Raw genomic sequence first — 71,756 nt, 5'->3', positions numbered from 1 at the left:
CTGGTGCTAACTATCATAGCCACTTTAGCATAGGGACCTCTGGTGCTAACTATCATAGCCACTTTAGCATAGTGACCTCTGATGCTAACTATCATAGCCACTTTAGCATAGGGACCTCTGATGCTTACTATCATAGCCACTTTAGCATAGGGACCTCTGATGCTAACTATCATAGCCACTTTAGCATAGGGACCTCTGGTGCTAACTATCATAGCCACTTTAGCATAGGGACCTCTGATGCTTACTATCATAGCCACTTTAGCATAGGGACCTCTGATGCTAACTATCATAGCCACTTTAGCATAGTGACCTCTAATGCTAACTATCATAGCCACTTTAGCATAGGGACCTCTGGTGCTAACTATCATAGCCACTTTAGCATAGTGACCTCTGATGCTAACTATCATAGCCACTTTAGCATAGGGACCTCTGATGCTAACTATCATAGCCACTTTAGCATAGTGACCTCTGATTCTAACTATCATAGCCACTTTAGCATAGGGACCTCTGATGCTAACTATCATAGCCACTTTAGCATAGGGACCTCTGGTGCTAACTATCATAGCCACTTTAGCATAGTGACCTCTGATGCTAACTATCATAGCCACTTTAGCATAGGGACCTCTGGTGCTAACTATCATAGCCACTTTAGCATAGTGACCTCTGATGCTAACTATCATAGCCACTTTAGCATAGTGACCTCTGATGCTAACTATCATAGCCACTTTAGCATAGTGACCTCTGATTCTAACTATCATAGCCACTTTAGCATAGGGACCTCTGATGCTAACTATCATAGCCACTTTAGCATAGGGACCTCTGATGCTAACTATCATAGCCACTTTAGCATAGGGACCTCTGATTCTAACTATCATAGCCACTTTAGCATAGGGACCTCTGATGCTAACTATCATAGCCACTTTAGCATAGGGACCTCTGATGCTAACTATCATAGCCACTTTAGCATAGGGACCTCTGGTGCTAACTATCATAGCCACTTTAGCATAGGGACCTCTGGTGCTAACTATCATAGCCACTTTAGCATCGGGACCTCTGGTGCTAACTATCATAGCCACTTTAGCATAGGGACCTCTGATGCTAACTATCATAGCCACTTTAGCATAGGGACCTCATGCTAACTATCATAGTCACTTTAGCATAGTGACCTCTGATGCTAATTATCTTAGCCACTTTAGTATAGGGACCTCTGATGCTAACTATCTTAGCCACTTTAGCATAGGGACCTCTGATGCTAACTATCTTAGCCACTTTAGCATAGGGACCTCTGATGCTAACTATCATAGCCACTTTAGCATAGTGACCTCTGATGCTAACTATCATAGCCACTTTAGCATAGTGACCTCTGATGCTAACTATCATAGCCACTTTAGCATAGTGACCTCTGATGCTAACTATCTTAGCCACTTTAGCATAGGGACCTCTGATGCTAACTATCATAGCCACTTTAGCATAGGGACCTCTGATGCTAACTATCATAGCCACTTTAGCATAGTGACCTCTGATGCTAGCTATCTTAGCCACTTTAGCATAGGGACCTCTGATGCTAACTATCATAGCCACTTTAGCATAGGGACCTCTGATGCTAACTATCATAGCCACTTTAGCATAGTGACCTCTGATGCTAGCTATCTTAGCCACTTTAGTATAGGGACCTCTGATGCTAACTATCATAGCCACTTTAGCATAGTGACCTCTGGTGCTAACTATCATAGCCACTTTAGCATAGGGACCTCTGATGCTAACCATCATAGCCACTTTAGTATAGGGACCTCTGATGCTAACTATCATAGCCACTTTAGCATAGGAACCTCTGATGCTAACTATCATAGCCACTTTAGCATAGAGACCTCTGGTGCTAACTATCATAGCCACTTTAGCATAGGAACCTCTGATGCTAACTAACCGGTGATTAGGAGCTATGTGCCGTCCCATAAGCCACTGCACCAATAACTTTAAAGAAGAAGAAAAACAGCTGTTGGTGATGTCACTTCCCTTTCCCCTGTTTAAGGACGGATTGTTCAAATGCAGCTGAAGCTCTAGTTCCCGAACTGCACAGATCGAACAGTCGACCCATGAAAGGTTAAAGGTTAAGGGTCAGAGGTCAGTGTTAGAGCTTAGAGGCTGTGATGTGATGGTTTCGGACGCAGCATTAGTGTTTTCTGACGGTTTCGGCTCCTCAGAGGTTGTTCTTGTGCTCGGCTGATTTAGTTTTTGGCTCCTCTTAATATCAGGCCGACAGCGCCATCTGCAGGCCGACTTCTCCAGAACTTCAGCCTGTTTTTCATTTTCATTTTAGTCACATTTTCAAAGTGTTTCCCCAACACTTTTTCATCATGTTTTTGTCGCTCTTTTATTGCGTTTTTATCGATCTCGATTTTGTCGCTATTTTGACGCTTTTTATCGAGGAGCTTTTTAGATTTGGGTAAAGGCGCCAGAGGAAATGCCTTTTGGTTAAAACAGTTAAAGGTCTTTTTAGGGCTGTGCAATTAATCGAAATTCGATTACGATTTCGATTACAACAGTAAACGATTACAAAATTAGCATAATCGCAAAAAATCGATTATAATTTTTTTTTTCCATATTTTTTTTTCTAATTTTTGGATTTTTGTCACTTTTTTGCTGGATTTTTGTCACTTTTTTTTATGGATTTTTGTCTTTTTTTTATGGATTTTTGTCTTTTTTCTGCTGGATTTTTGTCTTTTTTTGATGGATTTTTGTCACTTTATTGATGGATTTTTGTCACTTTATTGATGGATTTTTGTCACTTTTTTGAAGGATTTTTGTCACTTTTTTGAAGGATTTTTGTCACTTTTTTGATGGATTTTTGTCACTTTTTTGAAGGATTTTTGTCACTTTTTTGAAGGATTTTTGTCACTTTTTTGATGGATTTTTGTCACTTTTTTGAAGGATTTTTGTCACCTTTTTGATGGATTTTTGTCACTTTTTTGAAGGATTTTTGTCACCTTTTTGATGGATTTTTGTCAATTTTTTGAAGGATTTCTGTCACTTTTTTTGCTGGATTTCTGTCACTTTTTTGATGGATTTTTGTCTTTTTTTTGATGGATTTTTGTCACTTTTTTGATGGATTTTTTTAAAGGCAACAAATAATCGTTTGAATAATCGTGATTTCAATCATGACAAAAATAATCGTGATTATTATTTTTTCAATAATCGAGCAGCCCTAGGTCTTTTTCTCCAACAAACCCAGAGCATCACCAGGAGACACAGGTTCATTCTGCTCTTTATTAGAATCAGAGACTTCAGGAGTTTAGACAGGAAGGTTTTACATTTGTACAGAAGAGTTTGATGAGGAGCGGCTCCTCCTCGGTGAAGAGCGGCTCCTCCTCAGTGAAGAGCGGCTCCTCCTCAGTGAACAGCTCGCTCTCAGGATCTACATGGGCCGCTCTCGTGGCCGGGTCACAAACTGCCACCACAGTGGGGGGAGGTCGCCCTCTTGTCGGGCCGGGGGCAGGGCCTCGGTCCTCGGGCCGTCGGCCGGAGTCTCCGCCTCCAACTGGGCCACCTGGACACGACAGAGGTCAGAGGTTAAAACACGCTTTAAATGTGAGAGACTGAAATACTGAAGCAGAACCAGAGTCATGTTTCTGTGACTGAAACGAGACCAAACCAAAGGAAAAACTGACTGAAATATGAAAAACTAAACCCAGAGTAAAGGAATGACCTGAAAACATGTTTGAAAAAGCCTCAGGAAAATCTGGCACCAAAAGATGATGTGGAGGGAATGAGATCATTTTTTTGTTTTAATTTTTTTTTCTCCACTTTTTTGAATTTTTGTCACTTTTTTGATGGATTTTTGTCATTTTTTTGATGGATTTTTGTCACTTTTTTGATGGATTTTTGTCTCTTTTTTGGATGGATTTTTGTCACTTTTTTGATGGATTTTTGTCACTTTTTTGATGGATTTTTGTCACTTTTTTTGATGGATTTTTGTCACTTTTTTGATGGATTTTTGTCACTTTTTTGATGGATTTTTGTCTCTTTTTTGGATGGATTTTTGTCACTTTTTTGATGGATTTTTGTCACTTTTTTGATGGATTTTTGTCACTTTTTTGATGGATTTTTGTCACTTTTTTGATGGATTTTTGTCACTTTTTTGATGGATTTTTGTCACTTTTTTTGATGGATTTTTGTCACTTTTTTGATGGATTTTTGTCACTTTTTTGATGGATTTTTGTCACTTTTTTGATGGATTTTTGTCACTTTTTTGGATGGATTTTTGTCACTTTTTTGATGGATTTTTGTCACTTTTTTGATGGATTTTTTTAAAGGCAACAAATAATCGTTTGAATAATCGTGATTTCAACTGAAACGAGACCAAACCAAAGGAAAAACTGACTGAAATATGAAAACAAACTAAACCCAGAGGAAAAGAATGACCTAAAAACATGTTTGAAAAAGCCTCAGGAAAATCTGGCACCAAAAGATGATGTGGAGGGAATGAGATCATTTTTTTGTTTTAATTTTTTTTTCTTCACTTTTTTGAATTTTTGTCACTTTTTTGATGGATTTTTGTCATTTTTTTGATGGATTTTTGTCACTTTTTTGATGGATTTTTGTCACTTTTTTGGATGGATTTTTGTCACTTTTTTGATGGATTTTTGTCACTTTTTTGGATGGATTTTTGTCACTTTTTTGATGGATTTTTGTCACTTTTTTGATGGATTTTTGTCACTTTTTTTGATGGATTTTTGTCACTTTTTTGATGGATTTTTGTCACTTTTTTGATGGATTTTTGTCACTTTTTTGATGGATTTTTGTCACTTTTTTGATGGATTTTTGTCACTTTTTTTGATGGATTTTTGTCACTTTTTTGATGGATTTTTGTCACTTTTTTGATGGATTTTTGTCACTTTTTTGATGGATTTTTGTCACTTTTTTGGATGGATTTTTGTCACTTTTTTGATGGATTTTTGTCACTTTTTTGATGGATTTTTTTAAAGGCAACAAATAATCGTTTGAATAATCGTGATTTCAACTGAAACGAGACCAAACCAAAGGAAAAACTGACTGAAATATGAAAACAAACTAAACCCAGAGGAAAAGAATGACCTAAAAACATGTTTGAAAAAGCCTCAGGTCGTTTAAAGCAGGAAAATCTAGTTTATTCATAGTTCCAAAAATAAACAAGTTCATAGTTCTTTTTTTTTGCTGCGAGCTGTTATTCAGGCTTATACCATGTTCTGGGTGAATACTGGACTCTGATTGGCTGGTGCATTATTTTAGTCCGGTAGTTAAATCACTGGGATGTCACTCCGCTGTGGCGTCGCCATAGCAACGCCTGACACAGCTGAGTCAGATAAAGGCGTAATTATGAGATGGATTTAGTGTTTGCTAAATGTTTGTAGAGCAGAGTGAGCAGCTAGGTTAGCTACTGTTAATAACATATGAGCTTTACATTTCTATTGGAAACGGTTAAGGCTATTCATCATTTTCAGGCGTACATAAAATGATCCTGCATTGAAGCATCTTTGTCTGGATTAGTAAAGTCAAACATAAAAGTTTGAGTTGGGGGGGCCCAGGTGTGAGCGACTCCACCGCAGCTGTTTCCATAAACAGTTGAGCTGGTTGAGCTAGCTAGCTTTAGCTTCAGGTTAAACCTTGTAAAAGGTAAATAACTCCTGCCCACGAGTGCCGCATATCGGTGTTTCCTTCCAGGGAAAAGTGTTTCCGGGTTAGTCCTGTTGTGTTGTGATTCTGTGCTGATGTTGTGTCGTTGAGCCTGACTGAGATCCTCGTAATAGCTGCGGAGAATGACTCGCTCTGAGACCAGCCTTCAGTGACCGGCTAATAACCCACACAAAATAGTCCCGTAGTCTGGCAGATTTAGTGACTTTAGTCAATGAAAAACACATTTATTATAAATGTTAGGTTTGTGGGACCCTGGTATAAGCGGATTAAACAACGAGGAGCCGCGTTAGACGTTATAATGCACTTCGCTCCGCTGCGCGTCGTGGTGTTCTTGACTCCGCGTTTTTTGTCATTTTTTTGATGGATTTTTGTCACTTTTTTGATGGATTTTTGTCATTTTTTTGATGGATTTTTGTCATTTTTTTACTGGATTTTTGTCACTTTTTTTGATGGATTTTTGTCATTTTTTTGATGGATTTTTGTCACTTTTTTTGATGGATTTTTGTCATTTTTTTACTGGATTTTTGTCACTTTTTTTGATGGATTTTTGTCACTTTTTTGCTGGATTTTTGTCACTTTTTTGCTGGATTTTTGTCATTTTTTTGCTGGATTTTTGTCACTTTTTTGATGGATTTTTGTCACTTTTTTGATGGATTTTTGTCACTGTTATGAATCACTGCCTGAAGGAGCAGCTCTGCCTTAAGCTAAACTAAAGCGTGTGCTGTAAGAGGCGGAGACTCTGACCTCACGGTCCCAGCTCTGGAGGCGGAGCTTCTTCCACTGCTCTCGTTTGGAAAAGTAATCAGGATACATGGCCTTTTCCGACGGGTGCCAGTAATCCAGCACCCACTCAGGGACCTGCACAAAAACACACACACAAACACACACACAGAGGCATCAGAAACTTCTTGTATCTCGTACCTTGTATGTCTCGCGTTTCTTGCGTTTCGTACCTTGTAGCACTCGTATCTCTCGTAGGACGTGCCTCCGGGCGAGTCGGGGAAGATGTAGGGCTGTGGATGCTGATTGGCCCAGAACTCCTCCTCTCCCGCCTTCAGCATCATCGTGGCTTTGACCATGTCCTTCTCCGCCTTGTTCTCATCGAAGCGAGCGCGAAGCAGGCAGGCGTAGAACCGGTACTTATCCCTGAAACAGAACAGAACCCGTACTTATCCCTGAAACGGAACAGAACAGGTACTTTAGTGGAGTTTATGAACTAAAGCTAACCTTACCTTAGCCCTAAACTTAAGGAAAGTGGAGTTTACAACTAAAGCTAACCTTACCTTAGCCCTAACCTTAAGGATAGTGGAGTCTACGAGCTAAAGCTAACCTTACCTTAGCCCTAACCTTAAAGGAATAGGCCACCGTTTTTACATACTAAGATATGTTCTTACCTCACTTTAGTCGAGTTAATATATCCCCGTCTGGTCTTTGTCCGTGCGCTCACACATACGCAGCCTCTCCCACATGTCACATAGCTCCGAAAAAGCTCACGATAGAAGCTACCAAGCTCTTCCACGTGTTTCCTATTTAAATAAAGTTACGTGAAGTGTTTTCATGCGAAGTATATTTACACAAAAATGTAACGTGTCGATTTTATAAGCAAATAAAAAGGGGGACTATATTGTGAGGCGTAATGATACGAGGAGTAAAACGTCCGCGCAGTAACTCCTAAAGGTTATTGACGGAAGTGAGCGGGGGAAGTCTTTAGGAGTTACTGCGCGGACGTTTTACTCCTCGTATCATTACGCCTCACAATATAGTCCCCCTTTTTATTTGCTTATAAAATCGACATGTTACATTTCTGTGTAAATATACTTCGCATGAAAACACTTCACGTAACTTTATTTAAGTAGGGAACACGTGGAAGAGCTTGGTAGCTTCTATCGTGAGCTTTTTCGGAGCTATGTGACATGTGGGAGAGGCTGCGTATGTGTGAGCGCACGGACAAAGACCAGACGGGGATATATTAACTCGACTAAAGTGAGGTAAGAACATAATTTAGTATGTAAAAACGGTGGCCTATTCCTTTAAGGAAAGTGGAGTTTACGAGCTAAAGCTAACCTTACCTTAGCTTTAACCTTAAGGATAGTGGAGTTTACGAGCTAAAGCTAACCTTACCTTAGCCCTAACCTTAAGGATAGTGGAGTTTACGAGCTAAAGCTAAACTTACCTTAGCCCTAACCTTAAGGATAGTGGAGTTTACGAACTAAAGCTAACCTTACCTTAGCCCTAACCTTAAGGATAGTGGAGTTTACGAGCTAAAGCTAACCTTACCTTAGCCCTAACCTTAAGGATAGTGGAGTTTACGAGCTAAAGCTAACCTTACCTTAGCCCTAACCTTAAGGATAGTGGAGTTTATGAACTAAAGCTAACCTTACCTTAGCCCTAACCTTAAGGATAGTGGAGTTTACAAACTAAAGCTAGCCTTACCTTAGCCCTAACCTTAAGGATAGTGGAGTTTACGAACTAAAGCTAACCTTACCTTAGCCCTAACCTTAAGGATAGTGGAGTTTACGAGCTAAAGCTAACCTTACCTTAGCCCTAACCTTAAGGATAGTGGAGTTTACAAACTAAAGCTAACCTTACCTTAGCCTTAACCTTAAGGATAGTGGAGTTTACGAGCTAAAGCTAACCTTACCTTAGCCCTAACCTTAAGGATAGTGGAGTTTATGAACTAAAGCTAACCTTACCTTAGCCCTAACCTTAAGGATAGTGGAGTTTACAAACTAAAGCTAGCCTTACCTTAGTCCTAACCTTAAGGATAGTGGAGTTTACGAACTAAAGCTAACCTTACCTTAGCCCTAACCTTAAGGATAGTGGAGTTTACGAGCTAAAGCTAACCTTACCTTAGCCCTAACCTTAAGGATAGTGGAGTTTACAAACTAAAGCTAACCTTACCTTAGCCTTAACCTTAAGGATAGTGGAGTTTACGAGCTAAAGCTAACCTTACCTTAGCCCTAAACTTAAGGATAGTGGAGTTTACGAGCTAAAGCTAACCTTACCTCAGCCCTAAACTTAAGGATAGTGGAGTTTACAAACTAAAGCTAATCTTACCTTAGCCCTAACCTTAAGGATAGTGGAGTTTACGAACTAAAGCTAACCTTACCTTAGCCCTAACCTTAAGGATAGAGGAGTTTACGAGCTAAAGCTAACCTTACCTTAGCCCTAACCTTAAGGATAGTGGAGTTTACGAGCTAAAGCTAACCTTACCTTAGCCCTAAACTTAAGGATAGAGGAGTTTACGAGCTAAAGCTAACCTTACCTTAGCCCTAAACTTAAGGATAGTGGAGTTTACGAACTAAAGCTAACCTTACCTTAGCCCTAACCTTAAGGATAGTGGAGTTTACGAGCTAAAGCTAACCTTATCTTAGCACTAACCTTTAGGATAGTGGAGTTTATGAACTAAAGCTAACCTTACCTTAGCCCTAAACTTAAGGATAGAGGAGTTTACGAGCTAAAGCTAACCTTACCTTAGCCCTAACCTTAAGGATAGAGGAGTTTACGAGCTAAAGCTAACCTTACCTTAGCCCTAAACTTAAGGATAGAGGAGTTTACGAGCTAAAGCTAACCTTATCTTAGCTCTAAACTTAAGGATAGAGGAGTTTACGAGCTAAAGCTAACCTTACCTTAGCCCTAACCTTAAGGATAGAGGAGTTTACGAGCTAAAGCTAACCTTACCTTAGCCCTAAACTTAAGGATAGAGGAGTTTACGAGCTAAAGCTAACCTTATCTTAGCTCTAAACTTAAGGATAGAGGAGTTTACGAGCTAAAGCTAACCTTATCTTAGCCCTAACCTTAAGGATAGTGGAGTTTACGAACTAAAGCTAACCTTACCTTAGCCCTAAACTTAAGGACAGTGGAGTTTACGAGCTAAAGCTAACCTTACCTTAGCCCTAATCTTAAGGATAGTGGAGTTTACGAACTAAAGCTAACCTCACCTTAGCCCTAACCTTAAGGATAGTGGAGTTTACGAGCTAAAGCTAACCTTACCTTAGCCCTAAACTTAAGGATAGAGGAGTTTACGAACTAAAGCTAACCTTACCTTAGCCCTAACCTTAAGGATAGTGGAGTTTACGAACTAAAGCTAACCTTACCTTAGCCCTAAACTTAAGGACAGTGGAGTTTACGAGCTAAAGCTAACCTTACCTTAGCCCTAACCTTAAGGATAGTGGAGTTTACGAGCTAAAGCTAACCTTACCTTAGCCCTAACCTTAAGGATAGTGGAGTTTACGAACTAAAGCTAACCTTACCTTAGCCCTAACCTTAAGGGTAGTGGAGTTTACGGACTAACGCTAACCTTACCTTAGCCCTAACCTTAAGGATAGTGGAGTTTACGAACTAAAGCTAACCTTACATTAGCCCTAACCTTAAGGATAGTGGAGTTTACGAGCTAAAGCTAACCTTACCTTAGCCCTAACCTTAAGGATTGTGGAGTTTACGAGCTAAAGCTAACTTTACCTTAGCCCTAAACTTAAGGATAGTGGAGTTTACGAGCTAAAGCTAACCTTACCTTAGCCCTAACCTTAAGGATAGTGGAGTTTACGAGCTAAAGCTAACTTTACCTTAGCCCTAAACTTAAGGATAGTGGAGTTTACGAGCTAAAGCTAACTTTACCTTAGCCCTAACATTAAGGATAGTGGAGTTTACGAGCTAAAGCTAACTTTACCTTAGCCCTAACCTTAAGGATAGTGGAGTTTACGAGCTAAAGCTAACCTTACCTTAGCCCTAACCTTAAGGATAGTGGAGTTTACGAGCTAAAGCTAACCTTACCTTAGCCCTAACCTTAAGGAAAGTGGAGTTTACGAGCTAAAGCTAACCTTACCTTAGCCCTAACATTAAGGATAGTGGAGTTTACGAGCTAAAGCTAACTTTACCTTAGCCCTAACCTTAAGGATAGTGGAGTTTACGAGCTAAAGCTAACCTTACCTTAGCCCTAACCTTAAGGATAGTGGAGTTTACGAGCTAAAGCTAACCTTACCTTAGCCCTAACCTTAAGGAAAGTGGAGTTTACGAGCTAAAGCTAACCTTACCTTAGCCCTAACCTTAAGGATTGTGGAGTTTACGAGCTAAAGCTAACTTTACCTTAGCCCTAAACTTAAGGATAGTGGAGTTTACGAGCTAAAGCTAACCTTACCTTAGCCCTAACCTTAAGGATAGTGGAGTTTACGAGCTAAAGCTAACCTTACCTTAGCCCTAAACTTAAGGATAGTGGAGTTTACGAGCTAAAGCTAACCTTACCTTAGCCCTAAACTTAAGGATAGTGGAGTTTACGAGCTAAAGCTAACTTTACCTTAGCCCTAACCTTAAGGATAGTGGAGTTTACGAGCTAAAGCTAACTTTACCTTAGCCCTAACCTTAAGGATAGTGGAGTTTACGAGCTAAAGCTAACCTTACCTTAGCCCTAACCTTAAGGATAGTGGAGTTTACGAGCTAAAGCTAACCTTACCTTAGCCCTAACCTTAAGGATAGTGGAGTTTACGAGCTAAAGCTAACCTTACCTTAGCCCTAACCTTAAGGATAGTGGAGTTTACGAGCTAAAGCTAACATTACCTTAGCCCTAACCTTCAGGATAGTGGAGTTTACGAGCTAAAGCTAACCTTACCTTAGCCCTGACCTTAAGGATAGTGGAGTTTACGAGCTAAAGCTAACCTTACCTTAGCCCTAACCTTAAGGATAGTGGAGTTTACAAGCTAAAGCTAACCTTACCTTAGCCCTAACCTTAAGGATAGTGGAGTTTACGAACTAAAGCTAACCTTACCTTAGCCCTAACCTTAAGGAAAGTGGAGTTTACGAGCTAAAGCTAACCTTACCTTAGCCCTAACCTTAAGGATAGTGTAGTTTACGAACTAAAGCTAACCTTACCTTAGCCCTAACCTTAAGGACAGTGGAGTTTACGAGCTAAAGCTAACCTTACCTTAGCCCTAACCTTAAGGATAGTGGAGTTTACGAACTAAAGCTAACCTTACCTTAGCCCTAAACTTAAGGAAAGTGGAGTTTACGAACTAAAGCTAACCTTACCTTAGCCCTAAACTTAAGGATAGTGGAGTTTACGAGCTAAAGCTAACCTTACCTTAGCCCTAACCTTAAGGATAGTGGAGTTTACGAGCTAAAGCTAACCTTACCTTAGCCCTAAACTTAAGGATAGTGGAGTTTATGAACTAAAGCTAACCTTACCTTAGCCCTAACCTTAAGGATAGTGGAGTTTACGAGCTAAAGCTAACCTTACCTTAGCCCTAAACTTAAGGATAGTGGAGTTTACGAGCTAAAGCTAACCTTACCTTAGCCCTAACCTTAAGGATAGTGGAGTTTACGAGCTAAAGCTAACCTTACCTTAGCCCTAAACTTAAGGATAGTGGAGTTTACGAACTAAAGCTAACCTTACCTTAGCCCTAAACTTAAGGATAGTGGAGTTTACGAGCTAAAGCTAACCTTACCTTAGCCCTAAACTTAAGGATAGTGGAGTTTACGAACTAAAGCTAACCTTACCTTAGCCCTAAACTTAAGGATAGTGGAGTTTACGAACTAAAGCTAACCTTACCTTAGCCCTAAACTTAAGGATAGTGGAGTTTACGAACTAAAGCTAACCTTACCTTAGCCCTAAACTTAAGGATAGTGGAGTTTACGAGCTAAAGCTAACCTTACCTTAGCCCTAAACTTAAGGATAGTGGAGTTTACGAGCTAAAGCTAACCTTACCTTAGCCCTAAACTTAAGGATAGTGGAGTTTACGAGCTAAAGCTAACCTTACCTTAGCCCTAAACTTAAGGATAGTGGAGTTTACGAGCTAAAGCTAACCTTACCTTAGCCCTAAACTTAAGGATAGTGGAGTTTACGAACTAAAGCTAACCTTACCTTAGCCCTAAACTTAAGGATAGTGGAGTTTACGAACTAAAGCTAACCTTACCAGATGAAAAGTTGTAGCTATTATTAGCAATTAACATCCGGGCAGTGCCAAACAAACAATCCATATTGTGGCAGAGGCAACTTGAAATCAGTTTCACGTAACCCCTGGGGGTAATTTTTAGGGCTGCAACGATTAATCGATAAAATCGATTAACTCGATTAGTAAAATGCTTCGAACATTATTTTCCTGCTTCGATTATTCGCTTTATTAATATTTCTCATTAAAACCGTATGAAACGGGGCCTACGCGCTCGAAACTAAGTGGCGCTTGTTTCCGCACGGCGCTTCTGAAGAGCAGCTCTGTGGTTAAACACCAGAGCGGAGCTCGCGGGGCTAAACCTCGGAGCCGGGCAGAGCCAGGTAGCGGAAACCAGGCTGTTGTAATCATCAAAACACGACTCAAACAAGAAGAAACTCCACAACGAGAGGCGAAGACAAAGACAGGACGGAGGCGAACGAGGCGAACGAGGCGAACGAGGCGAAAGGACACGCCCCCCCCCCGCTACCGCCACAACAATACTGACAACTGCATCAGTGATGATTTACCATCAGGACGATCTACACTTTCATCCACTGTTACTTCAAAGTGTGACATGAGGTAACTTCTCTCCTTTCCCCCTCACCAAACACAGACTTTTACATCCTACTGTATCTACTCCTCCGTCGCTGCAAAGTTTTTTGCGCTAAATATCTTTACGCTGTATCTACGATTTAAATTAAGATAAATAAAAACACAGATCTACATAGCGTGACCACCTGTCCCTCTTCTGACTGTCCTGCAGAGCCGTGTCGTTCTCCTGCTTAACATGTCCCACTTTATCACTGAAGCCTCATGATTTTTTTGATGATCATTATTTTTTACATCCAACTGCTTTGTAATATATCTGTTGCTCAGTGTTGTATAAGTTGCAATAATAAAAAGGTGTTTTTTAGTGGGATTAAAATGCCTGATCTATAAAAAATAATAATAATAATTTCTCTGTCCTTCAAAGTTCTGCCAGATTGTCCCACTGGTCTGTTTAAACTATTTGAGGTGGTCACACTATTTCAAAAGCAGAATAAAACTCCAGCACAGTCACACTGTCTCATCCGTACTTTAAAGTTTTGCAAATTGACACGTTGATCCCTGTTATAGCAATACTATGACAAAAATAATTCAAATGTTTCTCCTCTTTTAGGAAACTCCTCTGGTTGAAGATCCTGGGAAAGAAATGAATCACCTGAGCTTCAGCAGAACATTTCAAGATTCTGTCTCCAGTCAGGACCTGCTTCACCTGAATAAGAATAAAAGTACTGAATAATAAAAAGACACTCTGAAGCTGCTCTCGCTCCTCATCATGGATATAAGGACGGGTGTCTCTTTATGAGAGTGAAATGTTGCTGCTTTTGGGACAAACTGATAAGAAATTAAGAATAAATAAATGCTATTTCTAGCAGAAAAATCCTTTGTTTAAAACTGTTTTTTATTATCCGATTAATCGATGTAAATAATCGATATATTAATCGATTACTAAAATAATCGATAGTTGCAGCCCTAGTAATTTGAAATCGATTTCAAGGTACCGGGGGGTTAGGTGAATAGGGGGTAGTTTGAAATCGCTACACCGGTGCATATCCCTGAAACAGAACCGGGACCTTCTGTCTCTGAGCACAAGCATCTGGGTGTGATCTTAGACGACAAATTAAAAGTGGGATATAAATACAGATCACATCACAAAAAAGCGTCAACAGAGACTATGTTTCATGAAGAAACTGGTGTCCTTTCAGGTGGATAGAAACACGTTGAAAATGACAGTGCTTTTGGGGAGAGAGTTCTGACTTTCTGGATCATCTGCTGGTTTCGGGGCCATGACTGAGGCACAAAAGAACTCCCTCAAAACAGAACCGGTACTTATCCCTGGTTCAGGTGGGGGTTAAGAGGTTAAGAAACTGCTTTGCCGTTTGACATTTAAGTAATTACATTCACTGTCTGATTTACGCATCACTTTATAAGAAAATGTAACTTCATCGCAGATACAGAAGTACAGACCCGGTTAGAAACATAAACTTGAGGATAAAACTCTCCCAAACACGAGCAGAGCTTCATCTGTCCGCGTCACTGGAGGAAACATGACTTTACGATGAGTTCATGAGGTTTACCCCGCGGGAAAAGCAGAGTTTATGAAGTTTATCCCGCGGGAAAAGCAGAGTTTGTTGCTGTGACCTGTCAGTGTCAGCGTTAGCATTAGCTCGTTAGCATTAGCGCGTAGCATTAGCCGCGGCGCTAACAAACCCCCGTAATGCTCCGTGTAAAGGTTGGTTTTCCCCGCAGAAGCGTCGCCCTCCGCGGCCCGTGCCCCCCCCCCCGGGTCTCGGTCTCACCTGAAGATGCACCAGGACTCCAGGTGCCGCAGGGATTTCTTGTAAAGACGCAGGACTTTCTGATGGTGAGTGAGGTAGGCCGCCATCTTGGAGTCCTCTGTCACCTTCAACTTCCGGGGAGGTTTACTCACCAAAATAAAAGCTCAGCATTTGGGCAAAGATGCTGAAAACGACAGAAAACCACCGATTACAACTTCTTTCAAACTAGGGGACATTATATCTGACTTCAGGCACCAGAATCCTGAATAGATCAATAGTTTAAGTGCATATAACAGTTTAATGCTTTTAGGAGAACAGTTGCATTATTATCATTTTATTTCAGTGAAGCAGCAAATTGAAATGAATTATTAAGCTCCTGAAGGAAGTGGCATAGATAAAGGTAAAGTTCAGTTTGACTCATTTGCCATAGATACAGACGGCATCTCGTCATAGAAGGGGGCGTGGCTTCGCCGAGGGGGAAAATAGAATCTTTAGAGAAACACAATTTTCCACTCTTTTTAGCCATTTTCTGGTGGAATATCAACTTATTTATCACATAAATAAAGTCAAGTGTAAATCGGGACCATATGGATATTTTCTCACAGCAGATTGTTCAGTAGAAGTGAAAAAATGGCAGTTGTAGCAAGCGCTAGCTAACCGTTAGCATTAGCCCGATGCTAATATGTAGCATCAAGTTAGCATTCTCCGTTATTCATGTATTTATGGGCTGTTGAACCACTTTGCTCCTCCCCATGTCTTTGTATCATTATTTAGTAGAAAACTATATTCATAATTCAGCATTTGTTACAGTCGTTTTTGAATAATTCGAGAAAATTCAAAAAAATTCAAAATTGTTTTCCCCCTTAACTGTTTTAAAAAATGACCATATATGGGCGATTCCAGAGATGCCGTCTGTATCTATTGACTTGACATAGTCGGCACGGCAACAGTTTAAAATTGTTTGCCCTCATCTATGTCACTTCCTGTCAGTGTCCAATAGGCTGTAGTTTCCCCACGTGACGTCTTCCTGGACAGTAAGGCAGACGCTGGACTTCCTGTCGGCGATCGTTTATTTTCACAACTAGCAGGTTCCCACACAAATGGGCTATATGCACAGTGACCCCACGTGATTTCCGCCTGGACAGTAAACCAGACGCTGTCCTTCCTGTCTGTTATCTCTTCCCATTAAAAATGAGCAGGTCCCACAGAAATGAAGCAATAGCTTAAGATTTGGTAAAGGACAGTGAGTAAAAGTTCGGATGTGACGGAGAAGGTTAAAAAATATTACGTGAGACGCAACGACTTCACTGGAGGAAACTCCGTGTTCATAACGGTGGATGTTTTTGTCTTGAGGCTAACGCGGCTAACACAGCTAACGTGGCTAACACAAAATAAAAAATAAAACTAGCGCAAAGTTTAGAACGAGCCTGCGCAAAAAACGAATCGTCCTGTTAGTTTAAATAATATTTACTTGTTTACATGTTATATTATCATTTTTCAACACTAGCCTTTAGCTCTAAGATAAAGCTCCGCCCCTACGACAGCTGGCGTTTCCCTTGGGGCTGGATTCACAGCGAACATGATGTTTGTAATGCGTTGCTGTGACTCCATCAGTAACTCGTTGTCCTTAACCAGATCCTGAGCTATCGGTATTTTTGTGTGGGAACCTGCTAATTGTGAACGTAAACGACCAGCGACAGGAAGTGCTGCGTCTGGCTGACTGTCCAGGAAGACGTCACATGGGGAAACTGCATATAGCCTATAGAGAGAAGCTCAGGATCTGGTGAAGGACGAGTTACTGATGGAGTCACAGAAACGTGTTGCAAACATCATGTTCACTGTGAATCCAGCACCAAAGGAAACGCCAGCGCTCGTAAGGGGCGGAGCTTTGATATTAGAGCTAAAGGCTAGTGTTAAAAATGATAATATAACATGTAAACAAGTAAATATTTAAACTACTAACAGGACGATTCTTTTTTGCGCAGCTCGTTCTAAACTTTGCGCTAGTTTAATTTTTATTTTGTGTTAGCCGCGTTAGCCGCGTTAGCCTCAAGACGAAAACATCCACGTTATGAACACGGAGTTTCCTCCAGTGAAGTCGTTACGTCTCACTTAATATTTTTTAACCTGCTCCGTCACATCCAAACTTTTACTCGCTGTCCTTTATGAAATATTAAAGGTATACAGGAGGATTTTCCCGAATTTTAGGAAAGAACCGCCCTCTCCACTTTTTTTACCTGCCTCCGAGGAGGAAGAATCTCCCCAAAACACTCTGGTCTTGTTTCTCTCTTCTGAAGCCTTTCTCTTCTTCTCATACACTTCGAAGACACTTTTTCTCTTGCCCCTCTGCCATTTTCAAACGACTTGGTGCGTTCTGCGAGCAGCAATTAATGGCTAACAGCATAACTCACATAGGCCTGAAAGTAACACCAGAATGATTGACAATCAGGAGGACCAATCGTCTTGATGATCCACCCGGAAATAGAACATCCTCCGCTAGACCTTTAAGCTATGGCTTCATTTCTGTGGGACCTGCTCATTTTGAATGGGAAGAGATAACGGACAGGACGGACAGCATAGAGCCCATAAGGAAATGAAACCATAAACATCACAGAAAGTGGCCAAGCTAATGAAAACTGGGAACAATCTTTAGCAAAATATTAAATATAATCCTTTGGCTTTATCCAAATCTAAAGCTTCTAATAACGACTAAAACTAGGCGAAAACATGACAAAAAAGTGACTGTCGTTGTTGTTGCCGTGTGACTTTTTTGTCATTACGATCAGTTTTGTAGGCCTTAGCTTTCAAACGAGGCGTTGCTGTGTGGCTCTCCAGTCGAGAAGCTTTTAGATTTGGGTAAAACTGGGGAAAAAACGTGTAAAAACGTGGGGTAAGAGGTTAAAAACCGTCTCAATAAAGCATCTACAGTAGCTTTACATTGTAAGGCTAACCACTCTGCCGCTCATTCAGACGCAAACGTTTGGCTTTCAGAGACGTTTTATTCAAAAACAGACACTTTTCTCCGTGACACAAACATGTCGTCCACAAACGTTAGAAAAACTCCAGTCTTTCTCAAAGCAGCCGCAAAACGAGTCGTGTCTCTTCAGCCGTCAGTATGCTAGCTGCTTTAGCATCAGTGATTTGGAGTTTACGATCTCCAAAGTCCTCAGTCGCTGCAGACGTCGCACAGATAACAAAGGAGTCGAACCCGGGACCGTGTTGCTGCTAAATGTAAAGTCACAGACGGTTAGCACGTTTAGTTAAGGCTAGTTTGGCTAAAACAGTTCAGCGATACATTCATTAGCTTCAAACACACACGAGCTAGCGTAGCGTTAGCCGTGGAGCTAACGGCCGGGCTAAGCTAACGGCCGGGCTAAGCTAAGCGTTAGCCTCTAAACACTGTATTTCAGCGAGAGCCACAGCGCTAACATCTCAGTGCAGTTTAGGAAAGTTCACACCAGCTCAAAACAAGATCAAAACTAAAAAATTTTCATTTACGTGTGAATGAGCTTTGATGCTACTTAGGTTTAGATTCGTGTGGACGCTGACGTTGACGTGGTCAGGCTGCTACGGTAAATGCTACGTTACATTTCAGAGTCTGACATCTTTATTTCATATAAAAACATTTGAATATAAAGTTTGGCACAGAGATAGTCTACGACGATCTAAATCACACATTCAGAAAACCCTGTGGTAAACTTTCCTTTAAGATCAAACTGTCTATAGATACAGACGCATCTCTATATTTGGAAAACAGTTAAGGGGGAAAACAATTTGGATAAAAATGTAAACTTTCTCTAATTATTCAAAAGCTACTTTAACAAAAGCTGAATTTTGAATATAGTTTCTACTAAATAAAGACACAAAGACATGGAGAGGAGCAAAGTGGTTCAACAGCCCATACATACATAAATAACGGAGAATGCTAATGCTAGCGGTTAGCTAGCGCTAGCTACGACTGCTGTTTTTTCATTTCTACTGAACAATCTGCTGTGAAGAAAATATCCATATTTGTATGTGATAAATATGTTCATATTCCACCAGAAAATGGCTAAAAAGAGGAGAAAAAAGGTGTTTCCCAATAGATTCTATTTTCCCCCTTGACAAAGCTCTTCAATAGAGTTCGGGAATGTGACGTCATATCGCTAAGCATTATGGGATTAGCAGCCATTGTAAATTAATGGAGATTTTAAAAGTTAAAATACTGGAGTTATTGTTCACATTAAAACACTTGGAGACCACAGTGTGTTAGATGTTTTTACCAGCAGTATCTCAGCAGCTAACGGAGTCGTTCCACTGGTTTTTTCTCCACTTTTTATACTGTTTTTAGCTAATGTTTGTCTATGGAAATGTATGCTAACAGCTGCAAAGATGGCGGATCTCCATGGTAACTGTGGACATTCCCGAACTCTATAGATATGGACGGCATCTCGTCATAGGAGGGGGCGTGGCCTCGCTAAGGGGGGGAAATAGAATCTTTTGGGAAACACAATTTTTCACTCTTTTTAGCCATTTTCTGGCAAAATATAAACTTATCACATACAAATAAAGTCAAGTCTAAATGAGGCCCATATGGATGATTATTAACAGCAGATTGTTCAGTAGAAGTGGAAAAACGGCAGTCGTAGCTAACGTGAGCTAGCGTTGGCATTATCACGATGCTAACATGAAGCATCATGTTAGCATCGTGAAGCATCATGTTAGCATTCTCCGTTATTCATGTATCTATGGGCCATGAACCTCTTTGCTCCTCTCCATGTCTTTGTGTCTTTATTTAGTATAAACTATATTCATAATTCAGCTTTTGATAAAGTAGTTTTTTAATAATTAGAGAAAGTTTAGATTTTTCTCCAAATAGTTTTTCCATTTAACTGTTTTCAAACATGACCATATATGGGCGACTCCAGAGATGCGTCTGTTCAACATTTCAACATCTCTAATCCGAGAGTCGGACAAATGAACCTTGAAAGTTACATGTGTAAAATGCAATGAGGTTTTTAATCAAAGTCGTGCAGGCCTAACGCACAGTGGTCACACTCGCCCATCATGGACACAAGAGCAACGGAACATCTACCATGCTCCTAATGAAAGTGTTCCTCACCAACAACATGAGGCTAAGTGTCCATTACACTGATCTGAATTTACAGAAGTCCCTTTAATGCTGCCCCTGGACCGACGTGAGTTCAGTTCCTGTGTTCGATGCTTTTATTACGATTCCGTTTAACGGTCACTGAATCCGCGGCGCCGAGCGGTCGTCCACCTGCGCGTTGGTCTTGAGTTTGACTCCTCGTCGGATCAGTGTGAGGTAATCCGTCTGCTGCGCCTCCTTCCTGCGGCCGGCGCCTCCTCTGACGGGCTGCGGCGGGGGCGGGGCGGGCGGCTCCGTGGCGAAGGGGCGGGGCACCGTGGGCGTCTTCACCGGGATCATAGGGGGCCGGACGGGGGCGGGGCCGAGGCTCAGGCCGAGGGAGGAGCGGCGCAGCGACGCCTTAGAGGACGGAGCGCGGCGGATGGTGGCGACCCCTGGTGTCGACACCAGGGGGGCGCATCGCGGGGGGAGGGGCCGTCGGGCGAAGGGGGCGGAGTCTGTGGGCGTGTGGAGCTCCGCCTCCGAGGAGAAGTGATCGCCGTCTGAACCTGAGAAGAGACAAAGAAGGACCATACTGTACTAAAGAAGGACCATACTGTACTAAAGAAGGACCATACTGTATTAAAGAAGGACCATACTGTACTAAAGAAGGGCCATACGGTACTAAAGAAGAACCATACTGTACTAAAGAAGGGCCATACGGTACTAAAGAAGAACCATACTGTACTAAAGAAGGACCATACTGTACTAAAGAAGGGTCATACTGTACTAAAGAAGGGTCATACTGTACTAAAGAAGAGCCATACTGTACTAAAGAAGGACCATACTGTACTAAAGAAGGACCATACTGTACTAAAGAAGGACCATACTGTACTAATGAAGGGCCATACTGTACTAAAGAAGGACCATACTGTATTAAAGAAGGGCCATACTGTGCTAAAGAAGGGCCATAATGTACTAAAGAAGGACCATACTGTACTAAAGAAGGGCCATACGGTACTAAAGAAGAACCATACTGTACTAAAGAAGGACCATACTGTACTAAAGAAGGGTCATACTGTACTAAAGAAGGGTCATACTGTACTAAAGAAGAGCCATACTGTACTAAAGAAGGACCATACTGTAGTAAAGAAGGACCATACTGTACTAAAGAAGGACCATACTGTACTAAAGAAGGACCATATTGTACTAAAGAAGGACCAAACTGTACTAAAGAAGGGCCATACTGTACTAAAGAAGAGCCATACTGTACTAAAGAAGGACCATACTGTACTAAAGAAGGACCATACTGTACTAAAGAAGGGCCATACTGTACTAAAGAAGGATCATACTGTACTAAAGAAGGACCATACTGTACTAAAGAAGGACCATACTGTACTAAAGAAGGGCCATACTGTACTAAAGAAGGACCATACTGTACTAAAGAAGGGCCATACTGTACTAAAGAAGGACCATACTGTATTAAAGAAGGGCCATACTGTACTAAAGAAGGGCCAAACTGTACTAAAGGAGGACCATATTGTACTAAAGAAGGACCATACTGTACTAAAGAACGGCCATACTGTACTAAAGAAGGACCATACTGTACTAAAGAAGGACCATACTGTACTAAAGAAGGACCATACTGTACTAAAGGACCATACTGTACTAAAGAAGGACCATACTGTACTAAAGGACCATACTGTACTAAAGAAGGACCATACTGTACTAAAGAAGGACCATACTGTACTAAAGAAGGACCATACTGTACTAAAGAAGGACCATACTGTACTAAAGGACCATACTGTACTAAAGAAGGGCCATACTGTACTAAAGAAGGGTCATACTGTACTAAAGAAGGACCATACTGTACTAAAGAAGGACCATACTGTACTAAAGGACCATACTGTACTAAAGAAGGACCATACTGTACTAAAGGACCATACTGTACTAAAGAAGGACCATACTGTACTAAAGAAGGACCATACTGTACTAAAGAAGGACCAAACTGTACTAAAGAAGGACCATACTGTACTAAAGAAGGACCATACTGTACTAAAGAAGGGCCATACTGTACTAAAGAAGGGCCATACTGTACTAAAGAAGGACCAAACTGTACTAAAGAAGGACCATACTGTACTAAAGAAGGACCATACTGTACTAAAGAAGGACCATACTGTACTAAAGAAGGACCATACTGTACTAAAGAAGGACCATACTGTACTAAAGAAGGGCCATACTGTACTAAAGGACCATACTGTACTAAAGAAGGACCATACTGTACTAAAGAAGGACCATACTGTACTAAAGGACCATACTGTACTAAAGAAGGACCATACTGTACTAAAGAAGGACCATACTGTACTAAAGAAGGACCATACTGTACTAAAGAAGGGCCATACTGTACTAAAGGACCATACTGTACTAAAGAAGGACCATACTGTACTAAAGGACCATACTGTACTAAAGAAGGACCATACTGTACTAAAGAAGGACCATACTGTACTAAAGAAGGACCAAACTGTACTAAAGAAGGACCATACTGTACTAAAGAAGGACCATACTGTACTAAAGAAGGGCCATACTGTACTAAAGAAGGGCCATACTGTACTAAAGAAGGACCAAACTGTACTAAAGAAGGACCATACTGTACTAAAGAAGGACCATACTGTACTAAAGAAGGACCATACTGTACTAAAGAAGGACCATACTGTACTAAAGGACCATACTGTACTAAAGAAGGACCATACTGTACTAAAGAAGGACCATACTGTACTAAAGAAGGACCAAACTGTACTAAAGAAGGGCCATACTGTACTAAAGAAGGGCCATACTGTACTAAAGAAGGACCAAACTGTACTAAAGAAGGACCATACTGTACTAAAGAAGGACCATACTGTACTAAAGAACGGCCATACTGTACTAAAGAAGGACCATACTGTACTAAAGAAGGACCATACTGTACTAAAGAAGGACCATACTGTACTAAAGGACCATACTGTACTAAAGAAGGACCATACTGTACTAAAGGACCATACTGTACTAAAGAAGGACCATACTGTACTAAAGAAGGACCATACTGTACTAAAGGACCATACTGTACTAAAGAAGGACCATACTGTGCTAAAGAAGGACCATACTGTACTAAAGAAGGACAATACTGTACTAAAGAAGGACCATACTGCGCTAAAGAAAGACCATACTGTACTAAAGAAGGACCAAACTGTACTAAAGAAGGACCATACTGTACTAAAGAAGGACCATACTGTACTAAAGAAGGGCCATACTGTACTAAAGGGCCATACTGTACTAAAGAAGGACCATACTGTACTAAAGAAGGACCATACTGTACTAAAGAAGGACCATACTGTGCTAAAGAAGGACCATACTGTACTAAAGAAGGGCCATACTGTAATAAAGAAGGACCATACTGTACTAAAGAAGGACCATACTGTACTAAAGAAGGACCATACTGTAGTAAAGAAGGACCATACTGTACTAAAGAAGGACCATACTGTACTAAAGAAGGACCATACTGTACTAAAGAAGGGCCATACTGTACTAAAGAAGGACCATACTGTACTAAAGAAGGGCCATACTGTACTAAAGAAGGACCATACTGTACTAAAGAAGGACCATACTGTGCTAAAGAAGGACCATACTGTACTAAAGAAGGGCCATACTGTACTAAAGAAGGACCATGCTGTACTAAAGAAGGACCATACTGCACTAAAGAAGGACCATACTGTACTAAAGAAGGACCATACTGTGCTACAGAAGGACCATACTGTACTAAAGAAGGACCATACTGTACTAAAGAAGGACCATACTGTACTAAAGAAGGACCATACTGTGCTAAAGAAGGACCATACTGTACTAAAGAAGGACCATACTGTACTAAAGAAGGGCCATACTGTACTAAAGAAGGACCATACTGTACTAAAGAAGGGCCATACTGTACTAAAGAAGGACCATACTGTACTAAAGAAGGACCATACTGTACTAAAGAAGAACCATACTGTACTAAAGAAGGGCCATACGGTACTAAAGAAGGGCCATACGGTACTAAAGAAGAACCATACTGTACTAAAGAAGGGCCATACGGTACTAAAGAAGGGCCATAATGTACTAAAGAAGGGCCATACTGTACTAAAGAAGGACCATACTGTGCTAAAGAAGGACCATACTGTACTAAAGAAGGACCATACTGTACTAAAGAAGGACCATACTGTACTAAAGAAGGACCATACTGTACTAAAGAAGGACCATACTGTGCTAAAGAAGGACCATACTGTACTAAAGAAGGACCATACTGTACTAAAGAAGAACCATACTGTACTAAAGAAGGGCCATACGGTACTAAAGAAGGGCCATAATGTACTAAAGAAGGGCCATACTGTACTAAAGAAGGACCATACTGTGCTAAAGAAGGACCATACTGTACTAAAGAAGGACCATACTGTACTAAAGAAGGACCATACTGTACTAAAGAAGGACCATACTGTGCTAAAGAAGGACCATACTGTACTAAAGAAGGGCCATACTGTACTAAAGAAGGACCATACTGTACTAAAGAAGGACCATACTGTGCTAAAGAAGGACCATATTGTACTAAAGAAGGACCATACTGTACTAAAGAAGGACCATACTGTACTAAAGAAGGACCATACTGTACTAAAGAAGGACCATACTGTGCTAAAGAAGGACCATACTGTACTAAAGAAGGACCATACTGTACTAAAGAAGGACCATACTGTACTAAAGAAGGACCATACTGTGCTAAAGAAGGACCATACTGTACTAAAGAAGGACCATACTGTACTAAAGAAGGACCATACTGTACTAAAGAAGGACCATACTGTACTAAAGAAGGACCATACTGTGCTAAAGAAGGACCATACTGTACTAAAGAAGGACCATACTGTACTAAAGAAGAACCATACTGTACTAAAGAAGGGCCATACGGTACTAAAGAAGGGCCATAATGTACTAAAGAAGGGCCATACTGTACTAAAGAAGGACCATACTGTGCTAAAGAAGGACCATACTGTACTAAAGAAGGACCATACTGTACTAAAGAAGGACCATACTGTACTAAAGAAGGACCATACTGTGCTAAAGAAGGGCCATACTGTACTAAAGAAGGGCCATACGGTACTAAAGAAGGGCCATAATGTACTAAAGAAGGGCCATACTGTACTAAAGAAGGACCATACTGTGCTAAAGAAGGACCATACTGTACTAAAGAAGGACCATACTGTACTAAAGAAGGACCATACTGTACTAAAGAAGGACCATACTGTACTAAAGAAGGACCATACTGTGCTAAAGAAGGACCATACTGTACTAAAGAAGGGCCATACTGTACTAAAGAAGGACCATACTGTACTAAAGAAGGACCATACTGTACTAAAGAAGGACCACACTGTACTAAAGAAGGACCATACTGTACTAAAGAAGGACCACACTGTACTAAAGAAGGACCATACTGTACTAAAGAAGGGCCATACTGTACTAAAGAAGGGTCATACTGTACTAAAGAAGGACCATACTGTACTAAAGAAGGGCCATACTGTACTAAAGAAGGACCATACTGTACTAAAGAAGGGCCATACTGTACTAAAGAAGGACCATACTGTACTAAAGAAGGACCATACTGTACTAAAGAAGGACCACACTGTACTAAAGAAGGACCATACTGTACTAAAGAAGGACCACACTGTACTAAAGAAGGACCATACTGTACTAAAGAAGGGCCATACTGTACTAAAGAAGGGTCATACTGTACTAAAGAAGGACCATACTGTACTAAAGAAGGGCCATACTGTACTAAAGAAGGACCATACTGTACTAAAGAAGGGCCATACTGTACTAAAGAAGGACCATACTGTACTAAAGAAGGACCATACTGTACTAAAGAAGAACCATACTGTACTAAAGAAGGGCCATACGGTACTAAAGAAGGGCCATACGGTACTAAAGAAGAACCATACTGTACTAAAGAAGGGCCATACGGTACTAAAGAAGGGCCATAATGTACTAAAGAAGGGCCATACTGTACTAAAGAAGGACCATACTGTGCTAAAGAAGGACCATACTGTACTAAAGAAGGACCATACTGTACTAAAGAAGGACCATACTGTACTAAAGAAGGACCATACTGTACTAAAGAAGGACCATACTGTACTAAAGAAGGACCATACTGTGCTAAAGAAGGACCATACTGTACTAAAGAAGGACCATACTGTACTAAAGAAGGACCATACTGTACTAAAGAAGGGCCATACTGTATATACTAGATATTCTGTTGTTGCTGTGGTGTTGAAATGTTAGTGAGCGGCGTCTCGTACCCGCGAGGTCATCGGAGCAGGAGGGGGTGTGGCCCTGGCTGCAGTAGGCGGAGTCTCGGCGTCTGGTGTCGGGGCAGGAGGGGGTGTGGCTCTGCTCTCGGTCCAGTCCTCGGGTCAGGGCCTGGAGCAGCTCCTCTCTGGGGTCTCGGGGGTCTCTCAGGTCTCTGGGGTCTCGGTCCCGGGGGTCTCTCAGGTCTCTGTCTCTTGGGTCTCGATCTCTGGGGTCTCTCGGGTCTCTCGGGTCTCTGGGGTCTCTGGGATCTCTGGGGTCTCTGGGATCTCTGGGATCTCTGGGATCTCTGGGGTCTCTGGGGTCTCTGGGGTCTCTGTGGTCTCTGGGGTCTCTCGGGTCTCTGTCATCGCGCTCCCTGCTCCTCCTCACAGCGCCCCCTACAGGCTGCAGAGGGCCGCCGTCCCAGACCTCGGAAACAGGACGGAAAACAACAATAAAGCTTCATTTCATTCAACAGCGTCCATACAATAAACCACTGTATGGCCCTGATTTAGACTTTATCGATGTGTCATGAATATGTTAATAGTTTCAGTGTATTATGATAAAGCTATTGGATTATAAACTGTGAACTATAGGGGGCAGCACTGAATGATTTTAATGTATTTTAAACCCTTAACTACCACCTGAACCGAGCACATTTTCTCCAGTTTGGCTTTATCCCAATCCAAAAGCTTCTGGAAAAGAGGAGAGAAAATAACAACAAAACTGAGACGAAAACGATGATGGAAATGTGACAAAAAAGTGACGAAAAATTGATGAAAAAGTGGCAAAAATGTCACAAAAATGTCAAAACAAATTGAAAAAATGTACGAAAAAAATGTGACAAAAAAAATGTCACAAAAAAAATGTCACAAAAAAATGAAAAAAATGTGACAAAAAAATGACAAAAATGTGATTAAAAAAATGTCAAAAATCTGATAAAAAATGACAAAAATTTCATAAAAAATTGACAAAAAAAATGACAAAAATGTGATAAAAAGTGACGGAAAAATGACAAAAATGTGACCAAAAAAACGACAAAAAATTGATAAAAAATTGACGAAAAAATGACAAAAATGTGACAAAAAAAATGTGATGAAAATGTGCTGAAAATTTGGAAAAAAAATGACAAAAAATGTATGAAAATTGAAGAAAAAATGACAAAAATGTGATTAAAAAAAGTGCTACAAATTTGACAAAAAAATATTTAAAAAATGATGAAAAAAATGAAAAAAAAGTTACAAAAATGAGTTGAATACCCAACAAAAAAATGATGGCAAAAAAATCTGATAACGTGAGGAAAAAGATCCATTTAGATGAGTTTTGTAGGTCTTTGCTTTCAAATGAGGTGTTACACTGGCCTACAGACAGATTTGGGCAAAGCTAAACTGGAAAATGTGATGACGTGAGGAAAAAGGTCGTCTCGGTTCAGGCGGTAGTTCAGAGGTTAATCTGATGTGTTTGTCTGGCAGAAACCGTCCTCATTGTGCCTTTATCTGCACTGAATCATCCACAAATCTGTTCGATGATTTCGCTTCATCTTCACTGAAACATCGAACGTTTTCAAACCGAGACATTTTAGGACCGGGTTTAGTTTTGGAGTCGGTCGTGGGAAAGTAACTGCATGGTTTACTCGAGTACTCACGGGCGCGGCGCCGAGGTCCTGGGAGTTAAACCCAGAGTCCTGTGAGGAGGCGGAGCCTAGCTGTGAGGAGGCGGAGCCGAGCTGAACCTGGCCACACCTGAAGAGAGGAGCGTCCGAGGAGCCGCCGCTGCCCACAGAGTTCACCGAGCTGAGGGCAGAGGTCAGAGGTCAGAGAGAGGTCAGAGAGGGGAGAGGTCAGGTTCTGAAGGTTCTTGAGTCCTCGTCTGTTCGCTGTAGAAGAGAAGTCTCCTGTAGGCGGCGCTGCAGAGTGAGGACCTCACCTGGACACGCTGGACGTCCTGGACACGATGGCGCCGGGAGACGTGGGCGAAGTGGGCGGAGTCTGGAAGGACCAGGAGCTTTCAGACGACGTCAGGCCGAGCAGGAGCTGCAGGAGAAACACCACCAGGTCAGGAACAAGAGGAACATCTACAGACTGAAGAGGAACATCTACAGACTGAAGAGGAACGTCTACAGACTGAAGAGGAACGTCTACAGACTGAAGAGGAACGTCTACAGACTGAAGAGGAACGTCTACAGACTGAAGAGGAACGTCTACAGACTAAAGAGGAACGTCTACAGACTGAAGAGGAACGTCTACAGACTGAAGAGGAACGTCTACAGACTGAAGAGGAACGTCTACTGAAGAGGAACGTCTACTGACTGAAGAGGAACGTCTACAGACTGAAGAGGAACGTTTACTGACTGAAGAGGAACGTTTACTGACTGAAGAGGAACGTCTACTGAAGAGGAACGTTTACTGACTGAAGAGGAACGTTTACTGACTAAAGAGGAACGTCTACAGACTGAAGAGGAACGTCTACAGACTGAAGAGGAACGTCTACTGACTGAAGAGGAACGTCTACAGACTGAAGAGGAACGTCTACAGACTGAAGAGGAACGTCTACAGACTGAAGAGGAACGTCTACTGACTGAAGAGGAACGTCTACAGACTGAAGAGGAACGTCTACTGACTGAAGAGGAACGTCTACAGACTGAAGAGGAACGTCTACAGACTGAAGAGGAACGTCTACTGACTGAAGAGGAACGTCTACTGACTGAAGAGGAACGTCTACAGACTGAAGAGGAACGTCTACTGACTGAAGAGGAACATCTACTGACTGAAGAGGAACGTCTACTGAAGAGGAACGTCTACAGACTGAAGAGGAACGTCTACAGACTGAAGAGGAACGTCTACAGACTGAAGAGGAACGTCTACTGACTGAAGAGGAACGTCTACTGACTGAAGAGGAACATCTACTGAAGAGGAACGTCTACAGACTGAAGAGGAACGTCTACAGACTGAAGAGGAACGTCTACAGACTGAAGAGGAACGTCTACAGACTGAAGAGGAACGTCTACTGACTGAAGAGGAACGTCTACAGACTGAAGAGGAACGTCTACTGACTGAAGAGGAACGTCTACTGACTGAAGAGGAACGTCTACAGACTGAAGAGGAACGTCTACTGACTGAAGAGGAACGTCTACTGAGGAACGTCTACTGACTGAAGAGGAACGTCTACTGACTGAAGAGGAACGTCTACTGACTGAAGAGGAACGTCTACAAACTGAAGAGGAACGTCTACAGACTGAAGAGGAACGTCTACTGACTGAAGAGGAACGTCTACTGACTGAAGAGGAACGTCTACAAACTGAAGAGGAACGTCTACTGACTGAAGAGGAACGTCTACTGAGGAACGTCTACTGACTGAAGAGGAACATCTACAGACTGAAGAGGAACGTCTACTGAAGAGGAGCGTCTACAGACTGAAGAGGAACGTCTACAGACTGAAGAGGAACGTCTACTGACTGAAGAGGAACGTCTACTGACTGAAGAGGAACATCTACAGACTGAAGAGGAACGTCTACAGACTGAAGAGGAACGTCTACAAACTGAAGAGGAACGTCTACAGACTGAAGAGGAACGTCTACTGACTGAAGAGGAACGTCTACAGACTGAAGAGGAACGTCTACAAACTGAAGAGGAACATCTACTGACTGAAGAGGAACGTCTACTGACTGAAGAGGAACGTCTACTGACTGAAGAGGAACGTCTACAGACTGAAGAGGAACGTCTACTGACTGAAAAGGAACGTCTACTGACTGAAGAGGAACGTCTACTGACTGAAGAGGAACGTCTACTGACTGAAGAGGAACGTCTACTGAAGAGGAACGTCTACAGACTGAAGAGGGACGTCTACTGACTGAAGAGGAACGTCTACAGACTGAGGAGGAACGTCTACAGACTGAAGAGGAACGTCTACAGACTGAAGAGGGACGTCTACCGACTGAAGAGGAACGTCTACTGACTGAAGAGGAACATCTACAGACTGAAGAGGAACGTCTACTGAAGAGGAACATCTACAGACTGAAGAGGAACGTCTACAAACTGAAGAGGAACGTCTACTGACTGAAGAGGATCATCTACTGACTGAAGAGGAACGTCTACTGACTGAAGAGGAACGTCTACTGACTGAAGAGGAACGTCTACAGACTAAAGAGGAACATCTACTGACTGAAGAGGAACGTCTACTGACTGAAGAGGAACGTCTACTGACTGAAGAGGAACGTCTACAGACTAAAGAGGAACATCTACTGACTGAAGAGGAACGTCTACTGACTGAAGAGGAACGTCTACAGACTAAAGAGGAACATCTACTGACTGAAGAGGAACGTCTAGAGACTGAAGAGGAACGTCTACAGACTAAAGAGGAACATCTACAGACTGAAGAGGAACGTCTACTGACTGAAGAGGAACGTCTACAGACTGAAGAGGAACGTCTACTGACTGAAGAGGAACGTCTACAGACTAAAGAGGAACATCTACTGACTGAAGAGGAACGTCTACAGACTGAAGAGGAACGTCTACTGACTGAAGAGGAACGTCTACAGACTGAAGAGGAACGTCTACTGACTGGAGAGGAACGTCTACAGACTGAAGAGGAACGTCTACAGACTGAAGAGGAACGTCTACAGACTGAAGAGGAACGTCTACAGACTGAAGAGGAACGTCTACTGACTGAAGAGGAACGTCAACTGACTGAAGAGGAACGTCTACTGACTGAAGAGGAACGTCTACAAACTGAAGAGGAACGTCTACAGACTGAAGAGGAACGTCTACTGAAGAGGAACGTCTACTGACTGAAGAGGAACGTCTACTGACTGAAGAGGAACGTCTACTGACTGAAGAGGAACGTCTACTGAAGAGGAACGTCTACAGACTGAAGAGGAACATCTACTGACTGAAGAGGAACGTCTACAGACTGAAGAGGAACATCTACTGACTGAAGAGGAACGTCTACAGACTGAAGAGGAACATCTACTGACTGAAGAGGAACGTCTACAGACTGAAGAGGAACGTCTACTGACTGAAGAGGAACATCTACAGACTGAAGAGGAACGTCTACTGAAGAGGAACGTCTACAGACTGAAGAGGAACATCTACTGACTGAAGAGGAACGTCTACAGACTGAAGAGGAACGTCTACTGACTGAAGAGGAACGTCTACTGACTGAAGAGGAACGTCTACTGACTGAAGAGGAACGTCTACTGACTGAAGAGGAACGTCTACTGACTGAAGAGGAACGTCTACTGACTGAAGAGGAACGTCGACTGACTGAAGAGGAACGTCTACAGACTGAAGAGGAACGTCTACAGACTGAAGAGGAACGTCTACTGACTGAAGAGGAACGTCTACAGACTGAAGAGGAACGTCTACTGACTGAAGAGGAACGTCTACAGACTGAAGAGGAACGTTTACTGACTGAAGAGGAACGTCTACTGACTGAAGAGGAACGTCTACAGACTGAAGAGGAACGTCTACAGACTGAAGAGGAACGTCTACAGACTGAAGAGGAACGTCTACTGAAGAGGAACGTCTACAGACTGAAGAGGAACGTCTACTGACTGAAGAGGAACGTCTACAGACTGAAGAGGAACGTCTACAAACTGAGGAGGAACGTCTACTGACTGAAGAGGAACGTCTACTGACTGAAGAGGAACGTCTACAGACTGAAGAGGAACGTCTACAGACTGAAGAGGAACGTCTACAGACTGAAGAGGAACGTCTACTGACTGAAGAGGAACGTCTACAGACTGAAGAGGAACGTCTACAGACTGAAGAGGAACGTCTACTGACTGAAGAGGAACGTCTACTGACTGAAGAGGAACGTCTACTGACTGAAGAGGAACGTCTACAGACTGAAGAGGAACGTCTACTGACTGAAGAGGAACATCTACAGACTGAAGAGGAACGTCTACTGAAGAGGAACGTCTACTGACTGAAGAGGAACGTCTACTGAAGAGGAACATCTACAGACTGAAGAGGAACGTCTACAGACTGAAGAGGAACGTCTACAGACTGAAGAGGAACGTCTACTGACTGAAGAGGAACGTCTACTGACTGAAGAGGAACATCTACAGACTGAAGAGGAACGTCTACTGAAGAGGAACATCTACAGACTGAAGAGGAACGTCTACAGACTGAAGAGGAACGTCTACAGACTGAAGAGGAACGTCTACTGACTGAAGAGGAACATCTACAGACTGAAGAGGAACGTCTACTGAAGAGGAACATCTACAGACTGAAGAGGAACGTCTACAGACTGAAGAGGAACGTCTACAGACTGAAGAGGAACGTCTACTGACTGAAGAGGAACGTCTACTGACTGAAGAGGAACGTCTACTGACTGAAGAGGAACGTCTACTGACTGAAGAGGAACGTCTACTGACTGAAGAGGAACGTTTACAGACTGAAGAGGAACGTCTACAGAACAAGAGGAACGTCTACAGACTGAAGAGGAACGTCTACAGACTGAAGAGGAACGTCTACTGACTGAAGAGGAACGTCTACTGACTGAAGAGGAACGTCTACTGACTGAAGAGGAACGTTTACAGACTGAAGAGGAACGTCTACAGAACAAGAGGAACGTCTACAGACTGAAGAGGAACGTCTACAGAACAAGAGGAACGTCTACTGACTGAAGAGGAACGTCTACTGACTGAAGAGGAACGTCTACTGACTGAAGAGGAACATCTACAGACTGAAGAGGAACATCTACAGACTGAAGAGGAACGTCTACAGACTGAAGAGGAACGTCTACTGACTGAAGAGGAACGTCTACAGACTGAAGAGGAACGTCTACTGACTGAAGAGGAACGTCTACTGACTGAAGAGGAACGTCTACTGACTGAAGAGGAACGTCTACTGACTGAAGAGGAACGTTTACTGACTAAAGAGGAACGTCTACAGACTGAAGAGGAACGTCTACAGACTGAAGAGGAACGTCTACTGACTGAAGAGGAACGTCTACAGACTGAAGAGGAACGTCTACAGACTGAAGAGGAACGTCTACAGACTGAAGAGGAACGTCTACTGACTGAAGAGGAACGTCTACAGACTGAAGAGGAACGTCTACTGACTGAAGAGGAACGTCTACAGACTGAAGAGGAACGTCTACAGACTGAAGAGGAACGTCTACTGACTGAAGAGGAACGTCTACTGACTGAAGAGGAACGTCTACAGACTGAAGAGGAACGTCTACTGACTGAAGAGGAACATCTACTGACTGAAGAGGAACGTCTACTGAAGAGGAACGTCTACAGACTGAAGAGGAACGTCTACAGACTGAAGAGGAACGTCTACAGACTGAAGAGGAACGTCTACTGACTGAAGAGGAACGTCTACTGACTGAAGAGGAACATCTACTGAAGAGGAACGTCTACAGACTGAAGAGGAACGTCTACAGACTGAAGAGGAACGTCTACAGACTGAAGAGGAACGTCTACAGACTGAAGAGGAACGTCTACTGACTGAAGAGGAACGTCTACAGACTGAAGAGGAACGTCTACTGACTGAAGAGGAACGTCTACTGACTGAAGAGGAACGTCTACAGACTGAAGAGGAACGTCTACTGACTGAAGAGGAACGTCTACTGAGGAACGTCTACTGACTGAAGAGGAACGTCTACTGACTGAAGAGGAACGTCTACTGACTGAAGAGGAACGTCTACAAACTGAAGAGGAACGTCTACTGACTGAAGAGGAACATCTACAGACTGAAGAGGAACGTCTACTGAAGAGGAGCGTCTACAGACTGAAGAGGAACGTCTACAGACTGAAGAGGAACGTCTACTGACTGAAGAGGAACGTCTACTGACTGAAGAGGAACATCTACAGACTGAAGAGGAACGTCTACAGACTGAAGAGGAACGTCTACAAACTGAAGAGGAACGTCTACAGACTGAAGAGGAACGTCTACTGACTGAAGAGGAACGTCTACAGACTGAAGAGGAACGTCTACAAACTGAAGAGGAACATCTACTGACTGAAGAGGAACGTCTACTGACTGAAGAGGAACGTCTACTGACTGAAGAGGAACGTCTACAGACTGAAGAGGAACGTCTACTGACTGAAAAGGAACGTCTACTGACTGAAGAGGAACGTCTACTGACTGAAGAGGAACGTCTACTGACTGAAGAGGAACGTCTACTGAAGAGGAACGTCTACAGACTGAAGAGGGACGTCTACTGACTGAAGAGGAACGTCTACAGACTGAGGAGGAACGTCTACAGACTGAAGAGGAACGTCTACAGACTGAAGAGGGACGTCTACCGACTGAAGAGGAACGTCTACTGACTGAAGAGGAACATCTACAGACTGAAGAGGAACGTCTACTGAAGAGGAACATCTACAGACTGAAGAGGAACGTCTACAAACTGAAGAGGAACGTCTACTGACTGAAGAGGATCATCTACTGACTGAAGAGGAACGTCTACTGACTGAAGAGGAACGTCTACTGACTGAAGAGGAACGTCTACAGACTAAAGAGGAACATCTACTGACTGAAGAGGAACGTCTACTGACTGAAGAGGAACGTCTACTGACTGAAGAGGAACGTCTACAGACTAAAGAGGAACATCTACTGACTGAAGAGGAACGTCTACTGACTGAAGAGGAACGTCTACAGACTAAAGAGGAACATCTACTGACTGAAGAGGAACGTCTAGAGACTGAAGAGGAACGTCTACAGACTAAAGAGGAACATCTACAGACTGAAGAGGAACGTCTACTGACTGAAGAGGAACGTCTACAGACTGAAGAGGAACGTCTACTGACTGAAGAGGAACGTCTACAGACTAAAGAGGAACATCTACTGACTGAAGAGGAACGTCTACAGACTGAAGAGGAACGTCTACTGACTGAAGAGGAACGTCTACAGACTGAAGAGGAACGTCTACTGACTGGAGAGGAACGTCTACAGACTGAAGAGGAACGTCTACAGACTGAAGAGGAACGTCTACAGACTGAAGAGGAACGTCTACAGACTGAAGAGGAACGTCTACTGACTGAAGAGGAACGTCAACTGACTGAAGAGGAACGTCTACTGACTGAAGAGGAACGTCTACAAACTGAAGAGGAACGTCTACAGACTGAAGAGGAACGTCTACTGAAGAGGAACGTCTACTGACTGAAGAGGAACGTCTACTGACTGAAGAGGAACGTCTACTGACTGAAGAGGAACGTCTACTGAAGAGGAACGTCTACAGACTGAAGAGGAACATCTACTGACTGAAGAGGAACGTCTACAGACTGAAGAGGAACATCTACTGACTGAAGAGGAACGTCTACAGACTGAAGAGGAACATCTACTGACTGAAGAGGAACGTCTACAGACTGAAGAGGAACGTCTACTGACTGAAGAGGAACATCTACAGACTGAAGAGGAACGTCTACTGAAGAGGAACGTCTACAGACTGAAGAGGAACATCTACTGACTGAAGAGGAACGTCTACAGACTGAAGAGGAACGTCTACTGACTGAAGAGGAACGTCTACTGACTGAAGAGGAACGTCTACTGACTGAAGAGGAACGTCTACTGACTGAAGAGGAACGTCTACTGACTGAAGAGGAACGTCTACTGACTGAAGAGGAACGTCTACTGACTGAAGAGGAACGTCTACAGACTGAAGAGGAACGTCTACAGACTGAAGAGGAACGTCTACTGACTGAAGAGGAACGTCTACAGACTGAAGAGGAACGTCTACTGACTGAAGAGGAACGTCTACAGACTGAAGAGGAACGTTTACTGACTGAAGAGGAACGTCTACTGACTGAAGAGGAACGTCTACAGACTGAAGAGGAACGTCTACAGACTGAAGAGGAACGTCTACAGACTGAAGAGGAACGTCTACTGAAGAGGAACGTCTACAGACTGAAGAGGAACGTCTACTGACTGAAGAGGAACGTCTACAGACTGAAGAGGAACGTCTACAAACTGAGGAGGAACGTCTACTGACTGAAGAGGAACGTCTACTGACTGAAGAGGAACGTCTACAGACTGAAGAGGAACGTCTACAGACTGAAGAGGAACGTCTACAGACTGAAGAGGAACGTCTACTGACTGAAGAGGAACGTCTACAGACTGAAGAGGAACGTCTACAGACTGAAGAGGAACGTCTACTGACTGAAGAGGAACGTCTACTGACTGAAGAGGAACGTCTACTGACTGAAGAGGAACGTCTACAGACTGAAGAGGAACGTCTACTGACTGAAGAGGAACATCTACAGACTGAAGAGGAACGTCTACTGAAGAGGAACGTCTACTGACTGAAGAGGAACGTCTACTGAAGAGGAACATCTACAGACTGAAGAGGAACGTCTACAGACTGAAGAGGAACGTCTACAGACTGAAGAGGAACGTCTACTGACTGAAGAGGAACGTCTACTGACTGAAGAGGAACATCTACAGACTGAAGAGGAACGTCTACTGAAGAGGAACATCTACAGACTGAAGAGGAACGTCTACAGACTGAAGAGGAACGTCTACAGACTGAAGAGGAACGTCTACTGACTGAAGAGGAACATCTACAGACTGAAGAGGAACGTCTACTGAAGAGGAACATCTACAGACTGAAGAGGAACGTCTACAGACTGAAGAGGAACGTCTACAGACTGAAGAGGAACGTCTACTGACTGAAGAGGAACGTCTACTGACTGAAGAGGAACGTCTACTGACTGAAGAGGAACGTCTACTGACTGAAGAGGAACGTCTACTGACTGAAGAGGAACGTTTACAGACTGAAGAGGAACGTCTACAGAACAAGAGGAACGTCTACAGACTGAAGAGGAACGTCTACAGACTGAAGAGGAACGTCTACTGACTGAAGAGGAACGTCTACTGACTGAAGAGGAACGTCTACTGACTGAAGAGGAACGTTTACAGACTGAAGAGGAACGTCTACAGAACAAGAGGAACGTCTACAGACTGAAGAGGAACGTCTACAGAACAAGAGGAACGTCTACTGACTGAAGAGGAACGTCTACTGACTGAAGAGGAACGTCTACTGACTGAAGAGGAACATCTACAGACTGAAGAGGAACATCTACAGACTGAAGAGGAACGTCTACAGACTGAAGAGGAACGTCTACTGACTGAAGAGGAACGTCTACAGACTGAAGAGGAACGTCTACTGACTGAAGAGGAACGTCTACTGACTGAAGAGGAACGTCTACTGACTGAAGAGGAACGTCTACTGACTGAAGAGGAACGTTTACAGACTGAAGAGGAACGTCTACAGAACAAGAGGAACGTCTACAGACTGAAGAGGAACGTCTACAGACTGAAGAGGAACGTCTACAGACTGAAGAGGAACGTCTACAGAACAAGAGGAACGTCTACAGACTGAAGAGGAACGTCTACAGACTGAAGAGGAACGTCTACAGACTGAAGAGGAACGTCTACTGACTGAAGAGGAACGTTTACAGACTGAAGAGGAACGTCTACAGAACAAGAGGAACGTCTACAGACTGAAGAGGAACGTCTACAGACTGAAGAGGAACGTCTACAGACTGAAGAGGAACGTCTACTGACTGAAGAGGAACGTCTACAGAACAAGAGGAACGTCTACAGACTGAAGAGGAACGTCTACTGACTGAAGAGGAACGTCTACAGACTGAAGAGGAACGTCTACAGACTGAAGAGGAGCGTCTACTGAAGAGGAACGTTTACAGACTGAAGAGGAACGTCTACAGACTGAAGAGGAACGTCTACTGAAGAGGAACGTCTACTGACTGAAGAGGAACGTCTACTGACTGAAGAGGAACGTCTACAGACTGAAGAGGAACGTCTACTGACTGAAGATGAACGTCTACAGACTGAAGATGAACGTCTACAGACTGAAGAGGAACGTCTACAGACTGAAGAGGAACGTCTACTGACTGAAGATGAACGTCTACAGACTGAAGAGGAACGTCTACTGACTGAAGAGGAACGTCTACAGACTGAAGAGGAACATCTACTGACTGAAGAGGAACATCTACTGACTGAAGAGGAACGTCTACTGACTGAAGAGGAACGTCTACTGAAGAGGAACATCTACAGACTGAAGAGGAACGTCTACAGACTGAAGAGGAACGTCTAGAGACTGAAGAGGAACGTCTACAGACTGAAGAGGAACATCTACAAACTGAAGAGGAACGTCTACTGACTGAAGAGGAACGTCTACAGACTGAAGAGGAACATCTACTGAAGAGGAACGTCTACAGACTGAAGAGGAACGTCTACTGACTGAAGAGGAACGTCTACTGACTGAAGAGGAACATCTACAGACTGAAGAGGAACGTCTACAGACTGAAGAGGAACGTCTACTGACTGAAGAGGAACGTCTTCTGACTGAAGAGGAACGTCTACTGAAGAGGAACGTCTACAGACTGAAGAGGAACGTCTACAGACTGAAGAGGAACGTCTACAGACTGAAGAGGAACGTCTACAGACTGAAGAGGAACGTCTACTGACTGAAGTGGAACATCTACAGACTGAAGAGGAACGTCTACAGACTGAAGAGGAACGTCTACTGAAGAGGAACGTCTACAGACTGAAGAGGAACGTCTACAGACTGAAGAGGAACGTCTACTGAAGAGGAACGTCTACAGACTGAAGAGGAACGTCTACAGACTAAAGAGGAACGTCTACAGACTGAAGAGGAACGTCTACAGACTGAAGAGGAACGTCTACAGACTGAAGAGGAACGTCTACTGAAGAGGAACGTCTACTGACTGAAGAGGAACGTCTACTGACTGAAGAGGAACGTTTACTGACTGAAGAGGAACGTCTACTGAAGAGGAACGTTTACTGACTGAAGAGGAACGTTTACTGACTAAAGAGGAACGTCTACAGACTGATGAGGAACGTCTACTGACTGAAGAGGAACATCTACAGACTGAAGAGGAACGTCTACTGACTGAAGAGGAACGTTTACAGACTGAAGTGGAACGTCTACTGACTGAAGAGGAACGTCTACAGACTGAAGAGGAACATCTACTGACTGAAGTGGAACGTCTACTGACTGAAGAGGAACGTCTACAGACTGAAGAGGAACGTCTACTGAAGAGGAACGTCTACTGACTGAAGAGGAACATCTACAGACTGAAGAGGAATGTCTACAGACTGAAGAGGAACGTCTACAGACTGAAGAGGAACGTCTACAGACTGAAGAGGAACGTCTACTGACTGAAGAGGAACGTCTACAGACTGAAGAGGAACGTCTACAGACTGAAGAGGAACGTCTACAGACTGAAGAGGAACGTCTACAGACTGAAGAGGAACGTCTACTGACTGAAGAGGAACGTCTACAGACTGAAGAGGAACGTCTACTGACTGAAGAGGAACGTCTACTGACTGAAGAGGAACGTCTACTGACTGAAGAGGAACGTCTACTGACTGAAGAGGAACGTCTACAGACTGAAGAGGAACATCTACTGACTGAAGAGGAACGTCTACAGACTGAAGAGGAACGTCTACAGACTGAAGAGGAACGTCTACTGACTGAAGAGGAACGTCTACTGACTGAAGAGGAACGTTTACTGACTAAAGAGGAACGTCTACAGACTGATGAGGAACGTCTACTGACTGAAGAGGAACATCTACAGACTGAAGAGGAACGTCTACTGACTGAAGAGGAACGTTTACAGACTGAAGTGGAACGTCTACTGACTGAAGAGGAACGTCTACAGACTGAAGAGGAACATCTACTGACTGAAGTGGAACGTCTACTGACTGAAGAGGAACGTCTACAGACTGAAGAGGAACGTCTACTGAAGAGGAACGTCTACTGACTGAAGAGGAACATCTACAGACTGAAGAGGAATGTCTACAGACTGAAGAGGAACGTCTACAGACTGAAGAGGAACGTCTACAGACTGAAGAGGAACGTCTACTGACTGAAGAGGAACGTCTACAGACTGAAGAGGAACGTCTACAGACTGAAGAGGAACGTCTACTGACTGAAGAGGAACGTCTACTGACTGAAGAGGAACGTCTACTGACTGAAGAGGAACGTCTACAGACTGAAGAGGAACATCTACTGACTGAAGAGGAACGTCTACAGACTGAAGAGGAACGTCTACAGACTGAAGAGGAACGTCTACTGACTGAAGAGGAACGTCTACTGACTGAAGAGGAACGTCTACAGACTGAAGAGGAACGTCTACTGACTGAAGAGGAACGTCTACAGACTGAAGAGGAACGTCTACAGACTGAAGAGGAACGTCTACTGACTGAAGAGGAACGTCTACAGACTGAAGAGGAACGTCTACAGACTGAAGAGGAACGTCTACTGACTGAAGAGGGGTTTGATGTGAAGAGGAGCGTAGGGGCGGGGCTGTGAGTGGGCGGGGCTGTGTGTGGGCGGGGCTGTGAGTGGGCGGGGCTTTGGCTCACCTGCTCTCCGGCTGGGGGCAGCTTGTGCGGGTCCATGGTGAGGGGTTTAATGTAAAGGGGAGCGAGGGGGCGGGGCTGTGAGTGGGCGGGGCTGTGCGTGGGCGGGGCTGTGTTTGAGTGGGCGGGGCTGAGGCTCACCTGCTCTCCGGCTGGGGGCAGCTTGTGCGGGTCCATGGTGAGGGGTTTGATGTGAAGGGGAGCGAGGGGGCGGGGCTGTGAGTGGGCGGGGCTGTGTTTGAGTGGGCGGGGCTGAGGCTCACCTGCTCTCCGGCTGGGGGCAGCTTGTGCGGGTCCATGGTGAGGATCCTCAGGTCTTCACTCAGACTCTGCAGGTGAGACACGTCGGCGAGCAGACGCATCTCCTCGTCCTGGAGAAGAACGTCGTTAAAGCATGAAACGAAAACGCCATTTTCTGAGCGCGAGGGGGCGGAGCCTGTGCTGACCATGAGTGGGCGGAGCTTGGCGACCAGGAAGCAAAATCGTCCTCGTTCCTCCAGCAGAGCTCTTCTCACCGCGTTCCTCTCCAGCTCCTCCAGCAGCTCCACAGCGCCGCCTGGAGGCCCTGCAGGGACACAGTTTGAAGTACTGGAGGATTAAAGTACTGGAGGATTAAAGTACTGGAGGATTAAAGTACTCGAGGATTAAAGTACTGGAGGATTGAAGTACTGGAGGATTAAAGTACTGGAGGATTAAAGTACTGGAGGATTGAAGCACTGGAGGATTAAAGTACTGGAGGATTGAAGCACTGGAGGATTAAAGTACTGGAGGATTAAAGTACTGGAGGATTGAAGTACTGGAGGATTAAAGCACTGGAGGACTGAAGCACTGGAGGATTAAAGCACTGGAGGACTGAAGCACTGGAGGATTAAAGCACTGGAGGACTGAAGCACTGGAGGATTAAAGTACTGGAGGATTGAAGCACTGGAGGATTAAAGTACTGGAGGATTGAAGCACTGGAGGATTAAAGTACTGGAGGATTGAAGCACTGGAGGATTAAAGTACTGGAGGATTGAAGCACTGGAGGACTGAAGTACTGGAGGATTGAAGTACTGGAGGATTAAAGTACTGGAGGATTAAAGTACTGGAGGATTAAAGTACTGGAGGATTAAAGTACTGGAGGATTAAAGTACTGGAGGATTGAAGTCCTGGAGGATTAAAGTACTGGAGGATTAAAGTCCTGGAGGATTAAAGTCCTGGAGGATTAAAGTACTGGAGGATTAAAGTACTGGAGGATTAAAGTACTGGAGGATTGAAGTACTGGAGGATTAAAGTACTGGAGGATTGAAGTACTGGAGGATTAAAGCACTGGAGGACTGAAGCACTGGAGGATTAAAGTACTGGAGGATTGAAGCACTGGAGGACTGAAGTACTGGAGGATTGAAGTACTGGAGGATTAAAGTACTGGAGGATTAAAGTACTGGAGGATTAAAGTACTGGAGGATTAAAGTACTGGAGGATTGAAGCACTGGAGGATTAAAGTACTGGAGGATTAAAGTACTGGAGGATTAAAGTACTGGAGGATTAAAGTCCTGGAGGATTAAAGTCCTGGAGGATTAAAGTACTGGAGGATTAAAGTCCTGGAGGATTAAAGTCCTGGAGGATTAAAGTCCTGGAGGACTGAAGTCCTGGAGGATTAAAGTCCTGGAGGATTAAAGTACTGGAGGATTAAAGTCCTGGAGGATTAAAGTACTGGAGGATTAAAGTCCTGGAGGATTAAAGTACTGGACGATTAAAGTCCTGGAGGATTAAAGTACTGGAGGATTAAAGTACTGGAGTTTTGAAGTACTCGAGTGTTGAAGTACTCGAGTATTGAAGTACTCGAGTGTTGAAGTACTCGAGTATTTAAGTACTGGAGGATTAAAGTACTCGAGTATTGAAGTACTGATAAAGTTTTCTGACCTTTCTTGTTTTTCTTCTGCAGTTTGAGCGAGTCGGACGAGCGTTTCTTCAGCTCCTGACGAACCTTTTTACATTCTGTAACACAAACACACAAACACACACACAAAATAACTTTATATGACATTATTATATCTGCTGTAGCAGTAATAGTATTAGTATTAGTGTTAGGACTGCAGTAGTATTAGTCATAGTAGTAGGATTATTAGTTTCATAAGGAATAGTAGTATTACTGCAGTAGTATAGTAGTATTACTGCAGTAGTATAGTAGTATTACTGCAGTAGTATAGTAGTATTACTGCAGTAGTATAGTAGTATTACTGCAGTAGTATAGTAGTATTACTGCAGTAGTATAGTAGTATTACTGCAGTAGTATAGTAGTATTACTGCAGTAGTATAGTGGTATTACTGCAATAGTATAGTATCAGTGTTACTGCAGTTTTATAGTAGTATTACTGCAGTAGTATAGTATCAGTATTACTGCAGTACCTTTGTGATGGTCTTTGTCCAAACTCTGTGTGTTTTTCTTCCAGTCGTCCATCTGCTCCTGCAGCGGCGCCACCAGGTGGTCAGCAAACGCCCTGAGTACAAGAGAGATACTGGAGTACAGATACTGGAGTACAGATACTGGAGTACAGATACTGGAGTACCCAGATACTGGAGTACAGATACTGGAGTACAGATACTGGAGTACAGATACTGGAGTACACGGACACTGGATAACACAGATACTGGAGTACAGATACTGGAGTACCCAGATACTGGAGTACAGAGACTGGAGTACACGGACACTGGATAACACAGATACTCGAGTACAGATACTGGAGTACACAGAGACTCGAGTCTCTGTACTCGAGTACAGATACTGGAGTACACAGAGACTGGAGTACACGGATACTCCAGTATCTGTGTACTTGAGTACAGATCCTCACCCGCTGAAGTTCCTGAGTTTGGTCTCGATGCTGCGATGTCTCAAACACAGTCGAGTCAGAGCGGCTCCGAGGTCCTGCATCGCTCCTGAAACACAGATACTTCTGTACTATAGTACTGGAGTACTGCAGTACTGCAGTATTTACTCTGAGCAGGAGCGTTAGGGCATCTGACTCACCTCTGCTGCCGGAGGCGGCGTCGGCCACTCTCTGGAAGGCGTCGAGGAACGAGGCGACGGCGGCGAGAGTCGCTCTGAGGAACAAATGTGTTTATTGTTTCATCTGTGGGTGTGAGCGCCCCCTGTGGTCACTCCTGAACTGAACCTTTCACTCTTATGTTTCATCTGTGGGTGTGAGCGCCCCCTGTGGGCCACTCCTGAACTGAACCTTTCAATATCTTATGTTTCATCTGTGGGTGTGAGCGCCCCCTGTGGGTCACTCCTGAACTGAACCTTTCACTATCTTATGTTTCATCTGTGGGTGTGAGCGCCCCCTGTGGGCCACTCCTGAACTGAACCTTTCACTATCTTATGTTTCATCTGTGGGTGTGAGCGCCCCCTGTGGGTCACTCCTGAACTGAACCTTTCACTATCTTATGTTTCATCTGTGGGTGTGAGCGCCCCCTGTGGGCCACTCCTGAACTGAACCTTTCACTATCTTATGTTTCATCTGTGGGCGTGAGCGCCCCCTGTGGGCCACTCCTGAACTGAACCTTTCACTCTTATGTTTCATCTGTGGGTGTGAGCGCCCCCTGTGGGTCACTCCTGAACTGAACCTTTCACTCTTATGTTTCATCTGTGGGCGTGAGCGCCCCCTGTGGGCCACTCCTGAACTGAACCTTTCACTATCTTATGTTTCATCTGTGGGTGTGAGCGCCCCCTGTGGGCCACTCCTGAACTGAACCTTTCACTATCTTATGTTTCATCTGTGGGTGTGAGCGCCCCCTGTGGGTCACTCCTGAACTGAACCTTTCACTATCTTATGTTTCATCTGTGGGTGTGAGCGCCCCCTGTGGGTCACTCCTGAACTGAACCTTTCACTATCTTATGTTTCATCTGTGGGTGTGAGCGCCCCCTGTGGGTCACTCCTGAACTGAACCTTTCACTCTTATGTTTCATCTGTGGGTGTGAGCGCCCCCTGTGCGTCACTCCTGAACTGAACCTTTCACTATCTTATGTTTCATCTGTGGGTGTGAGCGCCCCCTGTGGGCCACTCCTGAACTGAACCTTTCACTCTTATGTTTCATCTGTGGGTGTGAGCGCCCCCTGTGGGTCACTCCTGAACTGAAACTTTCACTCTTATGTTTCATCTGTGGGTGTGAGCGCCCCCTGTGGGCCACTCCTGAACTGAACCTTTCACTCTTATGTTTCATCTGTGGGTGTGAGCGCCCCCTGTGGTCACTCCTGAACTGAACCTTTCACTATTATGTTTCATCTGTGGGCGTGAGCGCCCCCTGTGGGTCACTCCTGAACTGAACCTTTCACTATCTTATGTTTCATCTGTGGGCGTGAGCGCCCCCTGTGGTCACTCCTGAACTGAACCTTTCACTCTTATGTTTCATCTGTGGGTGTGAGCGCCCCCTGTGGTCACTCCTGACCTGAACCTTTCACTCTTATGTTTCATCTGTGGGTGTGAGCGCCCCCCTGTGGTCACTCCTGAACGTACCTGAGCTGCGTCTGCAGTTTCCCGCCTTTACTCACGAGGTCGTCCCACAGCGGCAGGCTGCCCTGGAACACACGGAGAACAGGGTCAAACCGGGTTAAACTAACCTAAACTAACCTAAACTAACCCAGAGCCTGGACCACATTAAACAGCTGGACCACATTAAACACGTGGACCACATTAAACAGCTGGACCACATTAAACAGCTGGACCACATTAAACAGCTGGACCACATTAAACACGTGGACCACATTAAACAGCTGGACCACATTAAACAGCTGGACCACATTAAACAGCTGGACCACATTAAACATGTGGACCATATTAAACAGCTGGACCACATTAAACAGGTGGACCACATTAAACAGGTGGACCACATTAAACACATGGACCACATTAAACATGTGGACCACATTAAACAGCTGGACCACATTAAACACGTGGACCACATTAAACAGCTGGACCACATTAAACAGCTGGACCACATTAAACATGTGGACCATATTAAACAGCTGGACCACATTAGACAGCTGGACCACATTAAACACGTGGACCACATTAAACAGCTGGACCACATTAAACATGTGGACCATATTAAACAGCTGGACCACATTAAACAGCTGGACCACATTAAACACGTGGACCACATTAAACACGTGGACCACATTAAACACGTGGACCACATTAAACAGCTGGACCACATTAAACACGTGGACCACATTAAACATGTGGACCATATTAAACAGCTGGACCACATTAAACATGTGGACCATATTAAACAGCTGGACCACATTAAACAGCTGGACCACATTAAACACGTGGACCACATTAAACACGTGGACCACATTAAACACGTGGACCACATTAAACAGCTGGACCACATTAAACAGGTGGACCACATTAAACAGCTGGACCACATTAAACAGCTGGACCACATTAAACACGTGGACCACATTAAACAGCTGGACCACATTAAACAGGTGGACCACATTAAACAGCTGGACCACATTAAACACGTGGACCACATTAAACATGTGGACCATATTAAACATGTGGACCACATTAAACACGTGGACCACATTAAACAGCTGGACCACATTAAACAGGTGGACCACATTAAACAGCTGGACCACATTAAACACGTGGACCACATTAAACACGTGGACCACATTAAACATGTGGACCATATTAAACATGTGGACCATATTAAACAGCTGGACCACATTAAACATGTGGACCATATTAAACAGCTGGACCACATTAAACAGCTGGACCACATTAAACACGTGGACCACATTAAACAGCTGGACCACATTAAACAGGTGGACCACATTAAACAGCTGGACCACATTAAACATGTGGACCATATTAAACAGCTGGACCACATTAAACAGCTGGACCACATTAAACACGTGGACCACATTAAACAGCTGGACCACATTAAACAGGTGGACCACATTAAACACATGGACCACATTAAACACGTGGACCACATTAAACATGTGGACCATATTAAACAGCTGGACCACATTAAACAGCTGGACCACATTAAACAGCTGGACCACATTAAACACATGGACCACATTAAACAGGTGGACCACATTAAACACATGGACCACATTAAACACGTGGACCACATTAAACACGTGGACCACATTAAACACGTGGACCACATTAAACAGCTGGACCACATTAAACACGTGGACCACATTAAACACATGGACCACATTAAACAGCTGGACCACATTAAACAGGTGGACCACATTAAACACATGGACCACATTAAACACGTGGACCACATTAAACACGTGGACCACATTAAACACGTGGACCACATTAAACAGCTGGACCACATTAAACACATGGACCACATTAAACAGCTGGACCACATTAAACAGCTGGACCACATTAAACACGTGGACCACATTAAACACGTGGACCACATTAAACATGTGGTCCACATTAAACACGTGGACCACATTAAACAGCTGGACCACATTAAACAGCTGGACCACATTAAACAGCTGGACCACAGCCTCTCCTCTCCAGCTGCTGGAGTCGGTGCTGATGCTGAGGGGCGTGTCCCGCGTCAGCGCCTGGTTACCGTGGAAACGCTGCATTAGAGGGAGGACTGCTCTGACTCCTCCTCCTCCATCCCTCTCTCCTCTCCCTCTACCACCAACGGCCCATAGTGGATGGTAGTGAAGGCAATGGAGCGACTGACAGGGACTTTATTATTAGTTTTTCAAACGCGACTTTAACGTCACGTGAGCTTTAAAGTCACGTGACTCAACGGCGTCTCTGCATCCAAGTGTCAAAGCAGCTCCACGTTTGTTTCTCTGAACCAAAACACAACGAGGTCCCTTTGACCACCGACCCACGGCTCCACAAGCCCCCCCCCCCGAACCCCCCCGGACCCCCCTCTCCCCCCTCAGCCCCCCTGACCTTCATGTCTGAGATGAGCCCCTGGAACAGCGCTGAGAGGCCGCTGCGCTCTCGCTCCATCCCCGGCTCCATGTCTGCGTCCGCGGCCTGCGCTGCGGCTCCTCCCGCCGTCAGAGGCCCGGCGCTCGGGGCTCGGGGTTCGGGGCTCGGGGCCCGGGGCGGAGCGGGGGCTGCACCGGGGGCTGTGTCCGGGGATAGCGGCCCTCCTGGGCGGACAGGAGGCGGTCACGGGGGGGGGGGCCTCTCTGCGCGGACGGAGTCTGGAGGAAAAACCAAACACGCCGCACTGCCGCACGCACGCGCACCACGAGCGCCGCTGACGTGAACGAGCGCGGACCGGGAGCGCGCGCCACAGCGACCACGCCCCCAAGAGCACGAGGAGGCGTTTATTTACGGTCCATCTTCCTCTTCATTAAAAACCTCTAAACCCCCAGTTCAGCTTTACCCAAATCTAACAAAGCTTCTGGAATAAAACGGAGACGAAAACGAGGATGAAAAAAACAAACAAAAACAAAGCAAGAGCCACAGAAACGAACCACATCTGACAAAAAAATGTGATTAAAAAAAAAAAGGTTTTGTGGGTCTTAGCTTTCAAATCAGCCATTACACTGACCTGCAGCCTCTTTTAGGTTTGGGTAAAGCTGAACTGGAGAAAATGCGCTCGGTTAAAGTGAACGTCTCCTTTTGTCCTTTAGCCTCCGTCTCAAACTGATGCAACAGCGCCCTCTGGCGGTAGGAGCAGGACAGCGCCACACAAACCTCAACACACACGAAGCCACACTGACCTGCAGGCTGCTTTAGATTTGGGTAAAGCTGAACTGGAGAACATGTGCTCAGGTAAAGCGGGGGTAAAGGGACCAAAGCAATAAAAAATCAGACTAAAAACTGAAAAAAGACCAAAAAAAAGTGTCAAAAACACGGTGACAATGAAACGAAAAAGTCAGTTTGGTCTCAGCTTTCAAATGAGGCATGACTCTGTTGCTCTTTTAGATTTGGGTAAAGCCGAACTGGAGAGCCGAGAGTGTTTAACCTGGTCAGCAGAGTGTTTAACCCGGTCAGAGTGTTTAACCTGATCAGAGTGTTTAACCCGGTCAGAGTGTTTAACCTGGTCAGCAGAGTGTTTAACCTGATCAGCAGAGTGTTTAACCTGGTCAGCAGAGTGTTTAACCTGGTCAGAGTGTTTAACCTGGTCAGCAGAGTGTTTAACCTGGTCAGAGTGTTTAACCTGGTCAGCAGAGTGTTTAACCTGGTCAGAGTGTTTAACCTGGTCAGAGTGTTTAACCTGGTCAGCAGAGTGTTTAACCTGGTCAGCAGAGTGTTTAACCCGGTTAGCAGAGTGTTTAACCTGGTCAGCAGAGTGTTTAACCTGGTCAGAGTGTTTAACCTGGTCAGAGTGTTTAACCTGGTCAGCAGAGTGTTTAACCTGGTCAGCAGAGTGTTTAACCTGGTCAGAGTGTTTAACCTGGTCAGCAGAGTGTTTAACCTGGTCAGAGTGTTTAACCTGGTCAGCAGAGTGTTTAACCTGGTCAGAGTGTTTAACCTGGTCAGAGTGTTTAACCTGGTCAGCAGAGTGTTTAACCTGGTCAGCAGAGTGTTTAACCCGGTTAGCAGAGTGTTTAACCTGGTCAGCAGAGTGTTTAACCTGGTCAGCAGAGTGTTTAACCTGGTCAGCAGAGTGTTTAACCTGATCAGCAGAGTGTTTAACCTGGTCAGCAGAGTGTTTAACCTGGTCAGCAGAGTGTTTAACCTGGTCAGCAGAGTGTTTAACCTGGTCAGCAGAGTGTTTAACCTGGTCAGAGTGTTTAACCTGGTCAGCAGAGTGTTTAACCTGGTTAGCAGAGTGTTTAACCCGGTCAGCAGAGTGTTTAACCTGGTCAGCAGAGTGTTTAACCCGGTCAGCAGAGTGTTTAACCTGGTTAGCAGAGTGTTTAACCCGGTTAGCAGAGTGTTTAACCTGGTCAGCAGAGTGTTTAACCTGGTCAGCAGAGTGTTTAACCCGGTCAGCAGAGTGTTTAACCTGGTCAGCAGAGTGTTTAACCCGGTCAGCAGAGTGTTTAACCTGGTTAGCAGAGTGTTTAACCCGGTTAGCAGAGTGTTTAACCTGGTCAGCAGAGTGTTTAACCTGGTCAGCAGAGTGTTTAACCTGGTCAGCAGAGTGTTTAACCTGGTCAGCAGAGTGTTTAACCTGGTCAGCAGAGTGTTTAACCCGGTCAGCAGAGTGTTTAACCTGGTCAGCAGAGTGTTTAACCCGGTTAGCAGAGTGTTTAACCTGGTCAGCAGAGTGTTTAACCTGGTCAGCAGAGTGTTTAACCTGGTCAGCAGAGTGTTTAACCTGATCAGCAGAGTGTTTAACCTGGTCAGCAGAGTGTTTAACCTGGTCAGCAGAGTGTTTAACCTGGTCAGCAGAGTGTTTAACCTGATCAGCAGAGTGTTTAACCTGGTCAGCAGAGTGTTTAACCTGGTCAGCAGAGTGTTTAACCTGGTCAGCAGAGTGTTTAACCTGGTCAGCAGAGTGTTTAACCTGGTCAGCAGAGTGTTTAACCTGGTCAGAGTGTTTAACCTGGTCAGCAGAGTGTTTAACCTGGTTAGCAGAGTGTTTAACCCGGTCAGCAGAGTGTTTAACCTGGTCAGCAGAGTGTTTAACCCGGTCAGCAGAGTGTTTAACCTGGTTAGCAGAGTGTTTAACCCGGTTAGCAGAGTGTTTAACCTGGTCAGCAGAGTGTTTAACCTGGTCAGCAGAGTGTTTAACCCGGTCAGCAGAGTGTTTAACCTGGTCAGCAGAGTGTTTAACCCGGTCAGCAGAGTGTTTAACCCGGTCAGCAGAGTGTTTAACCTGGTCAGCAGAGTGTTTAACCCGGTTAGCAGAGTGTTTAACCTGGTCAGCAGAGTGTTTAACCCGGTCAGAGTGTTTAACCCGGTCAGCAGAGTGTTTAACCTGGTCAGCAGAGTGTTTAACCCGGTCAGCAGAGTGTTTAACCTGGTCAGCAGAGTGTTTAACCTGGTCAGCAGAGTGTTTAACCCGGTCAGCAGAGTGTTTAACCTGATCAGCAGAGTGTTTAACCCGGTCAGCAGAGTGTTTAACCTGGTCAGCAGAGTGTTTAACCCGGTCAGCAGAGTGTTTAACCCGGTCAGCAGAGTGTTTAACCTGGTCAGCAGAGTGTTTAACCTGGTCAGCAGAGTGTTTAACCCGGTCAGCAGAGTGTTTAACCCGGTCAGCAGAGTGTTTAACCTGGTCAGCAGAGTGTTTAACCCGGTCAGCAGAGTGTTTAACCTGGTCAGCAGAGTGTTTAACCTGGTCAGCAGAGTGTTTAACCTGGTCAGCAGAGTGTTTAACCCGGTCAGCAGAGTGTTTAACCTGATCAGCAGAGTGTTTAACCTGGTCAGCAGAGTGTTTAACCTGGTCAGAGTGTTTAACCTGGTCAGCAGAGTGTTTAACCTGGTTAGCAGAGTGTTTAACCTGGTCAGCAGAGTGTTTAACCTGGTCAGAGTGTTTAACCCGGTCAGAGTGTTTAACCTGGTCAGAGTGTTTAACCTGGTTAGCAGAGTGTTTAACCCGGTTAGCAGTGTGGTTAACCCGGTTAGCAGAGTGTTTAACCTGGTCAGAGTGTTTAACCTGGTCAGCAGAGTGTTTAACCCGGTCAGCAGAGTGTTTAACCCGGTCAGCAGAGTGTTTAACCCGGTTAGCAGAGTGGTTAACCCGGTTAGCAGGGTGGTTAACCCGGTTAGCAGTGTGGTTAACCCGGTTAGCAGGTTAGCCTCTCGGCCGGGGAGGGGGCGTGTCCAGCAGCAGCTCTGACAGAGACAATGACAGGACGATGTCCCGGTCACAGCTGCAGGAACGCCTTAAACACCGGCTCCGTCTGTGAGGAGGAGAAATACACACAAATACACACAAGTACACACAAGTACACACACACACATACACACAAATACACACACATGTACACACATGTACACAAATGTCCACGACTGCGACTGTTTTCATATTTAAAACTCCGCCTCCGCCTGATCTAAAAGCTTCTTACGGCCTATTGAGAAACGCCTCATTTGAAAGCTAAGACCTACAAAACTGATTGAACATTTTTCCTTGCGTTGTTGCCGCTCTTTGTCATAAGGATTTCAGATTTGGGTAAAGCCGAACTGGAGGAAATGCGCTCGGCTCAGGCGGGGGTGAAGAAGTGAAGTAAAAGTCAGAAGTGTTAAAGTATTAAGTGTATAAAGGTACTGCCATACAGTGCAGTACAGACTCTGCTCTGAAAAGTACTGAAGTAAAAGTACCAGAAATGTGTAGTTTGTACTTTACTGTGTTTTTATCGTATTTCTGAAACTAAAGTTAAAGTAAATGTGAAAACGAGACAAATGAAGTACATGTATTTGTACTTTTACTTCCTCCTCCAGAGACTTAATGTTCGACCCAAACATCTGAGCGACGCGTCTTCCTCCCGTTGCCGCGGCGACGCGTCTTCCTCCCGTTACCGCGGCGACGGCTCTGATCATCGTCATTAACGGCGTCTAAATCCTGTGTTTAGCGTTTGAGCCGCAGCCAGTTCTCCGTCCGAGCCCCGGGAGCCGACTCAGGAAGGAACGTCTCACAAGAGTAAATATAACATTTTACACAAAATACTGGAAGATGAAGTCATTTATCTGGAGTTACAAGAGCATCTAAATGAACATCAGTTTGTGAATCAGATCTGCAGATGGAACGAATGTCAGAATAAACGGCAATGATGAAAACAAGGAAATCTGCGGACGTTTTTAAAGCGGTAATTATTCATTTAGAATATTCCACTTTCTAAGCAACTTCCTGATAAGACGTTTCAGTGAAGCAGCTGTAGAAACGTTTGAGTTGGGGATGGGCGGATCTAGGGCTGTTCAATGAATCGAAATTCGATTACGATTTCGATTACAATAGTAAACGATTACAAAATTAGCATAATCGCAAAAAATCAATTATAATTTTTTTTCATTTTTTTTTTTTCAATTTTTTGTTGCAATTTTTTAATTGTTGGATTTTTGTCACTTTTTTGATGGATTTTTGTCACTTTTTTGATGGATTTTTGTCACTTTTTTGATGGATTTTTGTCACTTTTTTGATGGATTTTTTTCACTTTTTTGATGGATTTTTTTAAAGGCAACAAATAATCGTTTGAATAATCGTGATTTCAATTATGACAAAAATAATCGTGATTATTATTTTTTCAATAATCGAGCAGCCCTAGGCGGATCGATACCAAAGTATTGATATCGATACCAAACGGCAAAAAAAAACGGCAAAAAGTATCGATACTAATTTGCATATGTAAAAGGAGGGCAGGGCAGCAATTATCAACACAAAAGGATGATTTATTTCTTTGTTCTGAGCCAAAACAGTCACAACAGCAAAGGATTGAACTGAACCAGGCTGATCATTCTGGTTTAGGTTCTGTTTGTCATGTAAGTATTAATTTAAAATGTTGTTTATGTATTTAATTTCACATTAGTATTGCTTAATTAACCAGTTAAATTAATATAATTTTAATTGACCAATTAAATATGTAAAACAACCATTTTTAGAAATGTATATTGACTGAAATAAATTCACCCATATGAAATGACCAGTATCGGTATCGTCAAAAAAGACCCTAAAAGTATCGGTATTGTATCGATTCCAAAAAATGTGGTGTCGCCCGTCCCTAGTTTGTGTGAAATGAGCTGCAGCTCCAGTGGTTCGTCTCGATGTCACTTCCTGTCAGTGTCCAACCAGGAAGTGAAACTATTGTCACAAATGTCTCAAAACTGGGTAAAACGTTTAAGAAAATCCTAAATACAAAATTGTGTTTTAGCAAAAAAAAGATTCCATTTGTGGTAAATGGATTTTTGAGAATGTGTAAACCTGTGTCTAAAAACAATAAAAACACACGAGTTAAAGAGTTTGGTTTTATTAAAATAAAGTTATTTTCTTTGGGCTGAAGCTGGAGTTCATCAGAGTGACCTGCGGAGACACAAAGGAAACGTTACAAAACAATCTGTCAAACTGGACTAAAGGAGCTCCACAAGGAGGCGCTGCAGGGAAACTGAATATGCAAATGAAGTGGAACGTCTGCAGATCAACGACAAACACGAGGAAATGTCTCATATTAGTGACAAACATCTGAGGGATTTACCCTTTAAAAAGGAACAGGCCACCGTTTCTACAGACTGAGATGTTCTTACCTGAGCTGTGACGAGTTCTTTAGGACCTGTCTGATCTTCAGTCACGTAAACACAGCGCAGACGGCGTTAGCATTTAGCCTCTCCCTCTCTCTATAGCTCCAAAACAGGTCAAGATAGAAGCTACCAAGCTCTTCCACGTTTTCCCTATTTAAATATGGTTACGTGAAGTGTTCCACTACAAAGTATAATTACACAAAATAGTAATCTTCACTTTACTGTGCGGATGCCAAATTACTCCTGGTATTATTACGCCATACAATATAGTTCCCCCTTTTATCCGCTTAGAAAATCCACATTGTTTAATTGTGTGTAATTATACTTTGTAGTGGAACACTTCACGTAACCATATTTAAATAGGGAAAACGTGGAAGAGCTCGGTAGCTTCTATCTTGACCTGTTTTGGAGCTATAGAGGAGAGAGGGAGAGGCTAAATGCTAACGCCGTCTGCGCTGTGTTTACGTGACTGAAGATCAGACGGGTCCTAAAGAACTCGTCACAGCTCAGGTAAGAACATATCTCAGTGTGGAAAGACGCTGGCCTGTTCCTTTAAGGAAACTAAAAACCTCCTTTTTTGGTTCAAAGATCAATAAATCCACCAGGAATCAGATCTGTAAAAATCCTCCAGATCTTTTTCTGATACTAAAATATTTCTCATCTAGAACCAGAAACAGTTTGCGGAAGATTTGCAGATTTACAAGATCAGGTTCACCTGCAGAAAACGGGGGAACTTTGACTGGCGTTACTCTGGCCTATAGGCTGTGACCCTGTAGATTTGGGTAAAGTCGAACTCTGTTAGAAGAGGTTAAAGAGCTGCACTGTTACCTTGGTCGTTGATGTTAAGTGTTCTGCTGAGCCTGGAGGTACGGGGGGGTTCATACGGAGGTTTGTTCAGGTACAGGCCGCTCGACCCCGGACGCTGCTCCTCCTCAGTCCGAGCCTGGAGGTACGGGTGTTTGTAGGGGTGAGTGGAGGTGTTTGTAGGGGTGAGAGTAGGTGTGTGTAGGGGTGCTGCTGCTGCCTCTGAACCTGGAGGTACGGGTGTTTGTAGGGGGGGTGCTGCTGCTGCCTCTGAGCCTGGAGGTACGGGTGCTTGTACGGGTGAGTGTAGGGGTGTGTAGGGGTACTGCTGCTGCCTCTGAACCTGGAGGTACGGGGGGGTGTTTACAGGTGTGTGTAGGGGTGTTCGTAGGGGGGGTGCTGCTGCTGGCTCTGAGCCTGGAGGTACGGGTGCTTGTAGGGGTGTTCGTGGGGGTGCTTGTAGGGGTGCTGCTGCTGCTGCCGCTGAGCCGGTTTCTGGTTGGTCTGGGGAACCCGGACACTCTGCCACGTGACTTTGGGGAGCGGTTTGGTCGGTAAGGGGAAGTCGTACCGGAGCAGCTTCGACGGGAGAACGTAAACCTTGGCCGGGCTCTGGGGTTTCCTCACACTGGGCTCTGCGTCCGGAGCTTGGCGTTGGTGGGGCTGGACTGGACTCCACCGACCGGGTTCGTTTTGGCTTCGAAGCTTGTTGAGAAGCAGCGAGTGCCAGGTTTGAATGAGTTTGTCGGGACGTGCTCCCTGCGCTCCCGTGTCCTGCTCCTCCGTCTGACTCCACGCCGGGTATCGGGCACCGGGCTCCTGATCACCGGCTGCAGGGACGCCTCGCTCGTTGGCGTTCGAGCTCCACGGCGGGCGGCCGACCTCCGAGGCGGCGTTTCTGGACGGCGGAGTCCAAGATCCAGGGGAGTGCACTTCCGTGATCGGTGGCTTCACGTCGGGATAGTTCGGTTTCCACGGGTGATGCCTAGACTCGTACGCCGTGTTCTCGGTCGCTCGTTGGTCAGAGGAGCCCGGCTGTTTCGGGTCAGAAGGTTTTGACGGCTGGTTTTGCGACTGCGAATGACCTCCGCTGGAGTAGCTCTGCGCGTTCCCTTGTCCGCTCGGTCGGTGTTGGGTCTGGGAGTCTGGATGAGATGGCTCGTAGTTCTCCTGACCTCCACTCCAGTAGCTCTGCCGCCCTCCGGTCTGCATGTCTCCTTGGAGGTTCGGATTTCTCGAGCCCCACGCTTCGTTTCCTGCGTCCGGGGCGTTTGAAGACGAGCTGGACGACTGACCCGCGTGATGCCGACTGTGAAACCAAGCTTGGTATCCGGGAGGAACGTTCGGATTCGGTGAAGGTGGTTTGTTTGGATAAAGGTCTGATGTTTCATGAGGATTTGGACCAGACGCCCATGGAAAGTTCTCAAAGCGGCCGGAGAGAGGCTGCTCCGTCGGGTTTTGGAAACTTTCAGCAAACGACTGACCTGGACGTCCACCAGAGTGACCTCCAGAGTAACCCCCAGACTGCTGCCCACCAGAGTAACCTCCAGACTGCCCACTAGAGAAACCTCCAGACTGCCCACTAGAGTGACCTCCAGACTGCTGCCCACCAGAGTAACCTCCAGACTGCCCACTAGAGTAACCTCCAGACTGCCCACTAGAGTGACCTCCAGACTGCCCACTAGAGTGACCTCCAGACTGCCCACTAGAGTGACCTCCAGACTGCCCACTAGAGTAACCTCCAGACTGCTGCTGCCCACTAGAGTAACCTCCAGACTGCCCACTAGAGTAACCTCCAGACTGCCCACTAGAGTGACCTCCAGACTGCTGCCCACCAGAGTGACCTCCAGACTGCTGCTGCCCACCACTATAGTGCTGTGAAGATGGAGCTTCGTTTCGCCGGCTTCCATAGTTTCCTCCAAAGGCGTCAGATCCCGGTGGCGTCGCAGAGTTTGGCCGTTCTGGAACCCCTGAAGCGGTGCCCGCGTTCAGTGAATGCCTCGGCGGATCGGGCGGCCGCTGAGTCTGAGATCCAGGGGAGTGCACTTCTGTGATGAGCGGCTTCAGCGGCTTCACGTTGGGATAGTTCGGTTTCCACGGTTGATGCCTAGACTCGTACGCTGTGTTCTCGGTCGCTCGTTGGTCAGAGGAGCCCGGCTGTTTCGGGTCAGAAGGTTTTGACGGCTGGTTTTGCGACTGCGAATGACTCCAATGACCTCCACTGGAGTAGCTCTGCGCGTTCCCTTGTCCACTCGGTCGGTGTTGGGTCTGGGAGTCTGGATGAGATGGCTCGTAGTTCTCCTGACCTCCACTCCAGTAGCTCTGCCGCCCTCCGTTCTGCATGTCTCCTTGGAGGTTCGGATTTCTCGAGCCCCACGCTTCGTTTCCTGCGTCCGGGGCGTTTGAAGACGAGCTGGACGACTGACCCGAGTGATGCCGACTGTGAAACCAAGCTTGGTATCCGGGAGGAACGTTCGGATTTGGTGAAGGTCTAAGGTCTGATGTTTCATGAGGATTTGGACCAGACGCCCATGGAAAGTTCTCAAAGCGGCCGGAGAGAGGCTGCTCCGTCGGGTTTTGGAAACTTTCAGCAAACGACTGACCTGGACGTCCACTAGAGTAACCTCCAGACTGCCCACTAGAGTAACCTCCAGACTGCCCACCAGAGTAACCTCCAGACTGCCCACCAGAGTAACCTCCAGACTGCCCACCAGAGTGACCTCCAGACTGCTGCTGCCCACTAGAGTAACCTCCAGACTGCTGCCCACCAGAGTGACCTCCAGACTGCTGCTGCCCACCAGAGTAACCTCCAGACTGCCCACTAGAGTAACCTCCAGACTGCTGCCCACTAGAGTACCCTCCAGACTGCCCACTAGAGTAACCTCCAGACTGCTGCTGCCCACTAGAGTAACCTCCAGACTGCTGCTGCCCACTAGAGTAACCTCCAGACTGCTGCCCACTAGAGTACCCTCCAGACTGCCCACTAGAGTAACCTCCAGACTGCTGCCCACTAGAGTGACCTCCAGACTGCTGCCCACCAGAGTGACCGCCAGACTGCTGCCCACCAGAGTGACCTCCAGACTGCTGCCCACCAGAGTAACCTCCAGACTGCTGCTGCCCACTAGAGTGACCTCCAGACTGCTGCCCACTAGAGTGACCTCCAGACTGCTGCCCACCAGAGTGACCTCCAGACTGCTGCCCACCAGAGTGACCTCCAGACTGCTGCCCACTAGAGTAACCTCCAGACTGCTGCTGCCCACTAGAGTAACCTCCAGACTGCTGCTGCCCACCAGAGTAACCTCCAGACTGCTGCCCACCAGAGTAACCTCCAGACTGCTGCCCACCAGAGTAACCTCCAGACTGCTGCCCACCAGAGTAACCTCCAGACTGCTGCCCACCAGAGTAACCTCCAGACTGCTGCCCACCAGAGAAACCTCCAGACTGCTGCTGCCCACTAGAGTGACCTCCAGACTGCTGCCCACTAGAGTGACCTCCAGACTGCTGCCCACCAGAGTGACCTCCAGACTGCTGCCCACCAGAGTGACCTCCAGACTGCTGCCCACTAGAGTAACCTCCAGACTGCTGCTGCCCACTAGAGTAACCTCCAGACTGCTGCTGCCCACCAGAGTAACCTCCAGACTGCTGCCCACCAGAGTGACCTCCAGACTGCTGCCCACCACTATAGTGCTGTGAAGATGGAGCTTCGTGTCGGCGGCTTCCATAGTTTTCTCCAAAGGCGTCAGATCCCGGTGGCGTCGCAGAGTTTGGCCGTTCTGGAACCCCTGAAGCGGTGCCCGCGTTCAGTGAATGCCTGGGTGGATCGGGCGGCCTCCGAGTCTGAGATCCAGGGGAGTGCACTTCTGTGATGAGCGGCTTCAGTGGCTTCACGTTGGGATAGTTCGGTTTCCACGGTTGATGCCTAGACTCGTACATTGTGTTCTCGGTCGCTCGTTGGTCAGAGGAGCCCGGCTGCTTCGGGTCAGAAGGTTTTGACGGCTGGTTTTGCGACTGCGAATGACTCCAATGACCTCCACTGGAGTAGCTCTGCACGTCTCCTTGTCCCGTTTGGAGGTTTGGATTTCTCGAGCCCCACGCTTCGTTTCCTGCGTCCGGGGCGTTTGAAGACGAGCTGGACGACTGACCCGCGAGATGCCGACTGTGAAACCAAGCTTGGTATCCGGGAGGAACGTTCGGATTCGGTGAAGGCCTCAACGGTTTGTTTGGATTAAGGTCTGATGTTTCATGAGGATTTGGGTTTAGCCCAGACGCCCACGGAAAGTTCTCAAAGCGGCCGGACAGAGGCTGCTCCGTCGGGTTTTGGAAACTTTCAGCAAACGACTGACCTGGACGTCCACCAGAGTGACCTCCAGACTGCCCACCAGAGTAACCTCCAGACTGCTGCCCACTAGAGTAACCTCCAGACTGCTGCCCACCAGAGTAACCTCCAGACTGCTGCCCACCAGAGTAACCTCCAGACTGCTGCCCACCAGAGTAACCTCCAGACTGCCCACCAGAGTAACCTCCAGACTGCTGCCCCCCAGAGTGACCTCCAGAGTAACCTCCAGACTGTTGCCCACCAGAGAGACCTCCAGACTGCCCACTAGAGTGACCTCCAGAGTACCCTCCAGACTGTTGCCCACCAGAGAGACCTCCAGACTGCTGCCCACCAGAGTAACCTCCAGACTGCCCACCAGAGAGACCTCCAGACTGCTGCCCACCAGAGTGACCTCCAGACTGCCCACCAGAGTGACCTCCAGACTGCTGCCCACCAGAGTGACCTCCAGACTGCTGCCCACCAGAGTGACCTCCAGACTGCTGCCCACCAGAGTGACCTCCAGACTGCCCACCAGAGAGACCTCCAGACTGCTGCCCACCAGAGTATCCTCCAGACTGCTGCCCACTGCTATAGTGCTGTGAAGATGGAGCTTCATGTCGACGGCTTCCATGTCTTTCTCCAAAATACCAGTTTTCTCCAAAGCCTTCGAATCCCGGCGCCGTAGCCGAGTTTGGAGGCGACTGCGCAGAGTGTGGCCATTCAGGAACCCCTGAAGCGGTGCCCGTGTTGGGTGAATGCCCTGGCAGATCGGGCGGCCGCTGAGTCTGAGATCCAGGGGAGTGCACTCCCATGATCAGCGGCTTCACGGTGGGATAGTTCTGCACGTTCGGCTGCCATGGTTGGTGCCTAGACTCGTACGCTGCGTTATCAGGGGAGCTCTGGGCGTGTCCACCCGGGGAGCCCTGGGCGTGTCCACCCGGGGAGCCCTGGGCGTGTCCACTCGGGGAGCCCTGGGCGTGTCCACTCGGGGAGCCCTGGGCGTGTCCACTCGGGGAGCCCTGGGCGTGTCCACTCGGGGAGCCCTGGGCGTGTCCACTCGGGGAGCCCTGGTCCTGCTCTCCGTTCTGGGCATTTCCTTGTCCCGTTTGGAAGCCTGGATTTGTCGCGGCCCACGCTTCGTACCCAGTGTCCGGTGCGTTTGGCCTGGTCTGGCTCGGATCCCTGCCGCCCTGCTCCCCCTCTGGAGGTTCTTGTCCGTAGTTTATGGGCGTGTCTGGCCCGCCGTCGCAGCAGGGTCTCACCCGGCTTCCTGTGTGCGAGCCCGAAGCGTGGCTGGAGCCTCCGGGCGTCTGCCACGGTTTGTAGACCGTAGGAGAGTCCGGCGCCTGCGCCCCCTGCTGGTTGGTGAAGAACGACTGCCAGAGATTGTAGAGCTTTAACGTGTTGGGTTTGCGCGGCGACACGGAGACCGGAGGTTCCTGGGCCGGAGCGGGCAGTGAAGGCATCACGGGGAACCCTCTTCCTCCTCCGGGCACAGCCTGGTCGTTGAAGATCACGGGGGCGCCCCCTAGGGAACAGAGAGGGTAAGGAGTTACATGAAAACAGAAGGTTTGTTTAGCCAGTCGCTCCACACTCTGGGGCAGATCCCAGAGATTCTAGGGCCAATATTCAGAGTGTAATTTAAGGCCAGATACTGAAGGGGAAAGGGAAAAATTAAAAGTAGGTAGTAGTTTAGCTGAACATTACAGATATAAATGAGACATGATATTTCAAGTTTTGCAACGAGTGTGGCACATTCCTCCGCTCTTCTGTACTGGGCGTCTTTAAGGAAATGACCATATTTGGATTAATAATAATAATAATAATGATGCATTGGTTTTATATAGCGCTTTTCTGGACACTCAAAGACGCTTTACATTGCACTATTCGTTCACTCCATACTCGGTGGTGGTAAGCTACTATTGTAGCCACAGCTGCCCTGGGGTAGACTGACGGAAGCGAGGCAACCAGTCTGGGCCATCGGCCCCTCCGACCACCACCACTCTCACTCACTCACTACATTCGCTCAGGCTTCCTGGTGTTACTAAACGGTCTCCCATCCAAGTACCGACCAAGCCCTTCCCTGCTGAGCTTCCAAGGTCTGACGGGATTGGGCAGAGCAAAGGCGGTATGACCACTTATATATTATAGCGCCATTGCGGAGCCTCCAGGACACATGAATATAAAATATATTTATACGAATCACGAGGGATGAAGTTTAGTCTGGTTTGTTTTGAAACACAGTCACCAGCGAAAGTACACATTTGCATTAACACTTCTCTCTCTGTACTATAGTAGTTTAAAGTAATAGTACTGACCTCCGACCCCCGGGGGCAGCAGGTTCCTCAGTTTGGGCTGAAGGGCGTGGTTCACTCGGGGCTTGTGCGGCTGCTCCTCGGCTGCACAGAGAGAGAGAGAGAACATTTAAAAGTGAAAAGCTTTCACTGCGCGAGGGAATGCTCCACAAACAATGAGTTTAGGGTTAGCATCAGCGGCGTTAGCATTAGCCAGAGTTTGTTTACAGATAAATCGGCAATTCAACAAATTAAAACAGTGACAATTAAAGGCACCAGATACTCAAGAAAATAAAAATGAGGCCAGGGTTAGCGTTAGCGTTGGCCAGCATTAGCAGAAATAATGCTGGCCAGAAATAGCATTGGCGTGTTACATTGGCGTGCCTGAGCGCAGAGTTAGCATTAGCTTTAGCATGTTGCCTGAGAGCAGAGTTAGCATTAGGGTTAGCATGTTGCCTGAGAGCAGAGTTAGCATTAGGGTTAGCATGTTGCCTGAGAGCAGAGTTAGCATTAGGGTTAGCGTGTTGCCTGAGAGCAGAGCTAGCATTAGGGTTTTGCCTGAGAGCAGAGTTAGCATTGGCGTTTTGCCTGAGAGCAGAGTTAGCATTAGTGTTAGCATGTTGCCTGAGAGCAGAGTTAGCATTGGCGTGTTACATGAGAGCAGAGTTAGCATTAGCGTTTTGCCTGAGAGCAGAGTTAGCATTAGCGTGTTGCCTGAGAGCACAGTTAGCATTAGGGTTAGCATGTTGCCTGAGAGCAGAGCTAGTATGTGCGTTAGCGTGTTGCCTGAGAGTAGAGTTAGCGTTGGCATTAGCGTGCTACCTGAGAGCAGAGTTAGCATTAGCGTTAGCATGCTAGCTGAGAGCAGAGTTAGCATTAGCGTGCTAGCTGAGAGCAGAGTTAGCATTAGCGTGCTACCTGAGAGCAGAGTTAGCATTAGCGTGCTACCTGAGAGCAGAGTTAGCATTAGCGTGCTACCTGAGAGCAGAGTTAGCATTAGCGTGCTACCTGAGAGCAGAGTTAGCATTAGCGTGCTACCTGAGAGCAGAGTTAGCATTAGCATTAGCACTAGCATGTTACCTGAGAGGAGAGTTAGCAATAGCATTAGCGTTAGCCTGCTACCTGAGAGCAGAGTTAGCATTAACATGTTGCCTGAGAGCAGAGTTTGCATTAGCGTTAGCATTTTACCTGAGAGCAGAGTTAGCATTAGCGTTAGCATGTTACCTGAGAGCAGAGTTAGCATTAGCGTGCTACCTCAGAGCAGAGTTAGCATTAGCGTGCTACCTGAGAGCAGAGTTAGCATTAGCGCTAGCATGCTACCTGAGAGCAGAGTTAGTATTAGCATTAGCACTAGCATGTTACCTGAGAGGAGAGTTAGCAATAGCATTAGCGTTAGCCTGCTACCTGAGAGCAGAGTTAGCATTAACATGTTGCCTGAGAGCAGAGTTTGCATTAGCGTTAGCATTTTACCTGAGAGCAGAGTTAGCATTAGCGTTAGCATGTTACCTGAGAGCAGAGTTAGCATTAGCGTGCTACCTGAGAGCAGAGTTAGCATTAGCGTACCACCTGAGAGCAGAGTTAGCATTAGCGCACTACCTGAGAGCAGAGTTAGCATTAGCGCTAGCATGTTACCTGAGAGCAGAGTTAGCATTAGCATTAGCGTTAGCATGTTACCTGAGAGCAGAGTTAGTATTAACATTAGCGTTAGCATGTTACCTGAGAGCAGAGTTAGCTTTAGCATTAGCACTAGCATGTTACCTGAGAGGAGAGTTAGCAATAGCATTAGCGTTAGCCTGCTACCTGAGAGCAGAGTTAGCATTAGCGTTAGCATGTTGCCTGAGAGCAGAGTTTGCATTAGCGTTAGCGTGCTACCTGAGAGCAGAGTTTGCATTAGCGTTAGCATTAGCGTGTTGCCTGAGAGCAGAGTTAGCATTAGCATTAGCGTGTTGCCTGAGAGCAGAGTTAGCATTAGCATTAGCATGTTACCTGAGAGCACAGTTAGCATTAGGGTTAGCATGTTGCCTGAGAGCAGAGCTAGTATGAGCGTTAGCGTGTTACCTGAGAGCAGAGTTAGCATTAGCATTAGCGTTAGCATGTTACCTGAGAGCAGAGGAGCCCAGGCCCAGGCGGAGAGCAGGAGCAGCCTACGACACAGAGGAGGAAACAGTGAGAGCAGGTTCATGTAAACCTCGTGGTTTGAGCTTCGTCATGTGACCGTTCCTGTGCTCAGGGCGCCCCCTGGTGTCACTCTGACAGTGTCGGGGAGACCGGGGTCTCAAACTCACTGATCTCTACATTAAAGGCCCACATTTAACCAAATATAATCCTGAAACTTTAACACAGGAGATGGAGTCACATTAAAAACTGACCACACAGATTAACATCTGCAAAGATTTAGAATAATCTCAAAACTGTTGTAAAAGAACAAAGAAATCATTGCATTGTGAGTCTGTTACATCAGTGAGTGAGAGTGAACATGTTCCTTCATGTAAAGCACTTTGGGGAAAACACTTTACATGTCAAGTTACCATTAAAAAAACACATTAGAACAAGAACTTAGCACAAAATACATTCAAAGATATATTACAGAAACATGAGTGACTGCAGAAGCCTTACATGTGTTTTAAAACTTTGTCCTTAATGTAGCTCCTCTGGTGGTTGAACTGACCCCGGTTTCCCCACAGAATATTAGTGATTTCAGCTCAGATTCAAATCCTTAGAAAAGCCAGAGCTTCTCAAACGTCTCACAAAGCTCCACCGAAAACCAAACCAGGACTAAAGCGGGATCAAAAAGAGCTGAAACTAAACCCCGAGTGAAGAAACTACTGCAACTTCACCGACAGTGTTGGATTATGGGACATTATTTACAGACATGTTGGACACAGGTCACTACAGAGCGATCAGATCCTTCTCACATCTCCTCATCTCCTCATCTCCTCATGCTCGTATATAGTTTACGTCCCTCTTATCTACAACGTTGTGGATTGAGTTTCCCTCTGACTCTTCCAGTGTTTTCTCTTTTTACTCTGGGTTAAGTAAAGGGTCTGGTCTCACCTGAGGCCGGAGAGTCCCATGGTCCTCCTCACCCACAGACTGCAGTGAAGGAGACGCTCTCACACACACAGCTTTTACCTCATTCAAATATGAACCGGCCAATCAGAGCGGCCGCAGCTGCGAGCGGACCAATCGGAGCGCGGCTGTGGGCGGAGCAGCTGCGGCTCGTCAGCGGCTCGTTAGGGTCTGGACTGACTCCACCTTAGACAAAACTTTACACCAGATCCCTCAGAAACGTCATTAAAGAACAAAAACATTTAAACTTTCACCTGGAAACAACAAAAACATGTTTTATTGAGCCAAAAACAAAACAAAGAACAAGGAGACGTTTGAATTTGGACACATTTATTTCACAATGTTTATTTCTAAACTAAACCAGATCCAAAATCCGTCTGAGCAAAATAAAATCACATTTAAACTTTATTTAGACTTTTCCAACAATAACCCTGGATAAACCTGTTCTCAGCGGTCTGGCTCCAGGTGAAGGTGATCAAGTTTTATATTTAAATCAGTGTCGACAGCGGAGGACGAGGAAGTTCACCTGAACCTTTAATACTAAACCGTCTGTTTATCTGTAGAAACTATTCAGACACGAGGTCACTCAAAGTGGCAGAATCATAATCCTGATCAAAATCATGATCAAAATCACAATCAAAATCATAATCAGGAGTAAAGTACAAGCACCAACAGGGAGTAAAGTACAAGTACCATCAGTGAGTAAAGTACAAGTACCACCAGTGAGTAAAGTACAAGTACCACCAGTGAGTAAAGTACATGCACCAACAGGGAGTAAAGTACAAGTACCACATGTTCACATACACGTCACTGTCTGCCATGAAACCAGAGTTAACTTTTATTTCTTTAGGTAAATTAGAAAAATGAAAAAAAAAAAGAGAGACAGAAATATCTCCACGTTTTTGTGTTACTTTCACTAATGTTTAGATACTTGTCATTAATATTTGTCTTTAAACGTTTTGATTTCCTTCCACAAATGTCTCACAAAAGTGGTGTAGCTGAGACACACGTGTAGCCACCTTGTGTGCCTATGCCCTTTCAGCTCTGCCCACACAACTAAACTGGACTGAGGTCAGGACTTTGTTTGTCTTTGTGTCATTGTCCATTTTCAGACCAGCCCCCCCACAGCATGATGCTGCCCCCCCCCCCCCCCCCCACAGCATGATGCTGCCCCTCCCCCACAGCATGATGCTGCCCCTCCTCCACAGCCCCTCCCCCACACCATGATGCTGCCCCTCCCCCACAGCCCCTCCCCCTCAGCATGATGCTGCCCCCTCCCCACAGCATGATGCTGCCCCTCCCCCACAGCATGATGCTGCCCCTCCCCCACAGCATGATGCTGCCCCCCTGTATTTCACAGTTGGGATGTTGTTCTCAGGCTTTTACTTACTTAGTTCTAAAAATGTGTATCTTTTATTCTTCTGACATTTAGACCTAATAAAAAAAGTAAAAGTAAATTCTGTTTCCATGTCAGACCGTGAGAGAAAAATCCACACATGTGTTTTTATACATGTTAGCCGTGTTGTAGCCGTGTTGTAGCCGTGTTGTAGCCGTGTTGTAGCCGTGTTGTAGCCGTGTTGTAGCCGTGTTAGACGTGTTGTAGCCGTGTTAGCTGTGTTGTAGGCGTGTTGTAGCCGTGTTGTAGCCGTGTTGTAGCCGTGTTGTAGCCGTGTTGTAGCCGTGTTGTAGCCGTGTTAGACGTGTTGTAGCCGTGTTAGCTGTGTTGTAGCCGTGTTGTAGCCGTGTTGTAGCCGTGTTGTAGCCGTGTTGTAGCCGTGTTGTAGCCGTGTTAGACGTGTTGTAGCCGTGTTAGCTGTGTTGTAGGCGTGTTGTAGCCGTGTTGTAGCCGTGTTGTAGCCGTGTTGTAGCCGTGTTGTAGCCGTGTTGTAGCCGTGTTGTAGCCGTGTTGTAGCCGTGTTTGTGGAGTCAGAGTTTTATTCCCAGACAAAGCGCGAGTTCGTTCTTCTGGATTTTCCCGTCGTTGTTCAGGTCGCAGTGATTCAGCAGAAGCTTCCGGAAAACGTCCAGCTCCAAACCGCTGAGACTGGGCTGAAAATACACAAATACTGCAGTAAATACTACACAAATACTGCAGTAAATACTACACAAATACTGCAGTAAATACTACACAAATACTGCAGTAAATACTACACAAATACTGCAGTAAATAAAACACAAATACTGCAGTAAATAAAACACAAACACTGCAGTAAATACTACACAAATACTGCAGTAAATAAAACACAAACACTGCAGTAAATAAAACACAAACACTGCAGTAAATAAAACACAAATACTGCAGTAAATAAAACACAAACACTGCAGTAAATAAAACACAAATACTGCAGTAAATAAAACACAAACACTGCAGTAAATAAAACACAAATACTGCAGTAAATAAAACACAAACACTGCAGTAAATAAAACACAAATACTGCAGTAAATAAAACACAAACACTGCAGTAAATAAAACACAAATACTGCTGCAAATACTACACAAATACTGCAGTAAATAAAACACAAACACTGCAGTAAATACTACACAAATACTGCAGTAAATAAAACACAAATACTGCAGTAAATAAAACACAAACACTGCAGTAAATAAAACACAAACACTGCAGTAAATAAAACACAAACACTACAGTAAATAAAACACAAATACTGCAGTAAATAAAACACAAACACTGCAGTAAATAAAACACAAACACTGCAGTAAATAAAACACAAACACTGCAGTAAATAAAACACAAACACTGCAGTAAATAAAACACAAGTACTGCTGCAAATACTACACAAATACTGCAGTAAATAAAACACAAGTACTACAGTAAATACTTCTCTAAATGATCAGAAAGCACAGATGGGAGGAGGAGGAAGAAAACTTATAACTGACTCCCCGTCATACATGAACAGAACAAGGCTGTGACTTTAACTTCACTGATTCATTAGTAGATCCTCGTATAAAAGACGATCACATCAACATGTGACCGTCTGGCTCATGGTTTGTCAGTCTCATGTTGCTATCGCTGAGCTGTTGACGCTGAATGCTAACCAGTAGCATGCTAACCGGTAGCATGCTAACGTCTTGAACACTGACTCACTGGTTTCTTCACATAAAGGAGCCGAGTTTTACTGTTTTCTTCTTCAGTAATGAAGTAAATAAAAATGTCACTGTCGATCAATATTTTCATTGATATCCTGAGTAGAGATATTGTTACATGTTGTAGTACTGCATAATTCTACTTCAGTATTCAAAATGGCCGCCATAACAACAAAAGTCACATGACTGAAAAGCATGTGTAGGGATTTGTTTAACTTCTCCCTCCGAGTCCCAGAAAACTGTTCAGGTTCACACGGAAACCACGCCACATGTTACACACGTGTGAAAGAGTCACATGTTACAGACGTGTGAAAGAGTCACATGTTACACACGTGTGAAAGAGTCACATGTTACACACGTGTGAAAGAGTCACAGGTTACACACGTGTGTAAGAGTCACATGTTACACACGTGTGAAAGAGTCACATGTTACACACGTGTGAAAGAGCCACATGTTACACACGTGTGAAAGAGTCACATGTTACACACGTGTGAAAGAGTCACATGTTACACACGTGTGAAAGAGTCACATGTTACAGACGTGTGAAAGAGTCACATGTTACACACGTGTGAAAGAGTCACATGTTACACACGTGTGAAAGAGTCACATGTTACACACGTGTGAAAGAGTCACATGTTACAAACGTGTGAAAGAGTCACATGTTACACACGTGTGAAAGAGTCACATGTTACAGACGTGTGAAAGAGTCACATGTTACAGACGTGTGAAAGAGTCACATGTTACACACGTGTGAAAGAGCCACATGTTACACACGTGTGAAAGAGCCACATGTTACACACGTGTGAAAGAGCCACATGTTACACACGTGTGAAAGAGTCACATGTTACACACGTGTGAAAGAGTCACATGTTACACACGTGTGAAAGAGTCACATGTTACAGACGTGTGAAAGAGTCACATGTTACACACGTGTGAAAGAGTCACATGTTACAGACGTGTGAAAGAGTCACATGTTACACACGTGTGAAAGAGTCACATGTTACACACGTGTGAAAGAGTCACATGTTACAAACGTGTGAAAGAGTCACATGTTACACACGTGTGAAAGAGTCACATGTTACACACGTGTGAAAGAGTCACATGTTACACACGTGTGAAAGAGTCACATGTTACACACGAGTGAAAGAGCCACATGTTACACACGTGTGAAAGAGTCACATGTTACAAACGTGTGAAAGAGTCACATGTTACACACGTGTGAAAGAGTCACATGTTACACACGTGTGAAAGAGTCACATGTTACACACGTGTGAAAGAGTCACATGTTACAAACGTGTGAAAGAGTCACATGTTACACACGTGTGAAAGAGTCACATGTTACACACGTGTGAAAGAGTCACATGTTACACACGAGTGAAAGAGCCACATGTTACACACGAGTGAAAGAGCCACATGTTACACACGAGTGAAAGAGCCACATGTTACACACGTGTGAAAGAGTCACATGTTACAAACGTGTGAAAGAGTCACATGTTACAAACGTGTGAAAGAGCCACATGTTACAGACGTGTGAAAGAGTCACATGTTACACACGTGTGAAAGAGTCACATGTTACACACGTGTGAAAGAGTCACATGTTACACACGTGTGAAAGAGTCACATGTTACAAACGTGTGAAAGAGTCACATGTTACACACGTGTGAAAGAGTCACATGTTACACACGTGTGAAAGAGTCACATGTTACACACGTGTGAAAGAGTCACATGTTACACACGTGTGAAAGAGTCACATGTTACACACGTGTGAAAGAGTCACATGTTACAAACGTGTGAAAGAGTCACATGTTACACACGTGTGAAAGAGTCACATGTTACAGACGTGTGAAAGAGTCACATGTTACACACGTGTGAAAGAGTCACATGTTACAAACGTGTGAAAGAGTCACATGTTACACACGTGTGAAAGAGTCACATGTTACACACGTGTGAAAGAGTCACATGTTACACACGTGTGAAAGAGTCACATGTTACACACGTGTGAAAGAGTCACATGTTACACACGTGTGAAAGAGTCACATGTTACAAACGTGTGAAAGAGTCACATGTTACAAACGTGTGAAAGAGTCACATGTTACACACGTGTGAAAGAGTCACATGTTACACACGTGTGAAAGAGCCACATGTTACACACGTGTGAAAGAGTCACATGTTACACACGTGTGAAAGAGTCACATGTTACACACGAGTGAAAGAGCCACATGTTACACACGTGTGAAAGAGTCACATGTTACAAACGTGTGAAAGAGTCACATGTTACACACGTGTGAAAGAGTCACATGTTACACACGTGTGAAAGAGTCACATGTTACACACGTGTGAAAGAGTCACATGTTACAAACGTGTGAAAGAGTCACATGTTACACACGTGTGAAAGAGTCACATGTTACACACGTGTGAAAGAGTCACATGTTACACACGAGTGAAAGAGCCACATGTTACACACGAGTGAAAGAGCCACATGTTACACACGAGTGAAAGAGCCACATGTTACACACGTGTGAAAGAGTCACATGTTACAAACGTGTGAAAGAGTCACATGTTACAAACGTGTGAAAGAGTCACATGTTACACACGTGTGAAAGAGTCACATGTTACACACGTGTGAAAGAGTCACATGTTACACACGTGTGAAAGAGTCACATGTTACACACGAGTGAAAGAGCCACATGTTACACACGTGTGAAAGAGTCACATGTTACAAACGTGTGAAAGAGTCACATGTTACAAACGTGTGAAAGAGCCACATGTTACACACGTGTGAAAGAGTCACATGTTACACACGTGTGAAAGAGTCACATGTTACACACGAGTGAAAGAGCCACATGTTACACACGAGTGAAAGAGCCACATGTTACACACGAGTGAAAGAGCCACATGTTACACACGTGTGAAAGAGTCACATGTTACAAACGTGTGAAAGAGTCACATGTTACAAACGTGTGAAAGAGTCACATGTTACACACGTGTGAAAGAGTCACATGTTACACACGTGTGAAAGAGTCACATGTTACACACGTGTGAAAGAGTCACATGTTACACACGAGTGAAAGAGCCACATGTTACACACGTGTGAAAGAGTCACATGTTACACACGTGTGAAAGAGTCACATGTTACACACGTGTGAAAGAGTCACATGTTACACACGTGTGAAAGAGTCACATGTTACACACGAGTGAAAGAGCCACATGTTACACACGAGTGAAAGAGCCACATGTTACACACGTGTGAAAGAGTCACATGTTACAAACGTGTGAAAGAGTCACATGTTACAAACGTGTGAAAGAGTCACATGTTACACACGTGTGAAAGAGTCACATGTTACACACGTGTGAAAGAGTCACATGTTACACACGTGTGAAAGAGTCACATGTTACACACGAGTGAAAGAGCCACATGTTACACACGTGTGAAAGAGTCTGACCTTCACCAGCTCCATCATGTCTTTGACGAAGCCGTCGACCTCAGGCCCCTCCAGCTCGCCGGTGCCGCTCTGCAAACACGTGACACACATGTTACACAGACAAGTGACACACAAAGTACTGCACCAAATACTACACCAAGTACTCCACTAAGTACTGCACTAAGTACTGCACTAAGTACTGCACTAAGTACTGCAGACTGGGCCTCACCACGTCGTAGTGAGTGAAGATCTTCTCGAAGTCCCTCCTCCGCTCCTCCACGCTGCTGCCCTGAAACAAACCAGGGGAAGGAAGTCTTTAACGAGACTCAGCCGGAACTAAAACATAACTTCAGCTTCAGAGACAAACATGTACAATAGCTGAAGCTGTACCTACGTCCTTCTGAAACTTGAGCAGGAAGTTCTCCTTCAGAGCCAGGATCCTGCAGGAACATCAGGGCGGAGTGAGGAGACTCCAACAGAAACCTGATCGTAACTGCACCTGTGGAGTAAACCCCGCCCCCCACAGCAAACCCCGCCCCCCGCAGCAAACCCCGCCCCCCCTTACCTGGCCAGGTCGCTCAGGTCCAAACGTCCGTCTCCGTTTTTATCGAACATCTGCATCTGAAACGACATTTAGAAACGACTCAGTGCTCCAGAGCTGAAGAGACTCTTTCCTCTGCTCAATATGAAGAATGTCTCCCACAAAGGAAACGCCCGTATTTGGACGGCGGCGTGCTGTCGGGGGAGTGTCGTCGGAGATGGGCGTTACCATGGAGACGGTGTAGTGGTCCAGCTTGGCGGCGCTGATGTTCTTCCTGTGCTGCAGGAACAGGTCTTGGAGAAAACCCTGAGGGACAGAGAGCCGGACGTTCAAGGTTCATTCATGCTTCACGAGACGCAAGAACTTCCTGTTCTTCCTGAGCTGCAGAACAAAACGAAGTCAT

General features: G+C 45.1%; 3 protein-coding genes across 5 annotated transcripts in view; all 3 read right to left on the bottom strand.

Annotated features, from left to right (window-relative positions):
• Positions 1–3,371: 3,371 nt before the first annotated feature.
• ndufb9 (NADH:ubiquinone oxidoreductase subunit B9) lies at positions 3,372–15,075 on the bottom strand. Its single transcript, XM_079571181.1, has 4 exons — positions 14,936–15,075; positions 6,624–6,816; positions 6,415–6,528; positions 3,372–3,544 (listed from the first exon to the last, which is right to left on the bottom strand). Exons 1-4 carry the CDS (start codon positions 15,019–15,021, stop codon positions 3,413–3,415), a joined length of 525 nt encoding a protein of 174 aa, XP_079427307.1. The 5' UTR covers positions 15,022–15,075; the 3' UTR covers positions 3,372–3,412.
• A 5,063-nt stretch (positions 15,076–20,138) lies between these two features.
• LOC306973750 (protein MTSS 2-like) lies at positions 20,139–47,940 on the bottom strand. 3 transcript variants are annotated; one of them, XM_079570753.1, is made up of 14 exons: positions 47,620–47,940; positions 45,178–45,239; positions 43,692–43,765; positions 43,516–43,600; positions 43,073–43,164; positions 42,587–42,661; positions 41,131–41,249; positions 40,948–41,055; positions 28,251–28,357; positions 27,970–28,117; positions 26,672–26,753; positions 26,557–26,578; positions 26,333–26,481; positions 20,139–20,551 (listed from the first exon to the last, which is right to left on the bottom strand). In XM_079570753.1, exons 1-14 carry the CDS (start codon positions 47,689–47,691, stop codon positions 20,142–20,144), a joined length of 1,605 nt encoding a protein of 534 aa, XP_079426879.1. In that variant the 5' UTR covers positions 47,692–47,940; the 3' UTR covers positions 20,139–20,141. The 3 variants fall into 3 exon arrangements, with proteins under 3 accessions (XP_079426879.1, XP_079426878.1, XP_079426880.1); XM_079570752.1 differs by lacking the exon at positions 26,557–26,578 and having other exon boundaries at positions 26,333–26,530; XM_079570754.1 differs by lacking the exon at positions 26,557–26,578 and having other exon boundaries at positions 26,333–26,497.
• An 18,260-nt stretch (positions 47,941–66,200) lies between these two features.
• Positions 66,201–71,756, bottom strand: part of LOC306973549 (secretagogin-like) — a gene marked incomplete at its 5' end in the record, with an annotated part of 16,674 nt that continues 11,118 nt past the window's right edge. Inside the window, 6 exons of the mRNA XM_079570471.1 lie at positions 66,201–66,336; positions 70,834–70,902; positions 71,042–71,101; positions 71,207–71,252; positions 71,378–71,433; positions 71,582–71,659. Of these exons, the coding sequence (XP_079426597.1) occupies positions 66,214–66,336; positions 70,834–70,902; positions 71,042–71,101; positions 71,207–71,252; positions 71,378–71,433; positions 71,582–71,659 (432 nt within the window). The 3' untranslated portion in view covers positions 66,201–66,213. The remainder of the gene's footprint in view (positions 66,337–70,833; positions 70,903–71,041; positions 71,102–71,206; positions 71,253–71,377; positions 71,434–71,581; positions 71,660–71,756) is intronic.

Source organism: Gobius niger (assembly GCF_951799975.1).
Source record: "Gobius niger genome assembly, chromosome: 14".
Classification (NCBI taxonomy): domain Eukaryota; kingdom Metazoa; phylum Chordata; class Actinopteri; order Gobiiformes; family Gobiidae; genus Gobius; species Gobius niger.
This window is presented reverse-complemented; position numbering and strand designations above follow the sequence as displayed.

What these genes read in the sequence shown, in the direction of transcription:
- ndufb9 (XM_079571181.1), bottom strand. Translation starts at nt 15,021, where the DNA reads ATGGCGGCCTACCTCACTCACCATCAGAAAGTCCTGCGTCTTTACAAG. An exon ending in AGAGATACGAGTGCTACAAG is followed by an intron (nt 6,529 to 6,623) that starts GTACGAAACGCA and finishes GTTTTTGTGCAG; the next exon opens with GTCCCTGAGTGGGTGCTGGA. An exon ending in TCCAGAGCTGGGACCGTGAG is followed by an intron (nt 3,545 to 6,414) that starts GTCAGAGTCTCC and finishes TGTCGTGTCCAG; the next exon opens with GTGGCCCAGTTGGAGGCGGA.
- LOC306973750 (XM_079570752.1), bottom strand. Translation starts at nt 47,691, where the DNA reads ATGGAGCCGGGGATGGAGCGAGAGCGCAGCGGCCTCTCAGCGCTGTTC. An exon ending in AGGACCTCGGCGCCGCGCCC is followed by an intron (nt 26,754 to 27,969) that starts GTGAGTACTCGA and finishes CCTGTTTCCGAG; the next exon opens with GTCTGGGACGGCGGCCCTCT. An exon ending in TGACAGAGACCCGAGAGACC is followed by an intron (nt 26,531 to 26,671) that starts CCAGAGACCACA and finishes ACCCAAGAGACA; the next exon opens with GAGACCTGAGAGACCCCCGG.